Consider the following 70,149-nt stretch of genomic DNA (forward strand, 5'->3'; position numbering starts at 1 on the left):
TTTTGTAGATTTTTTTCTAGATTTTTTTCTAGATTTTTTTTCTAGATTTTTTTTCTAGATTTTTTTCTAGATTTTTTTTCTAGATTTTTTTTCTAGATTTTTTTCTAGATTTTTTTTCTAGATTTTTTTTCTAGATTTTTTTTCTAGATTTTTTTCTAGATTTTTTTTCTAGATTTTTTTTCTAGATTTTTTTTCTAGATTTTTTTCTAGATTTTTTTTCTAGATTTTTTTTCTAGATTTTTTTTCTAGATTTTTTTCTAGATTTTTTTCTAGATTTTTTTTCTAGATTTTTTTTCTAGATTTTTTTTTCTAGATTTTTTTTCTAGATTTTTTTCTAGATTTTTTTCTAGATTTTTTTTCTAGATTTTTTTTCTAGATTTTTTTTCTAGATTTTTTTTCTAGATTTTTTTTCTAGATTTTTTTTCTAGATTTTTTTTCTAGATTTTTTTTCTAGATTTTTTTGAAGATTTTTTTTGTAGATTTTTTTCTAGATTTTTTTTGTAGATTTTTTTTGTAGATTTTTTCTAGATTTTTTTTCTAGATTTTTTTTCTAGATTTTTTTCTAGATTTTTTTCTAAATTTTTTTTCTACATTTTTTTTCTAGATTTTTTTTCTAGATTTTTTTCTAGATTTTTTTTCTAGATTTTTTTTCTAGATTTTTTTTCTAGATTTTTTTCTAGATTTTTTTCTAGATTTTTTTTCTAGATTTTTTTTCTAGATTTTTTTTCTAGATTTTTTTTCTAGATTTTTTTTCTAGATTTTTTTTCTAGATTTTTTTTCTAGATTTTTTTCTAGATTTTTTTGAAGATTTTTTTTGTAGATTTTTTTCTAGATTTTTTTTCTAGATTTTTTTTCTAGATTTTTTTTCTAGATTTTTTTCTAGATTTTTTTTCTAGATTTTTTTTCTAGATTTTTTTTCTAGATTTTTTTTCTAGATTTTTTTCTAGATTTTTTTTCTAGATTTTTTTTCTAGATTTTTTTCTAGATTTTTTTTCTAGATTTTTTTTCTAGATTTTTTTCTAGATTTTTTTTCTAGATTTTTTTTCTAGATTTTTTTTCTAGATTTTTTTCTAGATTTTTTTTCTAGATTTTTTTTCTAGATTTTTTTTCTAGATTTTTTTCTAGATTTTTTTTCTAGATTTTTTTTCTAGATTTTTTTCTAGATTTTTTTCTAGATTTTTTTGAAGATTTTTTTTGTAGATTTTTTTCTAGATTTTTTTTCTAGATTTTTTTTCTAGATTTTTTTTCTAGATTTTTTTCTAGATTTTTTTTCTAGATTTTTTTTCTAGATTTTTTTTGTAGATTTTTTTCTAGATTTTTTTCTAGATTTTTTTTCTAGATTTTTTTTCTAGATTTTTTTCTAGATTTTTTTTCTAGATTTTTTTTCTAGATTTTTTTCTAGATTTTTTTTCTAGATTTTTTTTCTAGATTTTTTTTCTAGATTTTTTTCTAGATTTTTTTTCTAGATTTTTTTTCTAGATTTTTTTTCTAGATTTTTTTCTAGATTTTTTTTCTAGATTTTTTTTCTAGATTTTTTTTCTAGATTTTTTTCTAGATTTTTTTCTAGATTTTTTTTCTAGATTTTTTTTCTAGATTTTTTTTCTAGATTTTTTTTCTAGATTTTTTTCTAGATTTTTTTCTAGATTTTTTTTCTAGATTTTTTTTCTAGATTTTTTTTCTAGATTTTTTTTCTAGATTTTTTTTCTAGATTTTTTTTCTAGATTTTTTTTCTAGATTTTTTTTCTAGATTTTTTTGAAGATTTTTTTTGTAGATTTTTTTCTAGATTTTTTTTGTAGATTTTTTTTGTAGATTTTTTTCTAGATTTTTTTTCTAGATTTTTTTTCTAGATTTTTTTCTAGATTTTTTTCTAGATTTTTTTTCTAGATTTTTTTTCTAGATTTTTTTTCTAGATTTTTTTCTAGATTTTTTTTCTAGATTTTTTTTCTAGATTTTTTTTCTAGATTTTTTTCTAGATTTTTTTCTAGATTTTTTTTCTAGATTTTTTTTCTAGATTTTTTTTCTAGATTTTTTTTCTAGATTTTTTTTCTAGATTTTTTTTCTAGATTTTTTTTCTAGATTTTTTTCTAGATTTTTTTGAAGATTTTTTTTGTAGATTTTTTTCTAGATTTTTTTTCTAGATTTTTTTTCTAGATTTTTTTTCTAGATTTTTTTCTAGATTTTTTTTCTAGATTTTTTTTCTAGATTTTTTTTCTAGATTTTTTTTCTAGATTTTTTTCTAGATTTTTTTTCTAGATTTTTTTCTAGATTTTTTTTCTAGATTTTTTTTCTAGATTTTTTTTGTAGATTTTTTTCTAGATTTTTTTCTAGATTTTTTTTCTAGATTTTTTTTCTAGATTTTTTTCTAGATTTTTTTTCTAGATTTTTTTTCTAGATTTTTTTCTAGATTTTTTTTCTAGATTTTTTTTCTAGATTTTTTTTCTAGATTTTTTTTCTAGATTTTTTTTCTAGATTTTTTTTCTAGATTTTTTTTCTAGATTTTTTTTCTAGATTTTTTTGAAGATTTTTTTTGTAGATTTTTTTCTAGATTTTTTTTGTAGATTTTTTTTGTAGATTTTTTTCTAGATTTTTTTTCTAGATTTTTTTTCTAGATTTTTTTCTAGATTTTTTTCTAGATTTTTTTTCTAGATTTTTTTTCTAGATTTTTTTTCTAGATTTTTTTCTAGATTTTTTTTCTAGATTTTTTTTCTAGATTTTTTTTCTAGATTTTTTTCTAGATTTTTTTCTAGATTTTTTTTCTAGATTTTTTTTCTAGATTTTTTTTCTAGATTTTTTTTCTAGATTTTTTTTCTAGATTTTTTTTCTAGATTTTTTTTCTAGATTTTTTTCTAGATTTTTTTGAAGATTTTTTTTGTAGATTTTTTTCTAGATTTTTTTTCTAGATTTTTTTTCTAGATTTTTTTTCTAGATTTTTTTCTAGATTTTTTTTCTAGATTTTTTTTCTAGATTTTTTTTCTAGATTTTTTTTCTAGATTTTTTTCTAGATTTTTTTTCTAGATTTTTTTCTAGATTTTTTTTCTAGATTTTTTTTCTAGATTTTTTTTGTAGATTTTTTTCTAGATTTTTTTCTAGATTTTTTTTCTAGATTTTTTTTCTAGATTTTTTTCTAGATTTTTTTTCTAGATTTTTTTTCTAGATTTTTTTCTAGATTTTTTTTCTAGATTTTTTTTCTAGATTTTTTTTCTAGATTTTTTTCTAGATTTTTTTTCTAGATTTTTTTTCTAGATTTTTTTTCTAGATTTTTTTCTAGATTTTTTTTCTAGATTTTTTTTCTAGATTTTTTTTCTAGATTTTTTTCTAGATTTTTTTCTAGATTTTTTTTCTAGATTTTTTTTCTAGATTTTTTTTCTAGATTTTTTTTCTAGATTTTTTTCTAGATTTTTTTCTAGATTTTTTTTCTAGATTTTTTTTCTAGATTTTTTTTCTAGATTTTTTTTCTAGATTTTTTTTCTAGATTTTTTTTCTAGATTTTTTTTCTAGATTTTTTTTCTAGATTTTTTTGAAGATTTTTTTTGTAGATTTTTTTCTAGATTTTTTTTGTAGATTTTTTTTGTAGATTTTTTTCTAGATTTTTTTTCTAGATTTTTTTTCTAGATTTTTTTCTAGATTTTTTTCTAGATTTTTTTTCTAGATTTTTTTTCTAGATTTTTTTTCTAGATTTTTTTCTAGATTTTTTTTCTAGATTTTTTTTCTAGATTTTTTTTCTAGATTTTTTTCTAGATTTTTTTTCTAGATTTTTTTTCTAGATTTTTTTTGTAGATTTTTTTCTAGATTTTTTTCTAGATTTTTTTTCTAGATTTTTTTTCTAGATTTTTTTCTAGATTTTTTTTCTAGATTTTTTTTCTAGATTTTTTTCTAGATTTTTTTTCTAGATTTTTTTTCTAGATTTTTTTTCTAGATTTTTTTCTAGATTTTTTTTCTAGATTTTTTTTCTAGATTTTTTTTCTAGATTTTTTTCTAGATTTTTTTTCTAGATTTTTTTTCTAGATTTTTTTTCTAGATTTTTTTCTAGATTTTTTTCTAGATTTTTTTTCTAGATTTTTTTTCTAGATTTTTTTTCTAGATTTTTTTTCTAGATTTTTTTTCTAGATTTTTTTTCTAGATTTTTTTTCTAGATTTTTTTTCTAGATTTTTTTTCTAGATTTTTTTGAAGATTTTTTTTGTAGATTTTTTTCTAGATTTTTTTTGTAGATTTTTTTTGTAGATTTTTTTCTAGATTTTTTTTCTAGATTTTTTTTCTAGATTTTTTTCTAGATTTTTTTCTAGATTTTTTTTCTAGATTTTTTTTCTAGATTTTTTTTCTAGATTTTTTTCTAGATTTTTTTTCTAGATTTTTTTTCTAGATTTTTTTTCTAGATTTTTTTCTAGATTTTTTTCTAGATTTTTTTTCTAGATTTTTTTTCTAGATTTTTTTTCTAGATTTTTTTTCTAGATTTTTTTTCTAGATTTTTTTTCTAGATTTTTTTTCTAGATTTTTTTCTAGATTTTTTTGAAGATTTTTTTTGTAGATTTTTTTCTAGATTTTTTTTCTAGATTTTTTTTCTAGATTTTTTTTCTAGATTTTTTTCTAGATTTTTTTTCTAGATTTTTTTTCTAGATTTTTTTTCTAGATTTTTTTTCTAGATTTTTTTCTAGATTTTTTTTCTAGATTTTTTTTCTAGATTTTTTTCTAGATTTTTTTTCTAGATTTTTTTTCTAGATTTTTTTCTAGATTTTTTTTCTAGATTTTTTTTCTAGATTTTTTTTCTAGATTTTTTTCTAGATTTTTTTTCTAGATTTTTTTTTCTAGATTTTTTTTCTAGATTTTTTTCTAGATTTTTTTTCTAGATTTTTTTTCTAGATTTTTTTCTAGATTTTTTTCTAGATTTTTTTGAAGATTTTTTTTGTAGATTTTTTTCTAGATTTTTTTTCTAGATTTTTTTTCTAGATTTTTTTTCTAGATTTTTTTCTAGATTTTTTTTCTAGATTTTTTTTCTAGATTTTTTTTCTAGATTTTTTTTCTAGATTTTTTTCTAGATTTTTTTTCTAGATTTTTTTTCTAGATTTTTTTCTAGATTTTTTTTCTAGATTTTTTTTCTAGATTTTTTTCTAGATTTTTTTTCTAGATTTTTTTTCTAGATTTTTTTTCTAGATTTTTTTCTAGATTTTTTTTCTAGATTTTTTTTCTAGATTTTTTTTCTAGATTTTTTTCTAGATTTTTTTTCTAGATTTTTTTTCTAGATTTTTTTCTAGATTTTTTTTCTACATTTTTCTTCTAGATTTTTTTTCTAGATTTTTTTTCTAGATTTTTTTTCTAGATTTTTTTTCTAGATTTTTTTTCTAGATTTTTTTCTAGATTTTTTTGAAGATTTTTTTTGTAGATTTTTTTCTAGATTTTTTTTCTAGATTTTTTTTCTAGATTTTTTTTCTAGATTTTTTTTCTAGATTTTTTTCTAGATTTTTTTGAAGATTTTTTTTGTAGATTTTTTTCTAGATTTTTTTTCTAGATTTTTTTTCTAGATTTTTTTTCTAGATTTTTTTCTAGATTTTTTTTCTAGATTTTTTTTCTAGATTTTTTTTCTAGATTTTTTTTCTAGATTTTTTTCTAGATTTTTTTTCTAGATTTTTTTTCTAGATTTTTTTCTAGATTTTTTTTCTAGATTTTTTTTCTAGATTTTTTTCTAGATTTTTTTTTTAGATTTTTTTTCTAGATTTTTTTTCTAGATTTTTTTCTAGATTTTTTTTCTAGATTTTTTTTCTAGATTTTTTTTCTAGATTTTTTTCTAGATTTTTTTTCTAGATTTTTTTTCTAGATTTTTTTCTAGATTTTTTTTCTAGATTTTTCTTCTAGATTTTTTTTCTAGATTTTTTTTCTAGATTTTTTTTCTAGATTTTTTTTCTAGATTTTTTTTCTAGATTTTTTTCTAGATTTTTTTGAAGATTTTTTTTGTAGATTTTTTTCTAGATTTTTTTTCTAGATTTTTTTTCTAGATTTTTTTTCTAGATTTTTTTCTAGATTTTTTTTCTAGATTTTTTTTCTAGATTTTTTTTCTAGATTTTTTTTCTAGATTTTTTTCTAGATTTTTTTGAAGATTTTTTTTGTAGATTTTTTTCTAGATTTTTTTTGTAGATTTTTTTCTAGATTTTTTTCTAGATTTTTTTTCTAGATTTTTTTTCTAGATTTTTTTCTAGATTTTTTTTCTAGATTTTTTTTCTAGATTTTTTTCTAGATTTTTTTTCTAGATTTTTTTTCTAGATTTTTTTTCTAGATTTTTTTCTAGATTTTTTTTCTAGATTTTTTTTCTAGATTTTTTTTCTAGATTTTTTTCTAGATTTTTTTTCTAGATTTTTTTTCTAGATTTTTTTTCTAGATTTTTTTCTAGATTTTTTTCTAGATTTTTTTTCTAGATTTTTTTTCTAGATTTTTTTTCTAGATTTTTTTTCTAGATTTTTTTCTAGATTTTTTTCTAGATTTTTTTTCTAGATTTTTTTTCTAGATTTTTTTTCTAGATTTTTTTTCTAGATTTTTTTGAAGATTTTTTTTGTAGATTTTTTTCTAGATTTTTTTTGTAGATTTTTTTTGTAGATTTTTTTCTAGATTTTTTTTCTAGATTTTTTTTCTAGATTTTTTTCTAGATTTTTTTCTAGATTTTTTTTCTAGATTTTTTTTCTAGATTTTTTTTCTAGATTTTTTTCTAGATTTTTTTTCTAGATTTTTTTTCTAGATTTTTTTTCTAGATTTTTTTCTAGATTTTTTTCTAGATTTTTTTTCTAGATTTTTTTTCTAGATTTTTTTTCTAGATTTTTTTTCTAGATTTTTTTTCTAGATTTTTTTTCTAGATTTTTTTTCTAGATTTTTTTCTAGATTTTTTTGAAGATTTTTTTTGTAGATTTTTTTCTAGATTTTTTTTCTAGATTTTTTTTCTAGATTTTTTTCTAGATTTTTTTTCTAGATTTTTTTTCTAGATTTTTTTCTAGATTTTTTTTCTAGATTTTTTTTCTAGATTTTTTTCTAGATTTTTTTTCTAGATTTTTTTTCTAGATTTTTTTTCTAGATTTTTTTCTAGATTTTTTTTCTAGATTTTTTTTCTAGATTTTTTTTCTAGATTTTTTTCTAGATTTTTTTTCTAGATTTTTTTTCTAGATTTTTTTCTAGATTTTTTTTCTAGATTTTTCTTCTAGATTTTTTTTCTAGATTTTTTTTCTAGATTTTTTTTCTAGATTTTTTTTCTAGATTTTTTTTCTAGATTTTTTTCTAGATTTTTTTGAAGATTTTTTTTGTAGATTTTTTTCTAGATTTTTTTTCTAGATTTTTTTTCTAGATTATTTTTCTAGATTTTTTTCTAGATTTTTTTTCTAGATTTTTTTTCTAGATTTTTTTTCTAGATTTTTTTTCTAGATTTTTTTCTAGATTTTTTTGAAGATTTTTTTTGTAGATTTTTTTCTAGATTTTTTTTGTAGATTTTTTTCTAGATTTTTTTCTAGATTTTTTTTCTAGATTTTTTTTCTAGATTTTTTTCTAGATTTTTTTTCTAGATTTTTTTTCTAGATTTTTTTCTAGATTTTTTTTCTAGATTTTTTTTCTAGATTTTTTTTCTAGATTTTTTTCTAGATTTTTTTTCTAGATTTTTTTTCTAGATTTTTTTTCTAGATTTTTTTCTAGATTTTTTTTCTAGATTTTTTTTCTAGATTTTTTTTCTAGATTTTTTTCTAGATTTTTTTCTAGATTTTTTTTCTAGATTTTTTTTCTAGATTTTTTTTCTAGATTTTTTTTCTAGATTTTTTTCTAGATTTTTTTCTAGATTTTTTTTCTAGATTTTTTTTCTAGATTTTTTTTCTAGATTTTTTTTCTAGATTTTTTTTCTAGATTTTTTTTCTAGATTTTTTTTCTAGATTTTTTTTCTAGATTTTTTTTCTAGATTTTTTTGAAGATTTTTTTTGTAGATTTTTTTCTAGATTTTTTTTGTAGATTTTTTTTGTAGATTTTTTTCTAGATTTTTTTTCTAGATTTTTTTTCTAGATTTTTTTCTAGATTTTTTTCTAGATTTTTTTTCTAGATTTTTTTTCTAGATTTTTTTTCTAGATTTTTTTCTAGATTTTTTTTCTAGATTTTTTTTCTAGATTTTTTTTCTAGATTTTTTTCTAGATTTTTTTCTAGATTTTTTTTCTAGATTTTTTTTCTAGATTTTTTTTCTAGATTTTTTTCTAGATTTTTTTTCTAGATTTTTTTTCTAGATTTTTTTCTAGATTTTTTTTCTAGATTTTTCTTCTAGATTTTTTTTCTAGATTTTTTTTCTAGATTTTTTTTCTAGATTTTTTTTCTAGATTTTTTTTCTAGATTTTTTTCTAGATTTTTTTCTAGATTTTTTTGAAGATTTTTTTTGTAGATTTTTTTCTAGATTTTTTTTGTAGATTTTTTTCTAGATTTTTTTCTAGATTTTTTTCTAGATTTTTTTTCTAGATTTTTCTTCTAGATTTTTTTTCTAGATTTTTTTTCTAGATTTTTTTTCTAGATTTTTTTTCTAGATTTTTTTTCTAGATTTTTTTCTAGATTTTTTTGAAGATTTTTTTTGTAGATTTTTTTCTAGATTTTTTTTCTAGATTTTTTTTCTAGATTTTTTTTCTAGATTTTTTTTCTAGATTTTTTTCTAGATTTTTTTGAAGATTTTTTTTGTAGATTTTTTTCTAGATTTTTTTTCTAGATTTTTTTTCTAGATTTTTTTTCTAGATTTTTTTCTAGATTTTTTTTCTAGATTTTTTTTCTAGATTTTTTTTCTAGATTTTTTTTCTAGATTTTTTTCTAGATTTTTTTTCTAGATTTTTTTTCTAGATTTTTTTCTAGATTTTTTTTCTAGATTTTTTTTCTAGATTTTTTTCTAGATTTTTTTTCTAGATTTTTTTTCTAGATTTTTTTTCTAGATTTTTTTCTAGATTTTTTTTCTAGATTTTTTTTCTAGATTTTTTTTCTAGATTTTTTTCTAGATTTTTTTTCTAGATTTTTTTTCTAGATTTTTTTCTAGATTTTTTTTCTAGATTTTTCTTCTAGATTTTTTTTCTAGATTTTTTTTCTAGATTTTTTTTCTAGATTTTTTTTCTAGATTTTTTTTCTAGATTTTTTTCTAGATTTTTTTGAAGATTTTTTTTGTAGATTTTTTTCTAGATTTTTTTTCTAGATTTTTTTTCTAGATTTTTTTTCTAGATTTTTTTCTAGATTTTTTTTCTAGATTTTTTTTCTAGATTTTTTTTCTAGATTTTTTTTCTAGATTTTTTTCTAGATTTTTTTGAAGATTTTTTTTGTAGATTTTTTTCTAGATTTTTTTTGTAGATTTTTTTCTAGATTTTTTTCTAGATTTTTTTTCTAGATTTTTTTTCTAGATTTTTTTCTAGATTTTTTTTCTAGATTTTTTTTCTAGATTTTTTTCTAGATTTTTTTTCTAGATTTTTTTTCTAGATTTTTTTTCTAGATTTTTTTCTAGATTTTTTTTCTAGATTTTTTTTCTAGATTTTTTTTCTAGATTTTTTTCTAGATTTTTTTTCTAGATTTTTTTTCTAGATTTTTTTTCTAGATTTTTTTCTAGATTTTTTTCTAGATTTTTTTTCTAGATTTTTTTTCTAGATTTTTTTTCTAGATTTTTTTTCTAGATTTTTTTCTAGATTTTTTTCTAGATTTTTTTTCTAGATTTTTTTTCTAGATTTTTTTTCTAGATTTTTTTTCTAGATTTTTTTTCTAGATTTTTTTTCTAGATTTTTTTTCTAGATTTTTTTTCTAGATTTTTTTTCTAGATTTTTTTGAAGATTTTTTTTGTAGATTTTTTTCTAGATTTTTTTTGTAGATTTTTTTTGTAGATTTTTTTCTAGATTTTTTTTCTAGATTTTTTTTCTAGATTTTTTTCTAGATTTTTTTCTAGATTTTTTTTCTAGATTTTTTTTCTAGATTTTTTTTCTAGATTTTTTTCTAGATTTTTTTTCTAGATTTTTTTTCTAGATTTTTTTTCTAGATTTTTTTCTAGATTTTTTTCTAGATTTTTTTTCTAGATTTTTTTTCTAGATTTTTTTTCTAGATTTTTTTCCTAGATTTTTTTTCTAGATTTTTTTTCTAGATTTTTTTTCTAGATTTTTTTCTAGATTTTTTTGAAGATTTTTTTTGTAGATTTTTTTCTAGATTTTTTTTCTAGATTTTTTTTCTAGATTTTTTTCTAGATTTTTTTTCTAGATTTTTTTTCTAGATTTTTTTCTAGATTTTTTTTCTAGATTTTTTTTCTAGATTTTTTTCTAGATTTTTTTTCTAGATTTTTTTTCTAGATTTTTTTTCTAGATTTTTTTCTAGATTTTTTTTCTAGATTTTTTTTCTAGATTTTTTTTCTAGATTTTTTTCTAGATTTTTTTTCTAGATTTTTTTTCTAGATTTTTTTCTAGATTTTTTTTCTAGATTTTTCTTCTAGATTTTTTTTCTAGATTTTTTTTCTAGATTTTTTTTCTAGATTTTTTTTCTAGATTTTTTTTCTAGATTTTTTTCTAGATTTTTTTGAAGATTTTTTTTGTAGATTTTTTTCTAGATTTTTTTTCTAGATTTTTTTTCTAGATTTTTTTTCTAGATTTTTTTCTAGATTTTTTTTCTAGATTTTTTTTCTAGATTTTTTTTCTAGATTTTTTTTCTAGATTTTTTTCTAGATTTTTTTGAAGATTTTTTTTGTAGATTTTTTTCTAGATTTTTTTTGTAGATTTTTTTCTAGATTTTTTTCTAGATTTTTTTTCTAGATTTTTTTTCTAGATTTTTTTCTAGATTTTTTTTCTAGATTTTTTTTCTAGATTTTTTTCTAGATTTTTTTTCTAGATTTTTTTTCTAGATTTTTTTTCTAGATTTTTTTCTAGATTTTTTTTCTAGATTTTTTTTCTAGATTTTTTTTCTAGATTTTTTTCTAGATTTTTTTTCTAGATTTTTTTTCTAGATTTTTTTTCTAGATTTTTTTTCTAGATTTTTTTCTAGATTTTTTTTCTAGATTTTTTTTCTAGATTTTTTTCTAGATTTTTTTTCTAGATTTTTTTTCTAGATTTTTTTCTAGATTTTTTTTCTAGATTTTTTTTCTAGATTTTTTTTCTAGATTTTTTTCTAGATTTTTTTTCTAGATTTTTTTTCTAGATTTTTTTTCTAGATTTTTTTCTAGATTTTTTTTCTAGATTTTTTTTCTAGATTTTTTTCTAGATTTTTTTTCTAGATTTTTCTTCTAGATTTTTTTTCTAGATTTTTTTTCTAGATTTTTTTTCTAGATTTTTTTTCTAGATTTTTTTTCTAGATTTTTTTCTAGATTTTTTTGAAGATTTTTTTTGTAGATTTTTTTCTAGATTTTTTTTCTAGATTTTTTTTCTAGATTTTTTTTCTAGATTTTTTTCTAGATTTTTTTTCTAGATTTTTTTTCTAGATTTTTTTTCTAGATTTTTTTTCTAGATTTTTTTCTAGATTTTTTTGAAGATTTTTTTTGTAGATTTTTTTCTAGATTTTTTTTGTAGATTTTTTTCTAGATTTTTTTCTAGATTTTTTTTCTAGATTTTTTTTCTAGATTTTTTTCTAGATTTTTTTTCTAGATTTTTTTTCTAGATTTTTTTCTAGATTTTTTTTCTAGATTTTTTTTCTAGATTTTTTTTCTAGATTTTTTTCTAGATTTTTTTTCTAGATTTTTTTTCTAGATTTTTTTTCTAGATTTTTTTCTAGATTTTTTTTCTAGATTTTTTTTCTAGATTTTTTTTCTAGATTTTTTTCTAGATTTTTTTCTAGATTTTTTTTCTAGATTTTTTTTCTAGATTTTTTTCTAGATTTTTTTGAAGATTTTTTTTGTAGATTTTTTTCTAGATTTTTTTTCTAGATTTTTTTTCTAGATTTTTTTCTAGATTTTTTTTCTAGATTTTTTTTCTAGATTTTTTTCTAGATTTTTTTTCTAGATTTTTTTTCTAGATTTTTTTCTAGATTTTTTTTCTAGATTTTTTTTCTAGATTTTTTTTCTAGATTTTTTTCTAGATTTTTTTTCTAGATTTTTTTTCTAGATTTTTTTTCTAGATTTTTTTCTAGATTTTTTTTCTAGATTTTTTTTCTAGATTTTTTTCTAGATTTTTTTTCTAGATTTTTCTTCTAGATTTTTTTTCTAGATTTTTTTTCTAGATTTTTTTTCTAGATTTTTTTTCTAGATTTTTTTTCTAGATTTTTTTCTAGATTTTTTTGAAGATTTTTTTTGTAGATTTTTTTCTAGATTTTTTTTCTAGATTTTTTTTCTAGATTTTTTTTCTAGATTTTTTTCTAGATTTTTTTTCTAGATTTTTTTTCTAGATTTTTTTTCTAGATTTTTTTTCTAGATTTTTTTCTAGATTTTTTTGAAGATTTTTTTTGTAGATTTTTTTCTAGATTTTTTTTGTAGATTTTTTTCTAGATTTTTTTCTAGATTTTTTTTCTAGATTTTTTTTCTAGATTTTTTTCTAGATTTTTTTTCTAGATTTTTTTTCTAGATTTTTTTCTAGATTTTTTTTCTAGATTTTTTTTCTAGATTTTTTTTCTAGATTTTTTTCTAGATTTTTTTTCTAGATTTTTTTTCTAGATTTTTTTTCTAGATTTTTTTCTAGATTTTTTTTCTAGATTTTTTTTCTAGATTTTTTTTCTAGATTTTTTTTCTAGATTTTTTTCTAGATTTTTTTTCTAGATTTTTTTTCTAGATTTTTTTCTAGATTTTTTTTCTAGATTTTTTTTCTAGATTTTTTTCTAGATTTTTTTTCTAGATTTTTTTTCTAGATTTTTTTTCTAGATTTTTTTCTAGATTTTTTTTCTAGATTTTTTTTCTAGATTTTTTTTCTAGATTTTTTTCTAGATTTTTTTTCTAGATTTTTTTTCTAGATTTTTTTCTAGATTTTTTTTCTAGATTTTTCTTCTAGATTTTTTTTCTAGATTTTTTTTCTAGATTTTTTTTCTAGATTTTTTTTCTAGATTTTTTTTCTAGATTTTTTTCTAGATTTTTTTGAAGATTTTTTTTGTAGATTTTTTTCTAGATTTTTTTTCTAGATTTTTTTTCTAGATTTTTTTTCTAGATTTTTTTCTAGATTTTTTTTCTAGATTTTTTTTCTAGATTTTTTTTCTAGATTTTTTTTCTAGATTTTTTTCTAGATTTTTTTGAAGATTTTTTTTGTAGATTTTTTTCTAGATTTTTTTTGTAGATTTTTTTCTAGATTTTTTTCTAGATTTTTTTTCTAGATTTTTTTTCTAGATTTTTTTCTAGATTTTTTTTCTAGATTTTTTTTCTAGATTTTTTTCTAGATTTTTTTTCTAGATTTTTTTTCTAGATTTTTTTTCTAGATTTTTTTCTAGATTTTTTTTCTAGATTTTTTTTCTAGATTTTTTTTCTAGATTTTTTTCTAGATTTTTTTCTAGATTTTTTTTCTAGATTTTTTTTCTAGATTTTTTTTCTAGATTTTTTTTCTAGATTTTTTTCTAGATTTTTTTCTAGATTTTTTTTCTAGATTTTTTTTCTAGATTTTTTTTCTAGATTTTTTTTCTAGATTTTTTTTCTAGATTTTTTTTCTAGATTTTTTTTCTAGATTTTTTTTCTAGATTTTTTTGAAGATTTTTTTTGTAGATTTTTTTCTAGATTTTTTTTGTAGATTTTTTTTGTAGATTTTTTTCTAGATTTTTTTTCTAGATTTTTTTTCTAGATTTTTTTCTAGATTTTTTTCTAGATTTTTTTTCTAGATTTTTTTTCTAGATTTTTTTTCTAGATTTTTTTCTAGATTTTTTTTCTAGATTTTTTTTCTAGATTTTTTTTCTAGATTTTTTTCTAGATTTTTTTCTAGATTTTTTTTCTAGATTTTTTTTCTAGATTTTTTTTCTAGATTTTTTTTCTAGATTTTTTTTCTAGATTTTTTTTCTAGATTTTTTTCTAGATTTTTTTGAAGATTTTTTTTGTAGATTTTTTTCTAGATTTTTTTTCTAGATTTTTTTTCTAGATTTTTTTCTAGATTTTTTTTCTAGATTTTTTTTCTAGATTTTTTTCTAGATTTTTTTTCTAGATTTTTTTTCTAGATTTTTTTCTAGATTTTTTTTCTAGATTTTTTTTCTAGATTTTTTTTCTAGATTTTTTTCTAGATTTTTTTTCTAGATTTTTTTTCTAGATTTTTTTTCTAGATTTTTTTCTAGATTTTTTTTCTAGATTTTTTTTCTAGATTTTTTTCTAGATTTTTTTTCTAGATTTTTCTTCTAGATTTTTTTTCTAGATTTTTTTTCTAGATTTTTTTTCTAGATTTTTTTTCTAGATTTTTTTTCTAGATTTTTTTCTAGATTTTTTTGAAGATTTTTTTTGTAGATTTTTTTCTAGATTTTTTTTCTAGATTTTTTTTCTAGATTTTTTTTCTAGATTTTTTTCTAGATTTTTTTTCTAGATTTTTTTTCTAGATTTTTTTTCTAGATTTTTTTTCTAGATTTTTTTCTAGATTTTTTTGAAGATTTTTTTTGTAGATTTTTTTCTAGATTTTTTTTGTAGATTTTTTTCTAGATTTTTTTCTAGATTTTTTTTCTAGATTTTTTTTCTAGATTTTTTTCTAGATTTTTTTTCTAGATTTTTTTTCTAGATTTTTTTCTAGATTTTTTTTCTAGATTTTTTTTCTAGATTTTTTTTCTAGATTTTTTTCTAGATTTTTTTTCTAGATTTTTTTTCTAGATTTTTTTTCTAGATTTTTTTCTAGATTTTTTTCTAGATTTTTTTTCTAGATTTTTTTTCTAGATTTTTTTTCTAGATTTTTTTCTAGATTTTTTTTCTAGATTTTTTTTCTAGATTTTTTTCTAGATTTTTTTTCTAGATTTTTCTTCTAGATTTTTTTTCTAGATTTTTTTTCTAGATTTTTTTTCTAGATTTTTTTTCTAGATTTTTTTTCTAGATTTTTTTCTAGATTTTTTTCTAGATTTTTTTGAAGATTTTTTTTGTAGATTTTTTTCTAGATTTTTTTTGTAGATTTTTTTCTAGATTTTTTTCTAGATTTTTTTCTAGATTTTTTTTCTAGATTTTTCTTCTAGATTTTTTTTCTAGATTTTTTTTCTAGATTTTTTTTCTAGATTTTTTTTCTAGATTTTTTTTCTAGATTTTTTTCTAGATTTTTTTGAAGATTTTTTTTGTAGATTTTTTTCTAGATTTTTTTTCTAGATTTTTTTTCTAGATTTTTTTTCTAGATTTTTTTTCTAGATTTTTTTCTAGATTTTTTTGAAGATTTTTTTTGTAGATTTTTTTCTAGATTTTTTTTCTAGATTTTTTTTCTAGATTTTTTTTCTAGATTTTTTTCTAGATTTTTTTTCTAGATTTTTTTTCTAGATTTTTTTTCTAGATTTTTTTTCTAGATTTTTTTCTAGATTTTTTTTCTAGATTTTTTTTCTAGATTTTTTTCTAGATTTTTTTTCTAGATTTTTTTTCTAGATTTTTTTCTAGATTTTTTTTCTAGATTTTTTTTCTAGATTTTTTTTCTAGATTTTTTTCTAGATTTTTTTTCTAGATTTTTTTTCTAGATTTTTTTTCTAGATTTTTTTCTAGATTTTTTTTCTAGATTTTTTTTCTAGATTTTTTTCTAGATTTTTTTTCTAGATTTTTCTTCTAGATTTTTTTTCTAGATTTTTTTTCTAGATTTTTTTTCTAGATTTTTTTTCTAGATTTTTTTTCTAGATTTTTTTCTAGATTTTTTTGAAGATTTTTTTTGTAGATTTTTTTCTAGATTTTTTTTCTAGATTTTTTTTCTAGATTTTTTTTCTAGATTTTTTTCTAGATTTTTTTTCTAGATTTTTTTTCTAGATTTTTTTTCTAGATTTTTTTTCTAGATTTTTTTCTAGATTTTTTTGAAGATTTTTTTTGTAGATTTTTTTCTAGATTTTTTTTGTAGATTTTTTTCTAGATTTTTTTCTAGATTTTTTTTCTAGATTTTTTTTCTAGATTTTTTTCTAGATTTTTTTTCTAGATTTTTTTTCTAGATTTTTTTCTAGATTTTTTTTCTAGATTTTTTTTCTAGATTTTTTTTCTAGATTTTTTTCTAGATTTTTTTTCTAGATTTTTTTTCTAGATTTTTTTTCTAGATTTTTTTCTAGATTTTTTTTCTAGATTTTTTTTCTAGATTTTTTTTCTAGATTTTTTTCTAGATTTTTTTCTAGATTTTTTTTCTAGATTTTTTTTCTAGATTTTTTTTCTAGATTTTTTTTCTAGATTTTTTTCTAGATTTTTTTCTAGATTTTTTTTCTAGATTTTTTTTCTAGATTTTTTTTCTAGATTTTTTTTCTAGATTTTTTTTCTAGATTTTTTTTCTAGATTTTTTTTCTAGATTTTTTTTCTAGATTTTTTTTCTAGATTTTTTTGAAGATTTTTTTTGTAGATTTTTTTCTAGATTTTTTTTGTAGATTTTTTTTGTAGATTTTTTTCTAGATTTTTTTTCTAGATTTTTTTTCTAGATTTTTTTCTAGATTTTTTTCTAGATTTTTTTTCTAGATTTTTTTTCTAGATTTTTTTTCTAGATTTTTTTCTAGATTTTTTTTCTAGATTTTTTTTCTAGATTTTTTTTCTAGATTTTTTTCTAGATTTTTTTCTAGATTTTTTTTCTAGATTTTTTTTCTAGATTTTTTTTCTAGATTTTTTTCCTAGATTTTTTTTCTAGATTTTTTTTCTAGATTTTTTTTCTAGATTTTTTTCTAGATTTTTTTGAAGATTTTTTTTGTAGATTTTTTTCTAGATTTTTTTTCTAGATTTTTTTTCTAGATTTTTTTCTAGATTTTTTTTCTAGATTTTTTTTCTAGATTTTTTTTCTAGATTTTTTTTCTAGATTTTTTTCTAGATTTTTTTGAAGATTTTTTTTGTAGATTTTTTTCTAGATTTTTTTTGTAGATTTTTTTCTAGATTTTTTTCTAGATTTTTTTTCTAGATTTTTTTTCTAGATTTTTTTCTAGATTTTTTTTCTAGATTTTTTTTCTAGATTTTTTTCTAGATTTTTTTTCTAGATTTTTTTTCTAGATTTTTTTTCTAGATTTTTTTCTAGATTTTTTTTCTAGATTTTTTTTCTAGATTTTTTTTCTAGATTTTTTTCTAGATTTTTTTTCTAGATTTTTTTTCTAGATTTTTTTTCTAGATTTTTTTTCTAGATTTTTTTTCTAGATTTTTTTTCTAGATTTTTTTGAAGATTTTTTTTGTAGATTTTTTTCTAGATTTTTTTTGTAGATTTTTTTTGTAGATTTTTTTCTAGATTTTTTTTCTAGATTTTTTTTCTAGATTTTTTTCTAGATTTTTTTCTAGATTTTTTTTCTAGATTTTTTTTCTAGATTTTTTTTCTAGATTTTTTTCTAGATTTTTTTTCTAGATTTTTTTTCTAGATTTTTTTTCTAGATTTTTTTCTAGATTTTTTTCTAGATTTTTTTTCTAGATTTTTTTTCTAGATTTTTTTTCTAGATTTTTTTCCTAGATTTTTTTTCTAGATTTTTTTTCTAGATTTTTTTTCTAGATTTTTTTCTAGATTTTTTTGAAGATTTTTTTTGTAGATTTTTTTCTAGATTTTTTTTCTAGATTTTTTTTCTAGATTTTTTTCTAGATTTTTTTTCTAGATTTTTTTTCTAGATTTTTTTTCTAGATTTTTTTTCTAGATTTTTTTCTAGATTTTTTTGAAGATTTTTTTTGTAGATTTTTTTCTAGATTTTTTTTGTAGATTTTTTTCTAGATTTTTTTCTAGATTTTTTTTCTAGATTTTTTTTCTAGATTTTTTTCTAGATTTTTTTTCTAGATTTTTTTTCTAGATTTTTTTCTAGATTTTTTTTCTAGATTTTTTTTCTAGATTTTTTTTCTAGATTTTTTTCTAGATTTTTTTTCTAGATTTTTTTTCTAGATTTTTTTTCTAGATTTTTTTCTAGATTTTTTTTCTAGATTTTTTTTCTAGATTTTTTTTCTAGATTTTTTTTCTAGATTTTTTTCTAGATTTTTTTTCTAGATTTTTTTTCTAGATTTTTTTCTAGATTTTTTTTCTAGATTTTTTTTCTAGATTTTTTTCTAGATTTTTTTTCTAGATTTTTTTTCTAGATTTTTTTTCTAGATTTTTTTCTAGATTTTTTTTCTAGATTTTTTTTCTAGATTTTTTTTCTAGATTTTTTTCTAGATTTTTTTTCTAGATTTTTTTTCTAGATTTTTTTCTAGATTTTTTTTCTAGATTTTTCTTCTAGATTTTTTTTCTAGATTTTTTTTCTAGATTTTTTTTCTAGATTTTTTTTCTAGATTTTTTTTCTAGATTTTTTTCTAGATTTTTTTGAAGATTTTTTTTGTAGATTTTTTTCTAGATTTTTTTTCTAGATTTTTTTTCTAGATTTTTTTTCTAGATTTTTTTCTAGATTTTTTTTCTAGATTTTTTTTCTAGATTTTTTTTCTAGATTTTTTTTCTAGATTTTTTTCTAGATTTTTTTGAAGATTTTTTTTGTAGATTTTTTTCTAGATTTTTTTTGTAGATTTTTTTCTAGATTTTTTTCTAGATTTTTTTTCTAGATTTTTTTTCTAGATTTTTTTCTAGATTTTTTTTCTAGATTTTTTTTCTAGATTTTTTTCTAGATTTTTTTTCTAGATTTTTTTTCTAGATTTTTTTTCTAGATTTTTTTCTAGATTTTTTTTCTAGATTTTTTTTCTAGATTTTTTTTCTAGATTTTTTTCTAGATTTTTTTTCTAGATTTTTTTTCTAGATTTTTTTTCTAGATTTTTTTCTAGATTTTTTTCTAGATTTTTTTTCTAGATTTTTTTTCTAGATTTTTTTTCTAGATTTTTTTTCTAGATTTTTTTCTAGATTTTTTTCTAGATTTTTTTTCTAGATTTTTTTTCTAGATTTTTTTTCTAGATTTTTTTTCTAGATTTTTTTTCTAGATTTTTTTTCTAGATTTTTTTTCTAGATTTTTTTTCTAGATTTTTTTGAAGATTTTTTTTGTAGATTTTTTTCTAGATTTTTTTTGTAGATTTTTTTTGTAGATTTTTTTCTAGATTTTTTTTCTAGATTTTTTTTCTAGATTTTTTTCTAGATTTTTTTCTAGATTTTTTTTCTAGATTTTTTTTCTAGATTTTTTTTCTAGATTTTTTTCTAGATTTTTTTTCTAGATTTTTTTTCTAGATTTTTTTTCTAGATTTTTTTCTAGATTTTTTTCTAGATTTTTTTTCTAGATTTTTTTTCTAGATTTTTTTTCTAGATTTTTTTTCTAGATTTTTTTTCTAGATTTTTTTTCTAGATTTTTTTCTAGATTTTTTTGAAGATTTTTTTTGTAGATTTTTTTCTAGATTTTTTTTCTAGATTTTTTTTCTAGATTTTTTTCTAGATTTTTTTTCTAGATTTTTTTTCTAGATTTTTTTCTAGATTTTTTTTCTAGATTTTTTTTCTAGATTTTTTTCTAGATTTTTTTTCTAGATTTTTTTTCTAGATTTTTTTTCTAGATTTTTTTCTAGATTTTTTTTCTAGATTTTTTTTCTAGATTTTTTTTCTAGATTTTTTTCTAGATTTTTTTTCTAGATTTTTTTTCTAGATTTTTTTCTAGATTTTTTTTCTAGATTTTTCTTCTAGATTTTTTTTCTAGATTTTTTTTCTAGATTTTTTTTCTAGATTTTTTTTCTAGATTTTTTTTCTAGATTTTTTTCTAGATTTTTTTTCTAGATTTTTTTTCTAGATTTTTTTCTAGATTTTTTTGAAGATTTTTTTTGTAGATTTTTTTCTAGATTTTTTTTCTAGATTTTTTTTCTAGATTTTTTTTCTAGATTTTTTTCTAGATTTTTTTTCTAGATTTTTTTTCTAGATTTTTTTTCTAGATTTTTTTTCTAGATTTTTTTCTAGATTTTTTTGAAGATTTTTTTTGTAGATTTTTTTCTAGATTTTTTTTGTAGATTTTTTTCTAGATTTTTTTCTAGATTTTTTTTCTAGATTTTTTTTCTAGATTTTTTTCTAGATTTTTTTTCTAGATTTTTTTTCTAGATTTTTTTCTAGATTTTTTTTCTAGATTTTTTTTCTAGATTTTTTTTCTAGATTTTTTTCTAGATTTTTTTTCTAGATTTTTTTTCTAGATTTTTTTTCTAGATTTTTTTCTAGATTTTTTTCTAGATTTTTTTTCTAGATTTTTTTTCTAGATTTTTTTTCTAGATTTTTTTCTAGATTTTTTTCTAGATTTTTTTTCTAGATTTTTTTTCTAGATTTTTTTTCTAGATTTTTTTTCTAGATTTTTTTTCTAGATTTTTTTTCTAGATTTTTTTCTAGATTTTTTTGAAGATTTTTTTTGTAGATTTTTTTCTAGATTTTTTTTCTAGATTTTTTTCTAGATTTTTTTTCTAGATTTTTTTTCTAGATTTTTTTTCTAGATTTTTTTCTAGATTTTTTTGAAGATTTTTTTTGTAGATTTTTTTCTAGATTTTTTTTCTAGATTTTTTTTCTAGATTTTTTTGAAGATTTTTTTTGTAGATTTTTTTCTAGATTTTTTTTGTAGATTTTTTTTGTAGATTTTTTTCTAGATTTTTTTTCTAGATTTTTTTTCTAGATTTTTTTCTAGATTTTTTTTCTAGATTTTTTTTCTAGATTTTTTTTCTAGATTTTTTTCTAGATTTTTTTCTAGATTTTTTTCTAGATTTTTTTTCTAGATTTTTTTTCTAGATTTTTTTTCTAGATTTTTTTCTAGATTTTTTTTCTAGATTTTTTTCTAGATTTTTTTCTAGATTTTTTTTCTAGATTTTTTTTCTAGATTTTTTTTCTAGATTTTTTTTCTAGATTTTTTTTCTAGATTTTTTTCTAGATTTTTTTCTAGATTTTTTTTCTAGATTTTTTTTCTAGATTTTTTTTCTAGATTTTTTTCTAGATTTTTTTTCTAGATTTTTTTTCTAGATTTTTTTTCTAGATTTTTTTCTAGATTTTTTTCTAGATTTTTTTTCTAGATTTTTTTTCTAGATTTTTTTTCTAGATTTTTTTTCTAGATTTTTTTTCTAGATTTTTTTTCTAGATTTTTTTCTAGATTTTTTTTCTAGATTTTTTTTCTAGATTTTTTTTCTAGATTTTTTTCTAGATTTTTTTTCTAGATTTTTTTTCTAGATTTTTTTCTAGATTTTTTTTCTAGATTTTTTTTCTAGATTTTTTTTCTAGATTTTTTTTCTAGATTTTTTTTCTAGATTTTTTTTCTAGATTTTTTTTCTAGATTTTTTTCTAGATTTTTTTGAAGATTTTTTTTGTAGATTTTTTTCTAGATTTTTTTTCTAGATTTTTTTTCTAGATTTTTTTTCTAGATTTTTTTCTAGATTTTTTTTCTAGATTTTTTTTCTAGATTTTTTTTCTAGATTTTTTTTCTAGATTTTTTTTCTAGATTTTTTTTCTAGATTTTTTTTCTAGATTTTTTTCTAGATTTTTTTGAAGATTTTTTTTGTAGATTTTTTTCTAGATTTTTTTTGTAGATTTTTTTCTAGATTTTTTTCTAGATTTTTTTTCTAGATTTTTTTTCTAGATTTTTTTCTAGATTTTTTTTCTAGATTTTTTTTCTAGATTTTTTTCTAGATTTTTTTTCTAGATTTTTTTTCTAGATTTTTTTTCTAGATTTTTTTCTAGATTTTTTTTCTAGATTTTTTTTCTAGATTTTTTTTCTAGATTTTTTTCTAGATTTTTTTCTAGATTTTTTTTCTAGATTTTTTTTCTAGATTTTTTTTCTAGATTTTTTTCTAGATTTTTTTCTAGATTTTTTTTCTAGATTTTTTTTCTAGATTTTTTTTCTAGATTTTTTTTCTAGATTTTTTTTCTAGATTTTTTTTCTAGATTTTTTTCTAGATTTTTTTCTAGATTTTTTTTCTAGATTTTTTTTCTAGATTTTTTTTCTAGATTTTTTTCTAGATTTTTTTCTAGATTTTTTTTCTAGATTTTTTTTCTAGATTTTTTTTCTAGATTTTTTTTCTAGATTTTTTTTCTAGATTTTTTTTCTAGATTTTTTTCTAGATTTTTTTGAAGATTTTTTTTGTAGATTTTTTTCTAGATTTTTTTTCTAGATTTTTTTCTAGATTTTTTTTCTAGATTTTTTTTCTAGATTTTTTTTCTAGATTTTTTTCTAGATTTTTTTGAAGATTTTTTTTGTAGATTTTTTTCTAGATTTTTTTTCTAGATTTTTTTTCTAGATTTTTTTGAAGATTTTTTTTGTAGATTTTTTTCTAGATTTTTTTTGTAGATTTTTTTTGTAGATTTTTTTCTAGATTTTTTTTCTAGATTTTTTTTCTAGATTTTTTTCTAGATTTTTTTTCTAGATTTTTTTTCTAGATTTTTTTTCTAGATTTTTTTCTAGATTTTTTTCTAGATTTTTTTCTAGATTTTTTTTCTAGATTTTTTTTCTAGATTTTTTTTCTAGATTTTTTTTCTAGATTTTTTTCTAGATTTTTTTTCTAGATTTTTTTCTAGATTTTTTTCTAGATTTTTTTTCTAGATTTTTTTTCTAGATTTTTTTTCTAGATTTTTTTTCTAGATTTTTTTTCTAGATTTTTTTCTAGATTTTTTTCTAGATTTTTTTTCTAGATTTTTTTTCTAGATTTTTTTTCTAGATTTTTTTCTAGATTTTTTTTCTAGATTTTTTTTCTAGATTTTTTTTCTAGATTTTTTTCTAGATTTTTTTCTAGATTTTTTTTCTAGATTTTTTTTCTAGATTTTTTTTCTAGATTTTTTTTCTAGATTTTTTTTCTAGATTTTTTTTCTAGATTTTTTTCTAGATTTTTTTTCTAGATTTTTTTTCTAGATTTTTTTTCTAGATTTTTTTCTAGATTTTTTTTCTAGATTTTTTTTCTAGATTTTTTTCTAGATTTTTTTTCTAGATTTTTTTTCTAGATTTTTTTTCTAGATTTTTTTTCTAGATTTTTTTTCTAGATTTTTTTTCTAGATTTTTTTTCTAGATTTTTTTCTAGATTTTTTTGAAGATTTTTTTTGTAGATTTTTTTCTAGATTTTTTTTCTAGATTTTTTTTCTAGATTTTTTTTCTAGATTTTTTTCTAGATTTTTTTTCTAGATTTTTTTTCTAGATTTTTTTTCTAGATTTTTTTTCTAGATTTTTTTTCTAGATTTTTTTTCTAGATTTTTTTTCTAGATTTTTTTCTAGATTTTTTTGAAGATTTTTTTTGTAGATTTTTTTCTAGATTTTTTTTGTAGATTTTTTTCTAGATTTTTTTCTAGATTTTTTTTCTAGATTTTTTTTCTAGATTTTTTTCTAGATTTTTTTTCTAGATTTTTTTTCTAGATTTTTTTCTAGATTTTTTTTCTAGATTTTTTTTCTAGATTTTTTTTCTAGATTTTTTTCTAGATTTTTTTTCTAGATTTTTTTTCTAGATTTTTTTTCTAGATTTTTTTCTAGATTTTTTTCTAGATTTTTTTTCTAGATTTTTTTTCTAGATTTTTTTTCTAGATTTTTTTCTAGATTTTTTTCTAGATTTTTTTTCTAGATTTTTTTTCTAGATTTTTTTTCTAGATTTTTTTTCTAGATTTTTTTTCTAGATTTTTTTTCTAGATTTTTTTCTAGATTTTTTTGAAGATTTTTTTTGTAGATTTTTTTCTAGATTTTTTTTCTAGATTTTTTTCTAGATTTTTTTTCTAGATTTTTTTTCTAGATTTTTTTTCTAGATTTTTTTCTAGATTTTTTTGAAGATTTTTTTTGTAGATTTTTTTCTAGATTTTTTTTCTAGATTTTTTTTCTAGATTTTTTTGAAGATTTTTTTTGTAGATTTTTTTCTAGATTTTTTTTGTAGATTTTTTTTGTAGATTTTTTTCTAGATTTTTTTTCTAGATTTTTTTTCTAGATTTTTTTCTAGATTTTTTTTCTAGATTTTTTTTCTAGATTTTTTTTCTAGATTTTTTTCTAGATTTTTTTCTAGATTTTTTTCTAGATTTTTTTTCTAGATTTTTTTTCTAGATTTTTTTTCTAGATTTTTTTTCTAGATTTTTTTCTAGATTTTTTTTCTAGATTTTTTTCTAGATTTTTTTCTAGATTTTTTTTCTAGATTTTTTTTCTAGATTTTTTTTCTAGATTTTTTTTCTAGATTTTTTTTCTAGATTTTTTTCTAGATTTTTTTCTAGATTTTTTTTCTAGATTTTTTTTCTAGATTTTTTTTCTAGATTTTTTTCTAGATTTTTTTTCTAGATTTTTTTTCTAGATTTTTTTTCTAGATTTTTTTCTAGATTTTTTTCTAGATTTTTTTTCTAGATTTTTTTTCTAGATTTTTTTTCTAGATTTTTTTTCTAGATTTTTTTTCTAGATTTTTTTTCTAGATTTTTTTCTAGATTTTTTTTCTAGATTTTTTTTCTAGATTTTTTTTCTAGATTTTTTTCTAGATTTTTTTTCTAGATTTTTTTTCTAGATTTTTTTCTAGATTTTTTTTCTAGATTTTTTTTCTAGATTTTTTTTCTAGATTTTTTTTCTAGATTTTTTTTCTAGATTTTTTTTCTAGATTTTTTTTCTAGATTTTTTTCTAGATTTTTTTGAAGATTTTTTTTGTAGATTTTTTTCTAGATTTTTTTTCTAGATTTTTTTTCTAGATTTTTTTTCTAGATTTTTTTCTAGATTTTTTTTCTAGATTTTTTTTCTAGATTTTTTTTCTAGATTTTTTTTCTAGATTTTTTTCTAGATTTTTTTGAAGATTTTTTTTGTAGATTTTTTTCTAGATTTTTTTTGTAGATTTTTTTCTAGATTTTTTTCTAGATTTTTTTTCTAGATTTTTTTTCTAGATTTTTTTCTAGATTTTTTTTCTAGATTTTTTTTCTAGATTTTTTTCTAGATTTTTTTTCTAGATTTTTTTTCTAGATTTTTTTTCTAGATTTTTTTTCTAGATTTTTTTCTAGATTTTTTTTCTAGATTTTTTTTCTAGATTTTTTTTCTAGATTTTTTTCTAGATTTTTTTCTAGATTTTTTTTCTAGATTTTTTTTCTAGATTTTTTTTCTAGATTTTTTTTCTAGATTTTTTTCTAGATTTTTTTCTAGATTTTTTTTCTAGATTTTTTTTCTAGATTTTTTTTCTAGATTTTTTTTCTAGATTTTTTTTCTAAATTTTTTTCTAGATTTTTTTGAAGATTTTTTTTGTAGATTTTTTTCTAGATTTTTTTTCTAGATTTTTTTCTAGATTTTTTTTCTAGATTTTTTTTCTAGATTTTTTTTCTAGATTTTTTTCTAGATTTTTTTGAAGATTTTTTTTGTAGATTTTTTTCTAGATTTTTTTTCTAGATTTTTTTTCTAGATTTTTTTGAAGATTTTTTTTGTAGATTTTTTTCTAGATTTTTTTTGTAGATTTTTTTTGTAGATTTTTTTCTAGATTTTTTTTCTAGATTTTTTTCTAGATTTTTTTTCTAGATTTTTTTTCTAGATTTTTTTTCTAGATTTTTTTCTAGATTTTTTTCTAGATTTTTTTCTAGATTTTTTTTCTAGATTTTTTTTCTAGATTTTTTTTCTAGATTTTTTTTCTAGATTTTTTTCTAGATTTTTTTTCTAGATTTTTTTCTAGATTTTTTTCTAGATTTTTTTTCTAGATTTTTTTTCTAGATTTTTTTCTAGATTTTTTTTCTAGATTTTTTTTCTAGATTTTTTTCTAGATTTTTTTTCTAGATTTTTTTTCTAGATTTTTTTTCTAGATTTTTTTCTAGATTTTTTTTCTAGATTTTTTTTCTAGATTTTTTTTCTAGATTTTTTTCTAGATTTTTTTTCTAGATTTTTTTTCTAGATTTTTTTTCTAGATTTTTTTTCTAGATTTTTTTTCTAGATTTTTTTTCTAGATTTTTTTTCTAGATTTTTTTTCTAGATTTTTTTTCTACATTTTTTTTCTAGATTTTTTTCTACATTTTTTTGAAGATTTTTTTTGTAGATTTTTTTCTAGATTTTTTTCTAGATTTTTTTTCTAGATATTTTTTCTAGATTTTTTTTCTAGATTTTTTTTCTAGATTTTTTTCTAGATTTTTTTCTAGATTTTTTTCTAGATTTTTTTTCTAGATTTTTTTCTAGATTTTTTTTCTAGATTTTTTTTCTAGATTTTTTTCTAGATTTTTTTTCTAGATTTTTTTTCTAGATTTTTTTCTAGATTTTTTTTCTAGATTTTTTTTCTAAATTTTTTTTCTAGATTTTTTTTCTAGATTTTTTTTCTAGATTTTTTTTCTAGATTTTTTTTCTAGATTTTTTTTCTAGATTTTTTTTCTAGATTTTTTTCTAGATTTTTTTCTAGATTTTTTTTCTAGATTTTTTTTCTAGATTTTTTTTCTAGATTTTTTTCTAGATTTTTTTCTAGATTTTTTTCTAGATTTTTTTTCTAGATTTTTTTTCTAGATTTTTTTTCTAGATTTTTTTTCTAGATTTTTTTCTAGATTTTTTTTCTAGATTTTTTTCTAGATTTTTTTCTAGATTTTTTTTCTAGATTTTTTTTCTAGATTTTTTTTCTAGATTTTTTTTCTAGATTTTTTTCTAGATTTTTTTTCTAGATTTTTTTTCTAGATTTTTTTTCTAGATTTTTTTCTAGATTTTTTTTCTAGATTTTTTTTCTAGATTTTTTTTCTAGATTTTTTTCTAGATTTTTTTTCTAGATTTTTTTTCTAGATTTTTTTTCTAGATTTTTTTCTAGATTTTTTTTCTAGATTTTTTTTCTAGATTTTTTTTCTAGATTTTTTTTCTAGATTTTTTTTCTAGATTTTTTTTCTAGATTTTTTTTCTAGATTTTTTTTCTAGATTTTTTTTCTAGATTTTTTTTCTACATTTTTTTTCTAGATTTTTTTCTAGATTTTTTTCTAGATTTTTTTCTAGATTTTTTTTCTAGATTTTTTTCTAGATTTTTTTTCTAGATTTTTTTTCTAGATTTTTTTCTAGATTTTTTTTCTAGATTTTTTTTCTAGATTTTTTTCTAGATTTTTTTTCTAGATTTTTTTTCTAAATTTTTTTTCTAGATTTTTTTTCTAGATTTTTTTTCTAGATTTTTTTTCTAGATTTTTTTTCTAGATTTTTTTTCTAGATTTTTTTTCTAGATTTTTTTCTAGATTTTTTTGAAGATTTTTTTTGTAGATTTTTTTCTAGATTTTTTTTCTAGATTTTTTTCTAGATTTTTTTTCTAGATTTTTTTTCTAGATTTTTTTTCTAGATTTTTTTCTAGATTTTTTTGAAGATTTTTTTTGTAGATTTTTTTCTAGATTTTTTTTCTAGATTTTTTTTCTAGATTTTGTTTCTAGATTTTTTTTCTAGATTTTTTTTCTAGATTTTTTTTCTAGATTTTTTTCTAGATTTTTTTTCTAGATTTTTTTTCTAGATTTTTTTTCTAGATTTTTTTTCTAGATTTTTTTCTAGATTTTTTTGAAGATTTTTTTTGTAGATTTTTTTCTAGATTTTTTTTGTAGAATTTTTTCTAGATTTTTTTCTAGATTTTTTTTCTAGATTTTTTTTCTAGATTTTTTTCTAGATTTTTTTTCTAGATTTTTTTTCTAGATTTTTTTCTAGATTTTTTTTCTAGATTTTTTTTCTAGATTTTTTTCTAGATTTTTTTTCTAGATTTTTTTTCTAGATTTTTTTTCTAGATTTTTTTCTAGATTTTTTTTCTAGATTTTTTTTCTAGATTTTTTTTCTAGATTTTTTTCTAGATTTTTTTTCTAGATTTTTTTTCTAGATTTTTTTTCTAGATTTTTTTCTAGATTTTTTTCTAGATTTTTTTGAAGATTTTTTTTGTAGATTTTTTTCTAGATTTTTTTTCTAGATTTTTTTTCTAGATTTTTTTTCTAGATTTTTTTCTAGATTTTTTTTCTAGATTTTTTTTCTAGATTTTTTTTCTAGATTTTTTTTCTAGATTTTTTTTCTAGATTTTTTTTCTAGATTTTTTTTCTAGATTTTTTTCTAGATTTTTTTGAAGATTTTTTTTGTAGATTTTTTTCTAGATTTTTTTCTAGATTTTTTTTCTAGATTTTTTTTCTAGATTTTTTTTCTAGATTTTTTTCTAGATTTTTTTGAAGATTTTTTTTGTAGATTTTTTTCTAGATTTTTTTTCTAGATTTTTTTTCTAGATTTTGTTTCTAGATTTTTTTTCTAGATTTTTTTTCTAGATTTTTTTTCTAGATTTTTTTCTAGATTTTTTTTCTAGATTTTTTTTCTAGATTTTTTTTCTAGATTTTTTTTCTAGATTTTTTTTCTAGATTTTTTTTCTAGATTTTTTTTCTAGATTTTTTTCTAGATTTTTTTGAAGATTTTTTTTGTAGATTTTTTTCTAGATTTTTTTTGTAGATTTTTTTCTAGATTTTTTTCTAGATTTTTTTTCTAGATTTTTTTTCTAGATTTTTTTCTAGATTTTTTTTCTAGATTTTTTTTCTAGATTTTTTTCTAGATTTTTTTTCTAGATTTTTTTTCTAGATTTTTTTTCTAGATTTTTTTCTAGATTTTTTTTCTAGATTTTTTTTCTAGATTTTTTTTCTAGATTTTTTTCTAGATTTTTTTCTAGATTTTTTTTCTAGATTTTTTTTCTAGATTTTTTTTCTAGATTTTTTTCTAGATTTTTTTCTAGATTTTTTTTCTAGATTTTTTTTCTAGATTTTTTTTCTAGATTTTTTTTCTAGATTTTTTTTCTAGATTTTTTTTCTAGATTTTTTTCTAGATTTTTTTGAAGATTTTTTTTGTAGATTTTTTTCTAGATTTTTTTTCTAGATTTTTTTCTAGATTTTTTTTCTAGATTTTTTTTCTAGATTTTTTTTCTAGATTTTTTTCTAGATTTTTTTGAAGATTTTTTTTGTAGATTTTTTTCTAGATTTTTTTTCTAGATTTTTTTTCTAGATTTTTTTGAAGATTTTTTTTGTAGATTTTTTTCTAGATTTTTTTTGTAGATTTTTTTTGTAGATTTTTTTCTAGATTTTTTTTCTAGATTTTTTTTCTAGATTTTTTTCTAGATTTTTTTTCTAGATTTTTTTTCTAGATTTTTTTTCTAGATTTTTTTCTAGATTTTTTTCTAGATTTTTTTCTAGATTTTTTTTCTAGATTTTTTTTCTAGATTTTTTTTCTAGATTTTTTTTCTAGATTTTTTTCTAGATTTTTTTTCTAGATTTTTTTCTAGATTTTTTTCTAGATTTTTTTTCTAGATTTTTTTTCTAGATTTTTTTTCTAGATTTTTTTTCTAGATTTTTTTTCTAGATTTTTTTCTAGATTTTTTTCTAGATTTTTTTTCTAGATTTTTTTTCTAGATTTTTTTTCTAGATTTTTTTCTAGATTTTTTTTCTAGATTTTTTTTCTAGATTTTTTTTCTAGATTTTTTTCTAGATTTTTTTCTAGATTTTTTTTCTAGATTTTTTTTCTAGATTTTTTTTCTAGATTTTTTTTCTAGATTTTTTTTCTAGATTTTTTTTCTAGATTTTTTTCTAGATTTTTTTTCTAGATTTTTTTTCTAGATTTTTTTTCTAGATTTTTTTCTAGATTTTTTTTCTAGATTTTTTTTCTAGATTTTTTTCTAGATTTTTTTTCTAGATTTTTTTTCTAGATTTTTTTTCTAGATTTTTTTTCTAGATTTTTTTTCTAGATTTTTTTTCTAGATTTTTTTTCTAGATTTTTTTCTAGATTTTTTTGAAGATTTTTTTTGTAGATTTTTTTCTAGATTTTTTTTCTAGATTTTTTTTCTAGATTTTTTTTCTAGATTTTTTTCTAGATTTTTTTTCTAGATTTTTTTTCTAGATTTTTTTTCTAGATTTTTTTTCTAGATTTTTTTCTAGATTTTTTTGAAGATTTTTTTTGTAGATTTTTTTCTAGATTTTTTTTGTAGATTTTTTTCTAGATTTTTTTCTAGATTTTTTTTCTAGATTTTTTTTCTAGATTTTTTTCTAGATTTTTTTTCTAGATTTTTTTTCTAGATTTTTTTCTAGATTTTTTTTCTAGATTTTTTTTCTAGATTTTTTTTCTAGATTTTTTTTCTAGATTTTTTTCTAGATTTTTTTTCTAGATTTTTTTTCTAGATTTTTTTTCTAGATTTTTTTCTAGATTTTTTTCTAGATTTTTTTTCTAGATTTTTTTTCTAGATTTTTTTTCTAGATTTTTTTTCTAGATTTTTTTCTAGATTTTTTTCTAGATTTTTTTTCTAGATTTTTTTTCTAGATTTTTTTTCTAGATTTTTTTTCTAGATTTTTTTTCTAAATTTTTTTCTAGATTTTTTTGAAGATTTTTTTTGTAGATTTTTTTCTAGATTTTTTTTCTAGATTTTTTTCTAGATTTTTTTTCTAGATTTTTTTTCTAGATTTTTTTTCTAGATTTTTTTCTAGATTTTTTTGAAGATTTTTTTTGTAGATTTTTTTCTAGATTTTTTTTCTAGATTTTTTTTCTAGATTTTTTTGAAGATTTTTTTTGTAGATTTTTTTCTAGATTTTTTTTGTAGATTTTTTTTGTAGATTTTTTTCTAGATTTTTTTTCTAGATTTTTTTCTAGATTTTTTTTCTAGATTTTTTTTCTAGATTTTTTTTCTAGATTTTTTTCTAGATTTTTTTCTAGATTTTTTTCTAGATTTTTTTTCTAGATTTTTTTTCTAGATTTTTTTTCTAGATTTTTTTTCTAGATTTTTTTCTAGATTTTTTTTCTAGATTTTTTTCTAGATTTTTTTCTAGATTTTTTTTCTAGATTTTTTTTCTAGATTTTTTTCTAGATTTTTTTTCTAGATTTTTTTTCTAGATTTTTTTCTAGATTTTTTTTCTAGATTTTTTTTCTAGATTTTTTTTCTAGATTTTTTTCTAGATTTTTTTTCTAGATTTTTTTTCTAGATTTTTTTTCTAGATTTTTTTCTAGATTTTTTTTCTAGATTTTTTTTCTAGATTTTTTTTCTAGATTTTTTTTCTAGATTTTTTTTCTAGATTTTTTTTCTAGATTTTTTTTCTAGATTTTTTTTCTAGATTTTTTTTCTACATTTTTTTTCTAGATTTTTTTCTACATTTTTTTGAAGATTTTTTTTGTAGATTTTTTTCTAGATTTTTTTCTAGATTTTTTTTCTAGATATTTTTTCTAGATTTTTTTTCTAGATTTTTTTTCTAGATTTTTTTCTAGATTTTTTTCTAGATTTTTTTCTAGATTTTTTTTCTAGATTTTTTTCTAGATTTTTTTTCTAGATTTTTTTTCTAGATTTTTTTCTAGATTTTTTTTCTAGATTTTTTTTCTAGATTTTTTTCTAGATTTTTTTTCTAGATTTTTTTTCTAAATTTTTTTTCTAGATTTTTTTTCTAGATTTTTTTTCTAGATTTTTTTTCTAGATTTTTTTTCTAGATTTTTTTTCTAGATTTTTTTTCTAGATTTTTTTCTAGATTTTTTTCTAGATTTTTTTTCTAGATTGTTTTTCTAGATTTTTTTTCTAGATTTTTTTCTAGATTTTTTTCTAGATTTTTTTCTAGATTTTTTTTCTAGATTTTTTTTCTAGATTTTTTTTCTAGATTTTTTTTCTAGATTTTTTTCTAGATTTTTTTTCTAGATTTTTTTCTAGATTTTTTTCTAGATTTTTTTTCTAGATTTTTTTTCTAGATTTTTTTTCTAGATTTTTTTTCTAGATTTTTTTCTAGATTTTTTTTCTAGATTTTTTTTCTAGATTTTTTTTCTAGATTTTTTTCTAGATTTTTTTTCTAGATTTTTTTTCTAGATTTTTTTTCTAGATTTTTTTCTAGATTTTTTTTCTAGATTTTTTTTCTAGATTTTTTTTCTAGATTTTTTTCTAGATTTTTTTTCTAGATTTTTTTTCTAGATTTTTTTTCTAGATTTTTTTTCTAGATTTTTTTTCTAGATTTTTTTTCTAGATTTTTTTTCTAGATTTTTTTTCTAGATTTTTTTTCTAGATTTTTTTTCTACATTTTTTTTCTAGATTTTTTTCTAGATTTTTTTCTAGATTTTTTTCTAGATTTTTTTTCTAGATTTTTTTCTAGATTTTTTTTCTAGATTTTTTTTCTAGATTTTTTTCTAGATTTTTTTTCTAGATTTTTTTTCTAGATTTTTTTCTAGATTTTTTTTCTAGATTTTTTTTCTAAATTTTTTTTCTAGATTTTTTTTCTAGATTTTTTTTCTAGATTTTTTTTCTAGATTTTTTTTCTAGATTTTTTTTCTAGATTTTTTTTCTAGATTTTTTTCTAGATTTTTTTGAAGATTTTTTTTGTAGATTTTTTTCTAGATTTTTTTTCTAGATTTTTTTCTAGATTTTTTTTCTAGATTTTTTTTCTAGATTTTTTTTCTAGATTTTTTTCTAGATTTTTTTGAAGATTTTTTTTGTAGATTTTTTTCTAGATTTTTTTTCTAGATTTTTTTTCTAGATTTTGTTTCTAGATTTTTTTTCTAGATTTTTTTTCTAGATTTTTTTTCTAGATTTTTTTCTAGATTTTTTTTCTAGATTTTTTTTCTAGATTTTTTTTCTAGATTTTTTTTCTAGATTTTTTTCTAGATTTTTTTGAAGATTTTTTTTGTAGATTTTTTTCTAGATTTTTTTTGTAGAATTTTTTCTAGATTTTTTTCTAGATTTTTTTTCTAGATTTTTTTTCTAGATTTTTTTCTAGATTTTTTTTCTAGATTTTTTTTCTAGATTTTTTTCTAGATTTTTTTTCTAGATTTTTTTTCTAGATTTTTTTCTAGATTTTTTTTCTAGATTTTTTTTCTAGATTTTTTTTCTAGATTTTTTTCTAGATTTTTTTTCTAGATTTTTTTTCTAGATTTTTTTTCTAGATTTTTTTCTAGATTTTTTTTCTAGATTTTTTTTCTAGATTTTTTTTCTAGATTTTTTTCTAGATTTTTTTCTAGATTTTTTTTCTAGATTTTTTTTCTAGATTTTTTTCTAGATTTTTTTTCTAGATTTTTTTTCTAGATTTTTTTTCTAGATTTTTTTTCTAGATTTTTTTTGTAGATTTTTTTGTAGATTTTTTTTCTAGATTTTTTTCTAGATTTTTTTCTAGATTTTTTTCTAGATTTTTTTTCTAGATTTTTTTCTAGATTTTTTTTCTAGATTTTTTTTCTAGATTTTTTTCTAGATTTTTTTTCTAGATTTTTTTTCTAGATTTTTTTCTAGATTTTTTTTCTAGATTTTTTTTCTAAATTTTTTTTCTAGATTTTTTTTCTAGATTTTTTTTCTAGATTTTTTTTCTAGATTTTTTTTCTAGATTTTTTTTCTAGATTTTTTTTCTAGATTTTTTTCTAGATTTTTTTGAAGATTTTTTTTGTAGATTTTTTTCTAGATTTTTTTTCTAGATTTTTTTCTAGATTTTTTTTCTAGATTTTTTTTCTAGATTTTTTTTCTAGATTTTTTTCTAGATTTTTTTGAAGATTTTTTTTGTAGATTTTTTTCTAGATTTTTTTTCTAGATTTTTTTTCTAGATTTTGTTTCTAGATTTTTTTTCTAGATTTTTTTTCTAGATTTTTTTTCTAGATTTTTTTCTAGATTTTTTTTCTAGATTTTTTTTCTAGATTTTTTTTCTAGATTTTTTTTCTAGATTTTTTTGAAGATTTTTTTTGTAGATTTTTTTCTAGATTTTTTTTGTAGATTTTTTTCTAGATTTTTTTCTAGATTTTTTTTCTAGATTTTTTTTCTAGATTTTTTTCTAGATTTTTTTTCTAGATTTTTTTTCTAGATTTTTTTCTAGATTTTTTTTCTAGATTTTTTTTCTAGATTTTTTTTCTAGATTTTTTTCTAGATTTTTTTTCTAGATTTTTTTTCTAGATTTTTTTTCTAGATTTTTTTCTAGATTTTTTTTCTAGATTTTTTTTCTAGATTTTTTTTCTAGATTTTTTTCTAGATTTTTTTCTAGATTTTTTTTCTAGATTTTTTTTCTAGATTTTTTTTCTAGATTTTTTTTCTAGATTTTTTTCTAGATTTTTTTCTAGATTTTTTTTCTAGATTTTTTTTCTATATTTTTTTTCTAGATTTTTTTTCTAGATTTTTTTTGTAGATTTTTTTGTAGATTTTTTTTCTAGATTTTTTTTCTAGATTTTTTTCTAGATTTTTTTTCTAGATTTTTTTTCTAGATTTTTTTTGTAGATTTTTTTGTAGATTTTTTTTCTAGATTTTTTTTCTAGATTTTTTTTCTAGATTTTTTTCTAGATTTTTTTTCTAGATTTTTTTTCTAGATTTTTTTTCTAGATTTTTTTTCTAGATTTTTTTTCTACATTTTTTTTCTACATTTTTTTTCTACATTTTTTTTCTAGATTTTTTTCTACATTTTTTTGAAGATTTTTTTTGTAGATTTTTTTCTACATTTTTTTCTAGATTTTTTTTCTAGATTTTTTTTCTAGATTTTTTTTCTAGATTTTTTTTCTAGATTTTTTTCTAGATTTTTTTTCTAGATTTTTTTTCTATATTTTTTTTCTAGATTTTTTTTCTAGATTTTTTTCTAGATTTTTTTGAAGATTTTTTTTGTAGATTTTTTTCTAGATTTTTTTTGTAGATTTTTTTCTAGATTTTTTTCTAGATTTTTTTTCTAGATTTTTTTCTAGATTTTTTTTCTAGATTTTTTTTCTAGATTTTTTTCTAGATTTTTTTTCTAGATTTTTTTTCTAGATTTTTTTTCTAGATTTTTTTCTAGATTTTTTTTCTAGATTTTTTTTCTAGATTTTTTTTCTAGATTTTTTTCTAGATTTTTTTTCTAGATTTTTTTTCTAGATTTTTTTTCTAGATTTTTTTCTAGATTTTTTTCTAGATTTTTTTTCTAGATTTTTTTTCTAGATTTTTTTTCTAGATTTTTTTTCTAGATTTTTTTCTAGATTTTTTTCTAGATTTTTTTTCTAGATTTTTTTTCTAGATTTTTTTTCTAGATTTTTTTTCTAGATTTTTTTTCTAGATTTTTTTCTAGATTTTTTTGAAGATTTTTTTTGTAGATTTTTTTCTAGATTTTTTTTCTAGATTTTTTTCTAGATTTTTTTTCTAGATTTTTTTTCTAGATTTTTTTTCTAGATTTTTTTCTAGATTTTTTTGAAGATTTTTTTTGTAGATTTTTTTCTAGATTTTTTTTCTAGATTTTTTTTCTAGATTTTTTTGAAGATTTTTTTGTAGATTTTTTTCTAGATTTTTTTTGTAGATTTTTTTTGTAGATTTTTTTCTAGATTTTTTTTCTAGATTTTTTTCTAGATTTTTTTTCTAGATTTTTTTTCTAGATTTTTTTTCTAGATTTTTTTCTAGATTTTTTTCTAGATTTTTTTCTAGATTTTTTTTCTAGATTTTTTTTCTAGATTTTTTTTCTAGATTTTTTTTCTAGATTTTTTTCTAGATTTTTTTTCTAGATTTTTTTCTAGATTTTTTTCTAGATTTTTTTTCTAGATTTTTTTTCTAGATTTTTTTTCTAGATTTTTTTTCTAGATTTTTTTTCTAGATTTTTTTTCTAGATTTTTTTCTAGATTTTTTTTCTAGATTTTTTTTCTAGATTTTTTTTCTAGATTTTTTTTCTAGATTTTTTTTCTACATTTTTTTTCTACATTTTTTTTCTAGATTTTTTTCTAGATTTTTTTGAAGATTTTTTTTGTAGATTTTTTTCTAGATTTTTTTCTAGATTTTTTTTCTAGATTTTTTTTGTAGATTTTTTTCTAGATTTTTTTTCTAGATTTTTTTTCTAGATTTTTTTCTAGATTTTTTTTCTAGATTTTTTTTCTAGATTTTTTTTCTAGATTTTTTTCTAGATTTTTTTTCTAGATTTTTTTTCTAGATTTTTTTTCTAGATTTTTTTCTAGATTTTTTTTCTAGATTTTTTTTCTAGATTTTTTTTCTAGATTTTTTTTCTAGATTTTTTTTCTAGATTTTTTTTCTAGATTTTTTTTCTAGATTTTTTTTCTACATTTTTTTTCTACATTTTTTTTCTAGATTTTTTTCTACATTTTTTTGAAGATTTTTTTTGTAGATTTTTTTCTAGATTTTTTTCTAGATTTTTTTTCTAGATTTTTTTTCTAGATTTTTTTTCTAGATTTTTTTTCTAGATTTTTTTCTAGATTTTTTTCTAGATTTTTTTCTAGATTTTTTTTCTAGATTTTTTTCTAGATTTTTTTTCTAGATTTTTTTTCTAGATTTTTTTCTAGATTTTTTTTCTAGATTTTTTTTCTAAATTTTTTTTCTAGATTTTTTTTCTAGATTTTTTTTCTAGATTTTTTTTCTAGATTTTTTTCTAGATTTTTTTGAAGATTTTTTTTGTAGATTTTTTTCTAGATTTTTTTTCTAGATTTTTTTCTAGATTTTTTTTCTAGATTTTTTTTCTAGATTTTTTTTCTAGATTTTTTTCTAGATTTTTTTGAAGATTTTTTTTGTAGATTTTTTTCTAGATTTTTTTTCTAGATTTTTTTTCTAGATTTTGTTTCTAGATTTTTTTTCTAGATTTTTTTTCTAGATTTTTTTTCTAGATTTTTTTCTAGATTTTTTTTCTAGATTTTTTTTCTAGATTTTTTTTCTAGATTTTTTTTCTAGATTTTTTTCTAGATTTTTTTGAAGATTTTTTTTGTAGATTTTTTTCTAGATTTTTTTTGTAGATTTTTTTCTAGATTTTTTTCTAGATTTTTTTTCTAGATTTTTTTTCTAGATTTTTTTCTAGATTTTTTTTCTAGATTTTTTTTCTAGATTTTTTTCTAGATTTTTTTTCTAGATTTTTTTTCTAGATTTTTTTCTAGATTTTTTTTCTAGATTTTTTTTCTAGATTTTTTTTCTAGATTTTTTTCTAGATTTTTTTTCTAGATTTTTTTTCTAGATTTTTTTTCTAGATTTTTTTCTAGATTTTTTTTCTAGATTTTTTTTCTAGATTTTTTTTCTAGATTTTTTTCTAGATTTTTTTCTAGATTTTTTTTCTAGATTTTTTTTCTAGATTTTTTTCTAGATTTTTTTTCTAGATTTTTTTTCTATATTTTTTTTCTAGATTTTTTTTCTAGATTTTTTTTGTAGATTTTTTTGTAGATTTTTTTTCTAGATTTTTTTCTAGATTTTTTTCTAGATTTTTTTCTAGATTTTTTTTCTAGATTTTTTTCTAGATTTTTTTTCTAGATTTTTTTTCTAGATTTTTTTCTAGATTTTTTTTCTAGATTTTTTTTCTAGATTTTTTTCTAGATTTTTTTTCTAGATTTTTTTTCTAAATTTTTTTTCTAGATTTTTTTTCTAGATTTTTTTTCTAGATTTTTTTTCTAGATTTTTTTTCTAGATTTTTTTTCTAGATTTTTTTTCTAGATTTTTTTCTAGATTTTTTTGAAGATTTTTTTTGTAGATTTTTTTCTAGATTTTTTTTCTAGATTTTTTTCTAGATTTTTTTTCTAGATTTTTTTTCTAGATTTTTTTTCTAGATTTTTTTCTAGATTTTTTTGAAGATTTTTTTTGTAGATTTTTTTCTAGATTTTTTTTCTAGATTTTTTTTCTAGATTTTGTTTCTAGATTTTTTTTCTAGATTTTTTTTCTAGATTTTTTTTCTAGATTTTTTTCTAGATTTTTTTTCTAGATTTTTTTTCTAGATTTTTTTTCTAGATTTTTTTTCTAGATTTTTTTGAAGATTTTTTTTGTAGATTTTTTTCTAGATTTTTTTTGTAGATTTTTTTCTAGATTTTTTTCTAGATTTTTTTTCTAGATTTTTTTTCTAGATTTTTTTCTAGATTTTTTTTCTAGATTTTTTTTCTAGATTTTTTTCTAGATTTTTTTTCTAGATTTTTTTTCTAGATTTTTTTTCTAGATTTTTTTCTAGATTTTTTTTCTAGATTTTTTTTCTAGATTTTTTTTCTAGATTTTTTTCTAGATTTTTTTTCTAGATTTTTTTTCTAGATTTTTTTTCTAGATTTTTTTCTAGATTTTTTTCTAGATTTTTTTTCTAGATTTTTTTTCTAGATTTTTTTTCTAGATTTTTTTTCTAGATTTTTTTCTAGATTTTTTTCTAGATTTTTTTTCTAGATTTTTTTTCTATATTTTTTTTCTAGATTTTTTTTCTAGATTTTTTTTGTAGATTTTTTTGTAGATTTTTTTTCTAGATTTTTTTTCTAGATTTTTTTCTAGATTTTTTTTCTAGATTTTTTTTCTAGATTTTTTTTGTAGATTTTTTTGTAGATTTTTTTTCTAGATTTTTTTTCTAGATTTTTTTTCTAGATTTTTTTCTAGATTTTTTTTCTAGATTTTTTTTCTAGATTTTTTTTCTAGATTTTTTTTCTACATTTTTTTTCTACATTTTTTTTCTACATTTTTTTTCTACATTTTTTTTCTAGATTTTTTTCTACATTTTTTTGAAGATTTTTTTTGTAGATTTTTTTCTACATTTTTTTCTAGATTTTTTTTCTAGATTTTTTTTCTAGATTTTTTTTCTAGATTTTTTTTCTAGATTTTTTTCTAGATTTTTTTTCTAGATTTTTTTTCTATATTTTTTTTCTAGATTTTTTTTCTAGATTTTTTTGAAGATTTTTTTTGTAGATTTTTTTCTAGATTTTTTTTGTAGATTTTTTTCTAGATTTTTTTCTAGATTTTTTTTCTAGATTTTTTTTCTAGATTTTTTTCTAGATTTTTTTTCTAGATTTTTTTTCTAGATTTTTTTCTAGATTTTTTTTCTAGATTTTTTTTCTAGATTTTTTTTCTAGATTTTTTTCTAGATTTTTTTTCTAGATTTTTTTTCTAGATTTTTTTTCTAGATTTTTTTCTAGATTTTTTTTCTAGATTTTTTTTCTAGATTTTTTTTCTAGATTTTTTTTCTAGATTTTTTTTCTAGATTTTTTTCTAGATTTTTTTGAAGATTTTTTTTGTAGATTTTTTTCTAGATTTTTTTTCTAGATTTTTTTTCTAGATTTTTTTTCTAGATTTTTTTCTAGATTTTTTTGAAGATTTTTTTTGTAGATTTTTTTCTAGATTTTTTTTCTAGATTTTTTTTCTAGATTTTTTTGAAGATTTTTTTGTAGATTTTTTTCTAGATTTTTTTTGTAGATTTTTTTTGTAGATTTTTTTCTAGATTTTTTTTCTAGATTTTTTTCTAGATTTTTTTTCTAGATTTTTTTTCTAGATTTTTTTTCTAGATTTTTTTCTAGATTTTTTTCTAGATTTTTTTCTAGATTTTTTTTCTAGATTTTTTTTCTAGATTTTTTTTCTAGATTTTTTTTCTAGATTTTTTTCTAGATTTTTTTTCTAGATTTTTTTCTAGATTTTTTTCTAGATTTTTTTTCTAGATTTTTTTTCTAGATTTTTTTTCTAGATTTTTTTTCTAGATTTTTTTTCTAGATTTTTTTTCTAGATTTTTTTCTAGATTTTTTTTCTAGATTTTTTTTCTAGATTTTTTTTCTAGATTTTTTTTCTAGATTTTTTTTCTAGATTTTTTTTCTACATTTTTTTTCTAGATTTTTTTCTAGATTTTTTTGAAGATTTTTTTTGTAGATTTTTTTCTAGATTTTTTTCTAGATTTTTTTTCTAGATTTTTTTTGTAGATTTTTTTCTAGATTTTTTTTCTAGATTTTTTTTCTAGATTTTTTTCTAGATTTTTTTTCTAGATTTTTTTTCTAGATTTTTTTTCTAGATTTTTTTCTAGATTTTTTTTCTAGATTTTTTTTCTAGATTTTTTTTCTAGATTTTTTTCTAGATTTTTTTTCTAGATTTTTTTTCTAGATTTTTTTTCTAGATTTTTTTTCTAGATTTTTTTTCTAGATTTTTTTTCTAGATTTTTTTTCTAGATTTTTTTTCTAGATTTTTTTTCTACATTTTTTTTCTAGATTTTTTTCTACATTTTTTTGAAGATTTTTTTTGTAGATTTTTTTCTAGATTTTTTTCTAGATTTTTTTTCTAGATTTTTTTTCTAGATTTTTTTTCTAGATTTTTTTTCTAGATTTTTTTCTAGATTTTTTTCTAGATTTTTTTCTAGATTTTTTTTCTAGATTTTTTTCTAGATTTTTTTTCTAGATTTTTTTTCTAGATTTTTTTCTAGATTTTTTTTCTAGATTTTTTTTCTAGATTTTTTTCTAGATTTTTTTTCTAGATTTTTTTTCTAAATTTTTTTTCTAGATTTTTTTTCTAGATTTTTTTTCTAGATTTTTTTTCTAGATTTTTTTTCTAGATTTTTTTTCTAGATTTTTTTTCTAGATTTTTTTCTAGATTTTTTTCTAGATTTTTTTTCTAGATTTTTTTTCTAGATTTTTTTTCTAGATTTTTTTCTAGATTTTTTTCTAGATTTTTTTCTAGATTTTTTTTCTAGATTTTTTTTCTAGATTTTTTTTCTAGATTTTTTTTCTAGATTTTTTTCAAGATTTTTTTTCTAGATTTTTTTCTAGATTTTTTTCTAGATTTTTTTTCTAGATTTTTTTTCTAGATTTTTTTTCTAGATTTTTTTTCTAGATTTTTTTTCTAGATTTTTTTTCTAGATTTTTTTCTAGATTTTTTTTCTAGATTTTTTTTCTAGATTTTTTTTCTAGATTTTTTTTCTAGATTTTTTTTCTACATTTTTTTTCTACATTTTTTTTCTAGATTTTTTTCTAGATTTTTTTGAAGATTTTTTTTGTAGATTTTTTTCTAGATTTTTTTCTAGATTTTTTTTCTAGATTTTTTTTGTAGATTTTTTTCTAGATTTTTTTTCTAGATTTTTTTTCTAGATTTTTTTCTAGATTTTTTTTCTAGATTTTTTTTCTAGATTTTTTTTCTAGATTTTTTTCTAGATTTTTTTTCTAGATTTTTTTTCTAGATTTTTTTTCTAGATTTTTTTCTAGATTTTTTTTCTAGATTTTTTTTCTAGATTTTTTTTCTAGATTTTTTTTCTAGATTTTTTTTCTAGATTTTTTTTCTAGATTTTTTTTCTAGATTTTTTTTCTAGATTTTTTTTCTACATTTTTTTTCTAGATTTTTTTCTACATTTTTTTGAAGATTTTTTTTGTAGATTTTTTTCTAGATTTTTTTCTAGATTTTTTTTCTAGATTTTTTTTCTAGATTTTTTTTCTAGATTTTTTTTCTAGATTTTTTTCTAGATTTTTTTCTAGATTTTTTTCTAGATTTTTTTTCTAGATTTTTTTCTAGATTTTTTTTCTAGATTTTTTTTCTAGATTTTTTTCTAGATTTTTTTTCTAGATTTTTTTTCTAGATTTTTTTCTAGATTTTTTTTCTAGATTTTTTTTCTAAATTTTTTTTCTAGATTTTTTTTCTAGATTTTTTTTCTAGATTTTTTTCTAGATTTTTTTTCTAGATTTTTTTTCTAGATTTTTTTTCTAGATTTTTTTCTAGATTTTTTTGAAGATTTTTTTTGTAGATTTTTTTCTAGATTTTTTTTCTAGATTTTTTTTCTAGATTTTGTTTCTAGATTTTTTTTCTAGATTTTTTTTCTAGATTTTTTTTCTAGATTTTTTTTCTAGATTTTTTTTCTAGATTTTTTTTCTAGATTTTTTTCTAGATTTTTTTGAAGATTTTTTTTGTAGATTTTTTTCTAGATTTTTTTTGTAGATTTTTTTCTAGATTTTTTTCTAGATTTTTTTTCTAGATTTTTTTTCTAGATTTTTTTCTAGATTTTTTTTCTAGATTTTTTTTCTAGATTTTTTTCTAGATTTTTTTTCTAGATTTTTTTTCTAGATTTTTTTTCTAGATTTTTTTCTAGATTTTTTTTCTAGATTTTTTTTCTAGATTTTTTTTCTAGATTTTTTTCTAGATTTTTTTCTAGATTTTTTTTCTAGATTTTTTTTCTAGATTTTTTTTCTAGATTTTTTTTCTAGATTTTTTTCTAGATTTTTTTCTAGATTTTTTTTCTAGATTTTTTTTCTAGATTTTTTTTCTAGATTTTTTTTCTAGATTTTTTTTGTAGATTTTTTTCTAGATTTTTTTTCTAGATTTTTTTTCTAGATTTTTTTCTAGATTTTTTTTCTAGATTTTTTTTCTAGATTTTTTTTCTAGATTTTTTTCTAGATTTTTTTTCTAGATTTTTTTTCTAGATTTTTTTTCTAGATTTTTTTCTAGATTTTTTTTCTAGATTTTTTTTCTAGATTTTTTTTCTAGATTTTTTTTCTAGATTTTTTTTCTAGATTTTTTTTCTAGATTTTTTTTCTAGATTTTTTTTCTACATTTTTTTTCTACATTTTTTTTCTAGATTTTTTTCTACATTTTTTTGAAGATTTTTTTTCTAGATTTTTTTTCTAGATTTTTTTCTAGATTTTTTTTCTAGATTTTTTTTCTAAATTTTTTTTCTAGATTTTTTTTCTAGATTTTTTTTCTAGATTTTTTTTCTAGATTTTTTTTCTAGATTTTTTTTCTAGATTTTTTTTCTAGATTTTTTTCTAGATTTTTTTGAAGATTTTTTTTGTAGATTTTTTTCTAGATTTTTTTTCTAGATTTTTTTCTAGATTTTTTTTCTAGATTTTTTTTCTAGTTTTTTTTTCTAGATTTTTTTCTAGATTTTTTTGAAGATTTTTTTTGTAGATTTTTTTCTAGATTTTTTTTCTAGATTTTTTTTCTAGATTTTTTTTCTAGATTTTTTTTCTAGATTTTTTTTCTAGATTTTTTTTCTAGATTTTTTTCTAGATTTTTTTTCTAGATTTTTTTTCTAGATTTTTTTTCTAGATTTTTTTTCTAGATTTTTTTCTAGATTTTTTTGAAGATTTTTTTTGTAGATTTTTTTCTAGATTTTTTTTGTAGATTTTTTTCTAGATTTTTTTCTAGATTTTTTTTCTAGATTTTTTTTCTAGATTTTTTTCTAGATTTTTTTTCTAGATTTTTTTTCTAGATTTTTTTCTAGATTTTTTTTCTAGATTTTTTTTCTAGATTTTTTTTCTAGATTTTTTTCTAGATTTTTTTTCTAGATTTTTTTTCTAGATTTTTTTTCTAGATTTTTTTCTAGATTTTTTTTCTAGATTTTTTTTCTAGATTTTTTTTCTAGATTTTTTTCTAGATTTTTTTCTAGATTTTTTTTCTAGATTTTTTTTCTAGATTTTTTTTCTAGATTTTTTTTCTAGATTTTTTTCTAGATTTTTTTCTAGATTTTTTTTCTAGATTTTTTTTCTAGATTTTTTTTCTAGATTTTTTTTCTAGATTTTTTTTCTAGATTTTTTTCTAGATTTTTTTGAAGATTTTTTTTGTAGATTTTTTTCTAGATTTTTTTTCTAGATTTTTTTCTAGATTTTTTTTCTAGATTTTTTTTCTAGATTTTTTTTCTAGATTTTTTTCTAGATTTTTTTGAATATTTTTTTTGTAGATTTTTTTCTAGATTTTTTTTCTAGATTTTTTTTCTAGATTTTTTTGAAGATTTTTTTTGTAGATTTTTTTCTAGATTTTTTTTGTAGATTTTTTTTGTAGATTTTTTTCTAGATTTTTTTTCTAGATTTTTTTTCTAGATTTTTTTCTAGATTTTTTTTCTAGTTTTTTTTCTAGATTTTTTTTCTAGATTTTTTTCTAGATTTTTTTTCTAGATTTTTTTTCTAGATTTTTTTCTAGATTTTTTTTCTAGATTTTTTTTCTAGATTTTTTTTCTAGATTTTTTTTCTAGATTTTTTTCTAGATTTTTTTCTAGATTTTTTTCTAGATTTTTTTTCTAGATTTTTTTTCTAGATTTTTTTTCTAGATTTTTTTTCTAGATTTTTTTCTAGATTTTTTTTCTAGATTTTTTTCTAGATTTTTTTCTAGATTTTTTTTCTAGATTTTTTTTCTAGATTTTTTTTCTAGATGTTTTTTCTAGATTTTTTTTCTAGATGTTTTTTCTAGATTTTTTTCTAGATTTTTTTTCTAGATTTTTTTTCTAGATTTTTTTTCTACATTTTTTTTCTACATTTTTTTTCTACATTTTTTTTCTACATTTTTTTTCTAGATTTTTTTCTAGATTTTTTTGAAGATTTTTTTTGTAGATTTTTTTCTAGATTTTTTTCTAGATTTTTTTTCTAGATTTTTTTTGTAGATTTTTTTCTAGATTTTTTTTCTAGATTTTTTTTCTAGATTTTTTTCTAGATTTTTTTTCTAGTTTTTTTTCTAGATTTTTTTTCTAGATTTTTTTCTAGATTTTTTTTCTAGATTTTTTTTCTAGATTTTTTTCTAGATTTTTTTTCTAGATTTTTTTTCTAGATTTTTTTTCTAGATTTTTTTTCTAGATTTTTTTTCTAGATTTTTTTTCTAGATTTTTTTTCTAGATTTTTTTTCTAGATTTTTTTTCTAGATTTTTTTTCTAGATTTTTTTCTAGATTTTTTTCTAGATTTTTTTCTAGATTTTTTTTCTAGATTTTTTTCTAGATTTTTTTTCTAGATTTTTTTTCTAGATTTTTTTCTAGATTTTTTTTCTAGATTTTTTTTCTAGATTTTTTTCTAGATTTTTTTTCTAGATTTTTTTCTAGATTTTTTTTCTAGATTTTTTTTCTAGATTTTTTTTCTAGATTTTTTTCTAGATTTTTTTTCTAGATTTTTTTTCTAGATTTTTTCTAGATTTTTTTTCTAGATTTTTTTTCTAGATTTTTTTTCTAGATTTTTTTCTAGATTTTTTTTCTAGATTTTTTTTCTAGATTTTTTCTAGATTTTTTTTCTAGATTTTTTTCTAGATTTTTTTTCTAGATTTTTTCTAGATTTTTTTTCTAGATTTTTTTTCTAGTTTTTTTTTCTAGATTTTTTTCTAGATTTTTTTTCTAGATTTTTTTTCTAGATTTTTTTTCTAGATTTTTTTTCTAGATTTTTTTTCTAGATTTTTTTCTAGATTTTTTTGAAGATTTTTTTTGTAGATTTTTTTCTAGATTTTTTTTCTAGATTTTTTTCTAGATTTTTTTTCTAGATTTTTTTTCTAGATTTTTTTTCTAGATTTTTTTCTAGATTTTTTTGAAGATTTTTTTTGTAGATTTTTTTCTAGATTTTTTTTCTAGATTTTTTTTCTAGATTTTTTTTCTAGATTTTTTTTCTAGATTTTTTTTCTAGATTTTTTTTCTAGATTTTTTTCTAGATTTTTTTTCTAGATTTTTTTTCTAGATTTTTTTTCTAGATTTTTTTTCTAGATTTTTTTCTAGATTTTTTTGAAGATTTTTTTTGTAGATTTTTTTCTAGATTTTTTTTGTAGATTTTTTTCTAGATTTTTTTCTAGATTTTTTTTCTAGATTTTTTTTCTAGATTTTTTTCTAGATTTTTTTTCTAGATTTTTTTTCTAGATTTTTTTCTAGATTTTTTTTCTAGATTTTTTTTCTAGATTTTTTTTCTAGATTTTTTTCTAGATTTTTTTTCTAGATTTTTTCTAGATTTTTTTTCTAGATTTTTTTTCTAGATTTTTTTTCTAGATTTTTTTTCTAGATTTTTTTTCTAGATTTTTTTTCTAGATTTTTTTCTAGATTTTTTTTCTAGATTTTTTTTCTAGATTTTTTTCTAGATTTTTTTTCTAGATTTTTTTTCTAGATTTTTTTTCTAGATTTTTTTTCTAGATTTTTTTTCTAGATTTTTTTTCTAGATTTTTTTCTAGATTTTTTTGAAGATTTTTTTTGTAGATTTTTTTCTAGATTTTTTTTCTAGATTTTTTTCTAGATTTTTTTTCTAGATTTTTTTTCTAGATTTTTTTCTAGATTTTTTTGAAGATTTTTTTTGTAGATTTTTTTCTAGATTTTTTTTCTAGATTTTTTTTCTAGATTTTTTTCTAGATTTTTTTTCTAGATTTTTTTTCTAGATTTTTTTTCTAGATTTTTTTCTAGATTTTTTTCTAGATTTTTTTTCTAGATTTTTTTTCTAGATTTTTTTTCTAGATTTTTTTTCTAGATTTTTTTCTAGATTTTTTTTCTAGATTTTTTTTCTAGATTTTTTTTCTAGATTTTTTTTCTAGATTTTTTTCTAGATTTTTTTGAAGATTTTTTTTGTAGATTTTTTTCTAGATTTTTTTTGTAGATTTTTTTCTAGATTTTTTTCTAGATTTTTTTTCTAGATTTTTTTTCTAGATTTTTTTCTAGATTTTTTTTCTAGATTTTTTTTCTAGATTTTTTTCTAGATTTTTTTTCTAGATTTTTTTTCTAGATTTTTTTTCTAGATTTTTTTCTAGATTTTTTTTCTAGATTTTTTTTCTAGATTTTTTTTCTAGATTTTTTTCTAGATTTTTTTCTAGATTTTTTTTCTAGATTTTTTTTCTAGATTTTTTTCTAGATTTTTTTCTAGATTTTTTTTCTAGATTTTTTTTCTAGATTTTTTTTCTAGATTTTTTTCTAGATTTTTTTTCTAGATTTTTTTTCTAGATTTTTTTTCTAGATTTTTTTTCTAGATTTTTTTTCTAGATTTTTTTTCTAGATTTTTTTCTAGATTTTTTTGAAGATTTTTTTTGTAGATTTTTTTCTAGATTTTTTTTCTAGATTTTTTTCTAGATTTTTTTTCTAGATTTTTTTTCTAGATTTTTTTTCTAGATTTTTTTCTAGATTTTTTTGAAGATTTTTTTTGTAGATTTTTTTCTAGATTTTTTTTCTAGATTTTTTTTCTAGATTTTTTTTCTAGATTTTTTTTCTAGATTTTTTTTCTAGATTTTTTTTCTAGATTTTTTTCTAGATTTTTTTTCTAGATTTTTTTTCTAGATTTTTTTTCTAGATTTTTTTTCTAGATTTTTTTCTAGATTTTTTTGAAGATTTTTTTTGTAGATTTTTTTCTAGATTTTTTTTGTAGATTTTTTTCTAGATTTTTTTCTAGATTTTTTTTCTAGATTTTTTTTCTAGATTTTTTTCTAGATTTTTTTTCTAGATTTTTTTTCTAGATTTTTTTCTAGATTTTTTTTCTAGATTTTTTTTCTAGATTTTTTTTCTAGATTTTTTTCTAGATTTTTTTTCTAGATTTTTTTTCTAGATTTTTGTTCTAGATTTTTTTCTAGATTTTTTTTCTAGATTTTTTTTCTAGATTTTTTTTCTAGATTTTTTTCTAGATTTTTTTCTAGATTTTTTTTCTAGATTTTTTTTCTAGATTTTTTTTCTAGATTTTTTTTCTAGATTTTTTTCTAGATTTTTTTCTAGATTTTTTTTCTAGATTTTTTTTCTAGATTTTTTTTCTAGATTTTTTTTCTAGATTTTTTTTCTAGATTTTTTTCTAGATTTTTTTGAAGATTTTTTTTGTAGATTTTTTTCTAGATTTTTTTTCTAGATTTTTTTCTAGATTTTTTTTCTAGATTTTTTTTCTAGATTTTTTTTCTAGATTTTTTTCTAGATTTTTTTGAAGATTTTTTTTGTAGATTTTTTTCTAGATTTTTTTTCTAGATTTTTTTTCTAGATTTTTTTGAAGATTTTTTTTGTAGATTTTTTTCTAGATTTTTTTTGTAGATTTTTTTTGTAGATTTTTTTCTAGATTTTTTTTCTAGATTTTTTTTCTAGATTTTTTTCTAGATTTTTTTTCTAGATTTTTTTTCTAGATTTTTTTTCTAGATTTTTTTCTAGATTTTTTTCTAGATTTTTTTCTAGATTTTTTTTCTAGATTTTTTTTCTAGATTTTTTTTCTAGATTTTTTTCTAGATTTTCTTTCTAGATTTTTTTCTAGATTTTTTTCTAGATTTTTTTTCTAGATTTTTTTTCTAGATTTTTTTTCTAGATTTTTTTTCTAGATTTTTTTTCTAGATTTTTTTTCTAGATTTTTTTCTAGATTTTTTTTCTAGATTTTTTTTCTAGATTTTTTTTCTACATTTTTTTTCTACATTTTTTTTCTACATTTTTTTTCTACATTTTTTTTCTAGATTTTTTTCTAGATTTTTTTGAAGATTTTTTTTGTAGATTTTTTTCTAGATTTTTTTCTAGATTTTTTTTCTAGATTTTTTTTGTAGATTTTTTTCTAGATTTTTTTTCTAGATTTTTTTTCTAGATTTTTTTCTAGATTTTTTTTCTAGATTTTTTTTCTAGATTTTTTTTCTAGATTTTTTTCTAGATTTTTTTTCTAGATTTTTTTTCTAGATTTTTTTTCTAGATTTTTTTCTAGATTTTTTTTCTAGATTTTTTTTCTAGATTTTTTTTCTAGATTTTTTTTCTAGATTTTTTTTCTAGATTTTTTTTCTAGATTTTTTTCTAGATTTTTTTTCTAGATTTTTTTTCTACATTTTTTTTCTAGATTTTTTTCTACATTTTTTTGAAGATTTTTTTTCTAGATTTTTTTTCTAGATTTTTTTTCTAGATTTTTTTTCTAGATTTTTTTCTAGATTTTTTTCTAGATTTTTTTTCTAGATTTTTTTTCTAGATTTTTTTTCTAGATTTTTTTCTAGATTTTTTTTCTAGATTTTTTTTCTAGATTTTTTTTCTAGATTTTTTTTCTAGATTTTTTTTCTAGATTTTTTTCTAGATTTTTTTTCTAGATTTTTTTCTAGATTTTTTTTCTAGATTTTTTTTCTAGATTTTTTTTCTAGATTTTTTTCTAGATTTTTTTTCTAGATTTTTTTTCTAGATTTTTTTCTAGATTTTTTTTCTAGATTTTTTTTCTAGATTTTTTTCTAGATTTTTTTTCTAGATTTTTTCTAGATTTTTTTTCTAGATTTTTTTCTAGATTTTTTTTCTAGATTTTTTTTCTAGATTTTTTTTCTAGATTTTTTTCTAGATTTTTTTTCTAGATTTTTTTTCTAGATTTTTTTTCTAGATTTTTTTTCTAGATTTTTTTTCTAGATTTTTTTCTAGATTTTTTTTCTACATTTTTTTTCTACATTTTTTTTCTACATTTTTTTTCTACATTTTTTTTCTACATTTTTTTTCTACATTTTTTTTCTAGATTTTTTTCTAGATTTTTTTGAAGATTTTTTTTGTAGATTTTTTTCTAGATTTTTTTCTAGATTTTTTTTCTAGATTTTTTTTGTAGATTTTTTTCTAGATTTTTTTTCTAGATTTTTTTTCTAGATTTTTTTCTAGATTTTTTTTCTAGATTTTTTTTCTAGATTTTTTTTCTAGATTTTTTTCTAGATTTTTTTTCTAGATTTTTTTTCTAGATTTTTTTTCTAGATTTTTTTCTAGATTTTTTTTCTAGATTTTTTTTCTAGATTTTTTTTCTAGATTTTTTTTCTAGATTTTTTTTCTAGATTTTTTTTCTACATTTTTTTTCTACATTTTTTTTCAACATTTTTTTTCTAGATTTTTTTCTAGATTTTTTTGAAGATTTTTTTTGTAGATTTTTTTCTAGATTTTTTTCTAGATTTTTTTTCTAGATTTTTTTTGTAGATTTTTTTCTAGATTTTTTTTCTAGATTTTTTTTCTAGATTTTTTTCTAGATTTTTTTTCTAGATTTTTTTTCTAGATTTTTTTTCTAGATTTTTTTCTAGATTTTTTTTCTAGATTTTTTTTCTAGATTTTTTTTCTAGATTTTTTTCTAGATTTTTTTTCTAGATTTTTTTTCTAGATTTTTTTTCTAGATTTTTTTTCTAGATTTTTTTTCTAGATTTTTTTTCTAGATTTTTTTCTAGATTTTTTTTCTAGATTTTTTTTCTACATTTTTTTTCTAGATTTTTTTCTACATTTTTTTGAAGATTTTTTTTGTAGATTTTTTTCTAGATTTTTTTCTAGATTTTTTTTCTAGATTTTTTTTCTAGATTTTTTTTCTAGATTTTTTTTCTAGATTTTTTTCTAGATTTTTTTCTAGATTTTTTTCTAGATTTTTTTTCTAGATTTTTTTCTAGATTTTTTTCTAGATTTTTTTCTAGATTTTTTTTCTAGATTTTTTTCTAGATTTTTTTTCTAGATTTTTTTTCTAGATTTTTTTCTAGATTTTTTTTCTAGATTTTTTTTCTAGATTTTTTTCTAGATTTTTTTTCTAGATTTTTTTTCTAAATTTTTTTTCTAGATTTTTTTTCTAGATTTTTTTTCTAGATTTTTTTTCTAGATTTTTTTCTAGATTTTTTTTCTAGATTTTTTTTCTAGATTTTTTTCTAGATTTTTTTGAAGATTTTTTTTGTAGATTTTTTTCTAGATTTTTTTTCTAGATTTTTTTCTAGATTTTTTTTCTAGATTTTTTTTCTAGATTTTTTTTCTAGATTTTTTTCTAGATTTTTTTTCTAGATTTTTTTTCTAGATTTTTTTTCTAGATTTTTTTCTAGATTTTTTTTCTAGATTTTTTTTCTAGATTTTTTTCTAGATTTTTTTTCTAGATTTTTTTTCTAGATTTTTTTTCTAGATTTTTTTCTAGATTTTTTTTCTAGATTTTTTTTCTAGATTTTTTTCTAGATTTTTTTTCTAGATTTTTTTTCTAGATTTTTTTTCTAGATTTTTTTCTAGATTTTTTTTCTAGATTTTTTTTCTAGATTTTTTTTCTAGATTTTTTTTCTAGATTTTTTTTCTAGATTTTTTTCTAGATTTTTTTTCTAGATTTTTTTCTAGATTTTTTTTCTAGATTTTTTTTCTAGATTTTTTTTCTAGATTTTTTTCTAGATTTTTTTTCTAGATTTTTTTTCTAGATTTTTTTTCTAGATTTTTTCTAGATTTTTTTTCTAGATTTTTTTCTAGATTTTTTTTCTAGATTTTTTTTCTAGATTTTTTTTCTAGATTTTTTTCTAGATTTTTTTTCTAGATTTTTTTTCTAGATTTTTTTTCTAGATTTTTTTCTAGATTTTTTTTCTAGATTTTTTTTCTAGATTTTTTTTCTAGATTTTTTTCTAGATTTTTTTTCTAGATTTTTTTCTAGATTTTTTTTCTAGATTTTTTTTCTAGATTTTTTTTCTAGATTTTTTTCTAGATTTTTTTTCTAGATTTTTTTTCTAGATTTTTTTTCTAGATTTTTTTTCTAGATTTTTTTCTAGATTTTTTTCTAGATTTTTTTTCTAGATTTTTTTTCTAGATTTTTTTTCTAGATTTTTTTTCTAGATTTTTTTTCTAGATTTTTTTCTAGATTTTTTTGAAGATTTTTTTTGTAGATTTTTTTCTAGATTTTTTTTCTAGATTTTTTTCTAGATTTTTTTTCTAGATTTTTTTTCTAGATTTTTTTTCTAGATTTTTTTCTAGATTTTTTTGAAGATTTTTTTTGTAGATTTTTTTCTAGATTTTTTTTCTAGATTTTTTTTCTAGATTTTTTTGAAGATTTTTTTTGTAGATTTTTTTCTAGATTTTTTTTGTATATTTTTTTTGTAGATTTTTTTCTAGATTTTTTTTCTAGATTTTTTTTCTAGATTTTTTTCTAGATTTTTTTTCTAGATTTTTTTTCTAGATTTTTTTTCTAGATTTTTTTTCTAGATTTTTTTTCTAGATTTTTTTTCTAGATTTTTTTCTAGATTTTTTTTCTAGATTTTTTTTCTAGATTTTTTTTCTAGATTTTTTTTCTACATTTTTTTTCTACATTTTTTTTCTAGATTTTTTTCTAGATTTTTTTGAAGATTTTTTTTGTAGATTTTTTTCTAGATTTTTTTCTAGATTTTTTTTCTAGATTTTTTTTGTAGATTTTTTTCTAGATTTTTTTTCTAGATTTTTTTTCTAGATTTTTTTCTAGATTTTTTTTCTAGATTTTTTTTCTAGATTTTTTTTCTAGATTTTTTTCTAGATTTTTTTTCTAGATTTTTTTTCTAGATTTTTTTTCTAGATTTTTTTCTAGATTTTTTTTCTAGATTTTTTTTCTAGATTTTTTTTCTAGATTTTTTTTCTAGATTTTTTTTCTAGATTTTTTTTCTAGATTTTTTTCTAGATTTTTTTTCTACATTTTTTTTCTACATTTTTTTTCTACATTTTTTTTCTAGATTTTTTTCTACATTTTTTTGAAGATTTTTTTTGTAGATTTTTTTCTAGATTTTTTTCTAGATTTTTTTTCTAGATTTTTTTTCTAGATTTTTTTTCTAGATTTTTTTTCTAGATTTTTTTCTAGATTTTTTTCTAGATTTTTTTCTAGATTTTTTTTCTAGATTTTTTTCTAGATTTTTTTTCTAGATTTTTTTTCTAGATTTTTTTCTAGATTTTTTTTCTAGATTTTTTTTCTAGATTTTTTTCTAGATTTTTTTTCTAGATTTTTTTTCTAAATTTTTTTTCTAGATTTTTTTTCTAGATTTTTTTTCTAGATTTTTTTTCTAGATTTTTTTCTAGATTTTTTTTCTAGATTTTTTTTCTAGATTTTTTTTCTAGATTTTTTTCTAGATTTTTTTGAAGATTTTTTTTGTAGATTTTTTTCTAGATTTTTTTTCTAGATTTTTTTCTAGATTTTTTTTCTAGATTTTTTTTCTAGATTTTTTTTCTAGATTTTTTTCTAGATTTTTTTTCTAGATTTTTTTTCTAGATTTTTTTTCTAGATTTTTTTCTAGATTTTTTTTCTAGATTTTTTTTCTAGATTTTTTTCTAGATTTTTTTTCTAGATTTTTTTTCTAGATTTTTTTTCTAGATTTTTTTCTAGATTTTTTTTCTAGATTTTTTTTCTAGATTTTTTTCTAGATTTTTTTTCTAGATTTTTTTTCTAGATTTTTTTTCTAGATTTTTTTCTAGATTTTTTTTCTAGATTTTTTTTCTAGATTTTTTTTCTAGATTTTTTTTCTAGATTTTTTTTCTAGATTTTTTTCTAGATTTTTTTTCTAGATTTTTTTCTAGATTTTTTTTCTAGATTTTTTTTCTAGATTTTTTTTCTAGATTTTTTTCTAGATTTTTTTTCTAGATTTTTTTTCTAGATTTTTTTCTAGATTTTTTTTCTAGATTTTTTTTCTAGATTTTTTTCTAGATTTTTTTTCTAGATTTTTTCTAGATTTTTTTTCTAGATTTTTTTTCTAGATTTTTTTTCTAGATTTTTTTCTAGATTTTTTTTCTAGATTTTTTTTCTAGATTTTTTTTCTAGATTTTTTTCTAGATTTTTTTTCTAGATTTTTTTTCTAGATTTTTTTCTAGATTTTTTTTCTAGATTTTTTCTAGATTTTTTTTCTAGATTTTTTTTCTAGATTTTTTTTCTAGATTTTTTTTCTAGATTTTTTTTCTAGATTTTTTTTCTAGATTTTTTTCTAGATTTTTTTTCTAGATTTTTTTTCTAGATTTTTTTCTAGATTTTTTTTCTAGATTTTTTTTCTAGATTTTTTTTCTAGATTTTTTTTCTAGATTTTTTTTCTAGATTTTTTTTCTAGATTTTTTTCTAGATTTTTTTGAAGATTTTTTTTGTAGATTTTTTTCTAGATTTTTTTTCTAGATTTTTTTCTAGATTTTTTTTCTAGATTTTTTTTCTAGATTTTTTTTCTAGATTTTTTTCTAGATTTTTTTGAAGATTTTTTTTGTAGATTTTTTTCTAGATTTTTTTTCTAGATTTTTTTTCTAGATTTTTTTTCTAGATTTTTTTTCTAGATTTTTTTTCTAGATTTTTTTTCTAGATTTTTTTGAAGATTTTTTTTGTAGATTTTTTTCTAGATTTTTTTGAAGATTTTTTTTGTAGATTTTTTTCTAGATTTTTTTTCTAGATTTTTTTTCTAGATTTTTTTTCTAGATTTTTTTCTAGATTTTTTTCTAGATTTTTTTTCTAGATTTTTTTCTAGATTTTTTTCTAGATTTTTTTTGTAGATTTTTTTCTAGATTTTTTTCTAGATTTTTTTTCTAGATTTTTTTTCTAGATTTTTTTCTAGATTTTTTTTCTAGATTTTTTTTCTAGATTTTTTTCTAGATTTTTTTTCTAGATTTTTTTTCTAGATTTTTTTCTAGATTTTTTTTCTAGATTTTTTCTAGATTTTTTTTCTAGATTTTTTTTCTAGATTTTTTTTCTAGATTTTTTTTCTAGATTTTTTTCTAGATTTTTTTTCTAGATTTTTTTTCTAGATTTTTTTCTAGATTTTTTTTCTAGATTTTTTTTCTAGATTTTTTTTCTAGATTTTTTTTCTAGATTTTTTTTCTAGATTTTTTTTCTAGATTTTTTTCTAGATTTTTTTGAAGATTTTTTTTGTAGATTTTTTTCTAGATTTTTTTTCTAGATTTTTTTCTAGATTTTTTTTCTAGATTTTTTTTCTAGATTTTTTTTCTAGATTTTTTTCTAGATTTTTTTGAAGATTTTTTTTGTAGATTTTTTTCTAGATTTTTTTTCTAGATTTTTTTTCTAGATTTTTTTTCTAGATTTTTTTTCTAGATTTTTTTTCTAGATTTTTTTTCTAGATTTTTTTGAAGATTTTTTTTGTAGATTTTTTTCTAGATTTTTTTGAAGATTTTTTTTGTAGATTTTTTTCTAGATTTTTTTTCTAGATTTTTTTTCTAGATTTTTTTTCTAGATTTTTTTCTAGATTTTTTTTCTAGATTTTTTTTCTAGATTTTTTTCTAGATTTTTTTCTAGATTTTTTTTGTAGATTTTTTTCTAGATTTTTTTCTAGATTTTTTTTCTAGATTTTTTTTCTAGATTTTTTTTCTAGATTTTTTTTCTAGATTTTTTTCTAGATTTTTTTGAAGATTTTTTTTGTAGATTTTTTTCTAGTTTTTATTTCTAGATTTTTTTTCTAGATTTTTTTTCTAGATTTTTTTCTAGATTTTTTTTCTAGATTTTTTTTCTAGATTTTTTTTCTAGATTTTTTTCTAGATTTTTTTTCTAGATTTTTTTTCTAGATTTTTTTTCTAGATTTTTTTTCTAGATTTTTTTCTAGATTTTTTTGAAGATTTTTTTTGTAGATTTTTTTCTAGATTTTTTTTGTAGATTTTTTTCTAGATTTTTTTCTAGATTTTTTTTCTAGATTTTTTTTCTAGATTTTTTTCTAGATTTTTTTTCTAGATTTTTTTTCTAGATTTTTTTCTAGATTTTTTTTCTAGATTTTTTTTCTAGATTTTTTTTCTAGATTTTTTTCTAGATTTTTTTTCTAGATTTTTTTTCTAGATTTTTTTTCTAGATTTTTTTCTAGATTTTTTTTCTAGATTTTTTTTCTAGATTTTTTTTCTAGATTTTTTTCTAGATTTTTTTCTAGATTTTTTTTCTAGATTTTTTTTCTAGATTTTTTTTCTAGATTTTTTTTCTAGATTTTTTTCTAGATTTTTTTCTAGATTTTTTTTCTAGATTTTTTTTCTAGATTTTTTTTCTAGATTTTTTTTCTAGATTTTTTTTCTAGATTTTTTTCTAGATTTTTTTGAAGATTTTTTTTGTAGATTTTTTTCTAGATTTTTTTTCTAGATTTTTTTCTAGATTTTTTTTCTAGATTTTTTTTCTAGATTTTTTTTCTAGATTTTTTTCTAGATTTTTTTGAAGATTTTTTTTGTAGATTTTTTTCTAGATTTTTTTTCTAGATTTTTTTTCTAGATTTTTTTGAAGATTTTTTTTGTAGATTTTTTTCTAGATTTTTTTTGTAGATTTTTTTTGTAGATTTTTTTCTAGATTTTTTTTGTAGATTTTTTTTCTAGATGTTTTTCTAGATTTTTTTTCTAGATTTTTTTTCTAGATTTTTTTTCTAGATTTTTTTCTAGATTTTTTTCTAGATTTTTTTCTAGATTTTTTTTCTAGATTTTTTTTCTAGATTTTTTTTCTAGATTTTTTTTCTAGATTTTTTTTCTAGATTTTTTTTCTAGATTTTTTTCTAGATTTTTTTTCTAGATTTTTTTCTAGATTTTTTTCTAGATTTTTTTTCTAGATTTTTTTTCTAGATTTTTTTTCTAGATTTTTTTTCTAGATTTTTTTTCTAGATTTTTTTTCTAGATTTTTTTCTAGATTTTTTTTCTAGATTTTTTTTCTAGATTTTTTTTCTACATTTTTTTTCTACATTTTTTTTCTACATTTTTTTTCTACATTTTTTTTCTAGATTTTTTTCTAGATTTTTTTGAAGATTTTTTTTGTAGATTTTTTTCTAGATTTTTTTCTAGATTCTTTTTCTAGATTTTTTTTGTAGATTTTTTTCTAGATTTTTTTTCTAGATTTTTTTTCTAGATTTTTTTCTAGATTTTTTTTCTAGATTTTTTCTCTAGATTTTTTTTCTAGATTTTTTTCTAGATTTTTTTTCTAGATTTTTTTTCTAGATTTTTTTTCTAGATTTTTTTCTAGATTTTTTTTCTAGATTTTTTTTCTAGATTTTTTTTCTAGATTTTTTTTCTAGATTTTTTTTCTAGATTTTTTTTCTAGATTTTTTTTCTAGATTTTTTTTCTAGATTTTTTTTCTACATTTTTTTTCTAGATTTTTTTCTACATTTTTTTGAAGATTTTTTTTGTAGATTTTTTTCTAGATTTTTTTCTAGATTTTTTTTCTAGATTTTTTTTCTAGATTTTTTTTCTATATTTTTTTTCTAGATTTTTTTCTAGATTTTTTTCTAGATTTTTTTCTAGATTTTTTTTCTAGATTTTTTTCTAGAGTTTTTTTCTAGATTTTTTTTCTAGATTTTTTTCTAGATTTTTTTTCTAGATTTTTTTTCTAGATTTTTTTCTAGATTTTTTTTCTAGATTTTTTTTCTAAATTTTTTTTCTAGATTTTTTTTCTAGATTTTTTTTCTAGATTTTTTTTCTAGATTTTTTTCTAGATTTTTTTTCTAGATTTTTTTTCTAGATTTTTTTCTAGATTTTTTTTCTAGATTTTTTTTCTAGATTTTTTTCTAGATTTTTTTTCTAGATTTTTTTTCTAGATTTTTTTTCTACATTTTTTTTCTACATTTTTTTTCTAGATTTTTTTCTACATTTTTTTGAAGATTTTTTTTGTAGATTTTTTTCTAGATTTTTTTCTAGATTTTTTTTCTAGATTTTTTTTCTAGATTTTTTTTCTAGATTTTTTTTCTAGATTTTTTTCTAGATTTTTTTCTAGATTTTTTTCTAGATTTTTTTTCTAGATTTTTTTCTAGATTTTTTTTCTAGATTTTTTTTCTAGATTTTTTTCTAGATTTTTTTTCTAGATTTTTTTTCTAGATTTTTTTCTAGATGTTTTTTCTAGATTTTTTTTCTAAATTTTTTTTCTAGATTTTTTTTCTAGATTTTTTTTCTAGATTTTTTTTCTAGATTTTTTTCTAGATTTTTTTTCTAGATTTTTTTTCTAGATTTTTTTCTAGATTTTTTTTCTAGATTTTTTTTCTAGATTTTTTTTCTAGATTTTTTTCTAGATTTTTTTTCTAGATTTTTTTTCTAGATTTTTTTTCTAGATTTTTTTCTAGATTTTTTTTCTAGATTTTTTTTCTAGATTTTTTTCTAGATTTTTTTTCTAGATTTTTTTTCTAGATTTTTTTTCTAGATTTTTTTCTAGATTTTTTTTCTAGATTTTTTTCTAGATTTTTTTTCTAGATTTTTTTTCTAGATTTTTTTTCTAGATTTTTTTCTAGATTTTTTTTCTAGATTTTTTTTCTAGATTTTTTTCTAGATTTTTTTTCTAGATTTTTTTTCTAGATTTTTTTCTAGATTTTTTTTCTAGATTTTTTCTAGATTTTTTTTCTAGATTTTTTTTCTAGATTTTTTTTCTAGATTTTTTTTCTAGATTTTTTTTCTAGATTTTTTTTCTAGATTTTTTTCTAGATTTTTTTCTAGATTTTTTTTCTAGATTTTTTTTCTAGATTTTTTTCTAGATTTTTTTGAAGATTTTTTTTGTAGATTTTTTTCTAGATTTTTTTTCTAGATTTTTTTTCTAGATTTTTTTTCTAGATTTTTTTTCTAGATTTTTTTGAAGATTTTTTTTGTAGATTTTTTTCTAGATTTTTTTGAAGATTTTTTTTGTAGATTTTTTTCTAGATTTTTTTTCTAGATTTTTTTTCTAGATTTTTTTTCTAGATTTTTTTCTAGATTTTTTTTCTAGATTTTTTTTCTAGATTTTTTTTCTAGATTTTTTTTCTAGATTTTTTTCTAGATTTTTTTGAAGATTTTTTTTGTAGATTTTTTTCTAGATTTTTTTTGTAGATTTTTTTCTAGATTTTTTTCTAGATTTTTTTTCTAGATTTTTTTTCTAGATTTTTTTTCTAGATTTTTTTTCTAGATTTTTTTCTAGATTTTTTTGAAGATTTTTTTTGTAGATTTTTTTCTAGATTTTTTTTCTAGATTTTTTTTCTAGATTTTTTTTCTAGATTTTTTTCTAGATTTTTTTTCTAGATTTTTTTTCTAGATTTTTTTTCTAGATTTTTTTTCTAGATTTTTTTCTAGATTTTTTTGAAGATTTTTTTTGTAGATTTTTTTCTAGATTTTTTTTGTAGATTTTTTTCTAGATTTTTTTTCTAGATTTTTTTTCTAGATTTTTTTCTAGATTTTTTTTCTAGATTTTTTTTCTAGATTTTTTTTCTAGATTTTTTTCTAGATTTTTTTTCTAGATTTTTTTTCTAGATTTTTTTTCTAGATTTTTTTCTAGATTTTTTTTCTAGATTTTTTTTCTAGATTTTTTTTCTAGATTTTTTTCTAGATTTTTTTCTAGATTTTTTTTCTAGATTTTTTTTCTAGATTTTTTTTCTAGATTTTTTTTCTAGATTTTTTTCTAGATTTTTTTCTAGATTTTTTTCTAGATTTTTTTTCTAGATTTTTTTCTAGATTTTTTTTCTAGATTTTTTTTCTAGATTTTTTTCTAGATTTTTTTTCTAGATTTTTTTTCTAAATTTTTTTTCTAGATTTTTTTTCTAGATTTTTTTTCTAGATTTTTTTTCTATATTTTTTTCTAGATTTTTTTTCTAGATTTTTTTTCTAGATTTTTTTCTAGATTTTTTTTCTAGATTTTTTTTCTAGATTTTTTTTCTAGATTTTTTTCTAGATTTTTTTTCTAGATTTTTTTTCTAGATTTTTTTTCTAGATTTTTTTCTAGATTTTTTTCTAGATTTTTTTTCTAGATTTTTTTTCTAGATTTTTTTTCTAGATTTTTTTTCTAGATTTTTTTCTAGATTTTTTTTCTAGATTTTTTTTCTAGATTTTTTTTCTAGATTTTTTTCTAGATTTTTTTTCTAGATTTTTTTTCTAGATTTTTTTTCTAGATTTTTTTCTAGATTTTTTTCTAGATTTTTTTTCTAGATTTTTTTTCTAGATTTTTTTTCTAGATTTTTTTTCTAGATTTTTTTCTAGATTTTTTTCTAGATTTTTTTGAAGATTTTTTTTGTAGATTTTTTTCTAGATTTTTTTTCTAGATTTTTTTCTAGATTTTTTTTCTAGATTTTTTTTCTAGATTTTTTTTCTAGATTTTTTTCTAGATTTTTTTGAAGATTTTTTTTGTAGATTTTTTTCTAGATTTTTTTTCTAGATTTTTTTTCTAGATTTTTTTTCTAGATTTTTTTTCTAGATTTTTTTTCTAGATTTTTTTTCTAGATTTTTTTGAAGATTTTTTTTGTAGATTTTTTTCTAGATTTTTTTGAAGATTTTTTTTGTAGATTTTTTTCTAGATTTTTTTTCTAGATTTTTTTTCTAGATTTTTTTTCTAGATTTTTTTCTAGATTTTTTTTCTAGATTTTTTTTCTAGATTTTTTTCTAGATTTTTTTCTAGATTTTTTTTGTAGATTTTTTTCTAGATTTTTTTCTAGATTTTTTTTCTAGATTTTTTTTCTAGATTTTTTTCTAGATTTTTTTTCTAGATTTTTTTTCTAGATTTTTTTCTAGATTTTTTTTCTAGATTTTTTTTCTAGATTTTTTTCTAGATTTTTTTTCTAGATTTTTTCTAGATTTTTTTTCTAGATTTTTTTTCTAGATTTTTTTTCTAGATTTTTTTTCTAGATTTTTTTCTAGATTTTTTTTCTAGATTTTTTTTCTAGATTTTTTTCTAGATTTTTTTTCTAGATTTTTTTTCTAGATTTTTTTTCTAGATTTTTTTTCTAGATTTTTTTTCTAGATTTTTTTTCTAGATTTTTTTCTAGATTTTTTTGAAGATTTTTTTTGTAGATTTTTTTCTAGATTTTTTTTCTAGATTTTTTTCTAGATTTTTTTTCTAGATTTTTTTTCTAGATTTTTTTTCTAGATTTTTTTCTAGATTTTTTTGAAGATTTTTTTTGTAGATTTTTTTCTAGATTTTTTTTCTAGATTTTTTTTCTAGATTTTTTTTCTAGATTTTTTTTCTAGATTTTTTTTCTAGATTTTTTTTCTAGATTTTTTTGAAGATTTTTTTTGTAGATTTTTTTCTAGATTTTTTTGAAGATTTTTTTTGTAGATTTTTTTCTAGATTTTTTTTCTAGATTTTTTTTCTAGATTTTTTTTCTAGATTTTTTTCTAGATTTTTTTTCTAGATTTTTTTTCTAGATTTTTTTCTAGATTTTTTTCTAGATTTTTTTTGTAGATTTTTTTCTAGATTTTTTTCTAGATTTTTTTTCTAGATTTTTTTTCTAGATTTTTTTTCTAGATTTTTTTTCTAGATTTTTTTCTAGATTTTTTTGAAGATTTTTTTTGTAGATTTTTTTCTAGTTTTTATTTCTAGATTTTTTTTCTAGATTTTTTTTCTAGATTTTTTTCTAGATTTTTTTTCTAGATTTTTTTTCTAGATTTTTTTTCTAGATTTTTTTCTAGATTTTTTTGAAGATTTTTTTTGTAGATTTTTTTCTAGATTTTTTTTGTAGATTTTTTTCTAGATTTTTTTTCTAGATTTTTTTCTAGATTTTTTTTCTAGATTTTTTTTCTAGATTTTTTTTCTAGATTTTTTTTCTAGATTTTTTTCTAGATTTTTTTGAAGATTTTTTTTGTAGATTTTTTTCTAGATTTTTTTTGTAGATTTTTTTCTAGATTTTTTTCTAGATTTTTTTTCTAGATTTTTTTTCTAGATTTTTTTTCTAGATTTTTTTTCTAGATTTTTTTCTAGATTTTTTTCTAGATTTTTTTTCTAGATTTTTTTTCTAGATTTTTTTTCTAGATTTTTTTTCTAGATTTTTTTTCTAGATTTTTTTCTAGATTTTTTTGAAGATTTTTTTTGTAGATTTTTTTCTAGATTTTTTTTCTAGATTTTTTTCTAGATTTTTTTTCTAGATTTTTTTTCTAGATTTTTTTTCTAGATTTTTTTCTAGATTTTTTTGAAGATTTTTTTTGTAGATTTTTTTCTAGATTTTTTTTCTAGATTTTTTTTCTAGATTTTTTTGAAGATTTTTTTTGTAGATTTTTTTCTAGATTTTTTTTCTAGATTTTTTTTCTAGATTTTTTTGAAGATTTTTTTTGTAGATTTTTTTCTAGATTTTTTTTGTAGATTTTTTTTGTAGATTTTTTTCTAGATTTTTTTTGTAGATTTTTTTTCTAGATGTTTTTCTAGATTTTTTTTCTAGATTTTTTTTCTAGATTTTTTTTCTAGATTTTTTTCTAGATTTTTTTCTAGATTTTTTTCTAGATTTTTTTTCTAGATTTTTTTTCTAGATTTTTTTTCTAGATTTTTTTTCTAGATTTTTTTTCTAGATTTTTTTTCTAGATTTTTTTCTAGATTTTTTTTCTAGATTTTTTTCTAGATTTTTTTCTAGATTTTTTTTCTAGATTTTTTTTCTAGATTTTTTTTCTAGATTTTTTTTCTAGATTTTTTTTCTAGATTTTTTTTCTAGATTTTTTTCTAGATTTTTTTTCTAGATTTTTTTTCTAGATTTTTTTTCTAGATTTTTTTTCTACATTTTTTTTCTACATTTTTTTTCTACATTTTTTTTCTAGATTTTTTTCTAGATTTTTTTCTAGATTTTTTTCTAGATTTTTTTTCTAGATTTTTTTTCTAGATTTTTTTTCTAGATTTTTTTTCTAGATTTTTTTTCTAGATTTTTTTTCTAGATTTTTTTCTAGATTTTTTTTCTAGATTTTTTTCTAGATTTTTTTTCTAGATTTTTTTCTAGATTTTTTTTCTAGATTTTTTTTCTAGATTTTTTTTCTAGATTTTTTTTCTACATTTTTTTTCTACATTTTTTTTCTACATTTTTTTTCTAGATTTTTTTCTAGATTTTTTTGAAGATTTTTTTTGTAGATTTTTTTCTAGATTTTTTTCTAGATTCTTTTTCTAGATTTTTTTTGTAGATTTTTTTCTAGATTTTTTTTCTAGATGTTTTTCTAGATTTTTTTTCTAGATTTTTTTTCTAGATTTTTTTTCTAGATTTTTTTCTAGATTTTTTTCTAGATTTTTTTCTAGATTTTTTTTCTAGATTTTTTTTCTAGATTTTTTTTCTAGATTTTTTTTCTAGATTTTTTTTCTAGATTTTTTTTCTAGATTTTTTTCTAGATTTTTTTTCTAGATTTTTTTCTAGATTTTTTTCTAGATTTTTTTTCTAGATTTTTTTTCTAGATTTTTTTTCTAGATTTTTTTTCTAGATTTTTTTTCTAGATTTTTTTTCTAGATTTTTTTCTAGATTTTTTTTCTAGATTTTTTTTCTACATTTTTTTTCTACATTTTTTTTCTACATTTTTTTTCTACATTTTTTTTCTACATTTTTTTTCTAGATTTTTTTCTAGATTTTTTTGAAGATTTTTTTTGTAGATTTTTTTCTAGATTTTTTTCTAGATTCTTTTTCTAGATTTTTTTTGTAGATTTTTTTCTAGATTTTTTTTCTAGATTTTTTTTCTAGATTTTTTTCTAGATTTTTTTTCTAGATTTTTTCTCTAGATTTTTTTTCTAGATTTTTTTCTAGATTTTTTTTCTAGATTTTTTTTCTAGATTTTTTTTCTAGATTTTTTTCTAGATTTTTTTTCTAGATTTTTTTTCTAGATTTTTTTTCTAGATTTTTTTTCTAGATTTTTTTTCTAGATTTTTTTTCTAGATTTTTTTTCTAGATTTTTTTTCTAGATTTTTTTTCTACATTTTTTTTCTAGATTTTTTTCTACATTTTTTTGAAGATTTTTTTTGTAGATTTTTTTCTAGATTTTTTTCTAGATTTTTTTTCTAGATTTTTTTTCTAGATTTTTTTTCTATATTTTTTTTCTAGATTTTTTTCTAGATTTTTTTCTAGATTTTTTTCTAGATTTTTTTTCTAGATTTTTTTCTAGAGTTTTTTTCTAGATTTTTTTTCTAGATTTTTTTCTAGATTTTTTTTCTAGATTTTTTTTCTAGATTTTTTTCTAGATTTTTTTTCTAGATTTTTTTTCTAAATTTTTTTTCTAGATTTTTTTTCTAGATTTTTTTTCTAGATTTTTTTTCTAGATTTTTTTCTAGATTTTTTTTCTAGATTTTTTTTCTAGATTTTTTTCTAGATTTTTTTTCTAGATTTTTTTTCTAGATTTTTTTCTAGATTTTTTTTCTAGATTTTTTTTCTAGATTTTTTTTCTACATTTTTTTTCTACATTTTTTTTCTAGATTTTTTTCTACATTTTTTTGAAGATTTTTTTTGTAGATTTTTTTCTAGATTTTTTTCTAGATTTTTTTTCTAGATTTTTTTTCTAGATTTTTTTTCTAGATTTTTTTTCTAGATTTTTTTCTAGATTTTTTTCTAGATTTTTTTCTAGATTTTTTTTCTAGATTTTTTTCTAGATTTTTTTTCTAGATTTTTTTTCTAGATTTTTTTCTAGATTTTTTTTCTAGATTTTTTTTCTAGATTTTTTTCTAGATGTTTTTTCTAGATTTTTTTTCTAAATTTTTTTTCTAGATTTTTTTTCTAGATTTTTTTTCTAGATTTTTTTTCTAGATTTTTTTCTAGATTTTTTTTCTAGATTTTTTTTCTAGATTTTTTTCTAGATTTTTTTTCTAGATTTTTTTTCTAGATTTTTTTTCTAGATTTTTTTCTAGATTTTTTTGAAGATTTTTTTTGTAGATTTTTTTCTAGATTTTTTTTCTAGATTTTTTTGTAGATTTTTTTTCTAGATTTTTTTTCTAGATTTTTTTTCTAGATTTTTTTCTAGATTTTTTTTCTAGATTTTTTTTCTAGATTTTTTTTCTAGATTTTTTTCTAGATTTTTTTTCTAGATTTTTTTTCTAGATTTTTTTCTAGATTTTTTTTCTAGATTTTTTTTCTAGATTTTTTTTCTAGATTTTTTTCTAGATTTTTTTTCTAGATTTTTTTTCTAGATTTTTTTTCTAGATTTTTTTTCTAGATTTTTTTTCTAGATTTTTTTTCTAGATTTTTTTTCTAGATTTTTTTTCTAGATTTTTTTCTAGATTTTTTTGAAGATTTTTTTTGTAGATTTTTTTCTAGATTTTTTTTCTAGATTTTTTTCTAGATTTTTTTTCTAGATTTTTTTTCTAGATTTTTTTTCTAGATTTTTTTCTAGATTTTTTTGAAGATTTTTTTTGTAGATTTTTTTCTAGATTTTTTTTCTAGATTTTTTTTCTAGATTTTTTTTCTAGATTTTTTTTCTAGATTTTTTTTCTAGATTTTTTTGAAGATTTTTTTTGTAGATTTTTTTCTAGATTTTTTTGAAGATTTTTTTTGTAGATTTTTTTCTAGATTTTTTTTCTAGATTTTTTTTCTAGATTTTTTTTCTAGATTTTTTTCTAGATTTTTTTTCTAGATTTTTTTTCTAGATTTTTTTTCTAGATTTTTTTTCTAGATTTTTTTCTAGATTTTTTTGAAGATTTTTTTTGTAGATTTTTTTCTAGATTTTTTTTGTAGATTTTTTTCTAGATTTTTTTCTAGATTTTTTTTCTAGATTTTTTTTCTAGATTTTTTTTCTAGATTTTTTTTCTAGATTTTTTTCTAGATTTTTTTGAAGATTTTTTTTGTAGATTTTTTTCTAGATTTTTTTTCTAGATTTTTTTTCTAGATTTTTTTTCTAGATTTTTTTCTAGATTTTTTTTCTAGATTTTTTTTCTAGATTTTTTTTCTAGATTTTTTTTCTAGATTTTTTTCTAGATTTTTTTGAAGATTTTTTTTGTAGATTTTTTTCTAGATTTTTTTTGTAGATTTTTTTCTAGATTTTTTTTCTAGATTTTTTTTCTAGATTTTTTTCTAGATTTTTTTTCTAGATTTTTTTTCTAGATTTTTTTTCTAGATTTTTTTCTAGATTTTTTTTCTAGATTTTTTTTCTAGATTTTTTTTCTAGATTTTTTTCTAGATTTTTTTTCTAGATTTTTTTTCTAGATTTTTTTTCTAGATTTTTTTCTAGATTTTTTTCTAGATTTTTTTTCTAGATTTTTTTTCTAGATTTTTTTTCTAGATTTTTTTTCTAGATTTTTTTCTAGATTTTTTTCTAGATTTTTTTCTAGATTTTTTTTCTAGATTTTTTTCTAGATTTTTTTTCTAGATTTTTTTTCTAGATTTTTTTCTAGATTTTTTTTCTAGATTTTTTTTCTAAATTTTTTTTCTAGATTTTTTTTCTAGATTTTTTTTCTAGATTTTTTTTCTAGATTTTTTTCTAGATTTTTTTTCTAGATTTTTTTTCTAGATTTTTTTCTAGATTTTTTTTCTAGATTTTTTTTCTAGATTTTTTTTCTAGATTTTTTTCTAGATTTTTTTTCTAGATTTTTTTTCTAGATTTTTTTTCTAGATTTTTTTCTAGATTTTTTTCTAGATTTTTTTTCTAGATTTTTTTTCTAGATTTTTTTTCTAGATTTTTTTTCTAGATTTTTTTCTAGATTTTTTTTCTAGATTTTTTTTCTAGATTTTTTTTCTAGATTTTTTTCTAGATTTTTTTTCTAGATTTTTTTTCTAGATTTTTTTTCTAGATTTTTTTCTAGATTTTTTTCTAGATTTTTTTTCTAGATTTTTTTTCTAGATTTTTTTTCTAGATTTTTTTTCTAGATTTTTTTCTAGATTTTTTTCTAGATTTTTTTGAAGATTTTTTTTGTAGATTTTTTTCTAGATTTTTTTTCTAGATTTTTTTCTAGATTTTTTTTCTAGATTTTTTTTCTAGATTTTTTTTCTAGATTTTTTTCTAGATTTTTTTGAAGATTTTTTTTGTAGATTTTTTTCTAGATTTTTTTTCTAGATTTTTTTTCTAGATTTTTTTTCTAGATTTTTTTTCTAGATTTTTTTTCTAGATTTTTTTTCTAGATTTTTTTGAAGATTTTTTTTGTAGATTTTTTTCTAGATTTTTTTGAAGATTTTTTTTGTAGATTTTTTTCTAGATTTTTTTTCTAGATTTTTTTTCTAGATTTTTTTTCTAGATTTTTTTCTAGATTTTTTTTCTAGATTTTTTTTCTAGATTTTTTTCTAGATTTTTTTCTAGATTTTTTTTGTAGATTTTTTTCTAGATTTTTTTCTAGATTTTTTTTCTAGATTTTTTTTCTAGATTTTTTTCTAGATTTTTTTTCTAGATTTTTTTTCTAGATTTTTTTCTAGATTTTTTTTCTAGATTTTTTTTCTAGATTTTTTTCTAGATTTTTTTTCTAGATTTTTTCTAGATTTTTTTTCTAGATTTTTTTTCTAGATTTTTTTTCTAGATTTTTTTTCTAGATTTTTTTCTAGATTTTTTTTCTAGATTTTTTTTCTAGATTTTTTTCTAGATTTTTTTTCTAGATTTTTTTTCTAGATTTTTTTTCTAGATTTTTTTTCTAGATTTTTTTTCTAGATTTTTTTTCTAGATTTTTTTCTAGATTTTTTTGAAGATTTTTTTTGTAGATTTTTTTCTAGATTTTTTTTCTAGATTTTTTTCTAGATTTTTTTTCTAGATTTTTTTTCTAGATTTTTTTTCTAGATTTTTTTCTAGATTTTTTTGAAGATTTTTTTTGTAGATTTTTTTCTAGATTTTTTTTCTAGATTTTTTTTCTAGATTTTTTTTCTAGATTTTTTTTCTAGATTTTTTTTCTAGATTTTTTTTCTAGATTTTTTTGAAGATTTTTTTTGTAGATTTTTTTCTAGATTTTTTTGAAGATTTTTTTTGTAGATTTTTTTCTAGATTTTTTTTCTAGATTTTTTTTCTAGATTTTTTTTCTAGATTTTTTTCTAGATTTTTTTTCTAGATTTTTTTTCTAGATTTTTTTCTAGATTTTTTTCTAGATTTTTTTTGTAGATTTTTTTCTAGATTTTTTTCTAGATTTTTTTTCTAGATTTTTTTTCTAGATTTTTTTTCTAGATTTTTTTTCTAGATTTTTTTCTAGATTTTTTTGAAGATTTTTTTTGTAGATTTTTTTCTAGTTTTTATTTCTAGATTTTTTTTCTAGATTTTTTTTCTAGATTTTTTTCTAGATTTTTTTTCTAGATTTTTTTTCTAGATTTTTTTTCTAGATTTTTTTCTAGATTTTTTTGAAGATTTTTTTTGTAGATTTTTTTCTAGATTTTTTTTGTAGATTTTTTTCTAGATTTTTTTTCTAGATTTTTTTCTAGATTTTTTTTCTAGATTTTTTTTCTAGATTTTTTTTCTAGATTTTTTTTCTAGATTTTTTTCTAGATTTTTTTGAAGATTTTTTTTGTAGATTTTTTTCTAGATTTTTTTTGTAGATTTTTTTCTAGATTTTTTTCTAGATTTTTTTTCTAGATTTTTTTTCTAGATTTTTTTCTAGATTTTTTTTCTAGATTTTTTTTCTAGATTTTTTTCTAGATTTTTTTTCTAGATTTTTTTTCTAGATTTTTTTTCTAGATTTTTTTCTAGATTTTTTTTCTAGATTTTTTTTCTAGATTTTTTTTCTAGATTTTTTTCTAGATTTTTTTTCTAGATTTTTTTTCTAGATTTTTTTTCTAGATTTTTTTCTAGATTTTTTTCTAGATTTTTTTTCTAGATTTTTTTTCTAGATTTTTTTTCTAGATTTTTTTTCTAGATTTTTTTCTAGATTTTTTTCTAGATTTTTTTTCTAGATTTTTTTTCTAGATTTTTTTTCTAGATTTTTTTTCTAGATTTTTTTTCTAGATTTTTTTCTAGATTTTTTTGAAGATTTTTTTTGTAGATTTTTTTCTAGATTTTTTTTCTAGATTTTTTTCTAGATTTTTTTTCTAGATTTTTTTTCTAGATTTTTTTTCTAGATTTTTTTCTAGATTTTTTTGAAGATTTTTTTTGTAGATTTTTTTCTAGATTTTTTTTCTAGATTTTTTTTCTAGATTTTTTTGAAGATTTTTTTTGTAGATTTTTTTCTAGATTTTTTTTGTAGATTTTTTTTGTAGATTTTTTTCTAGATTTTTTTTGTAGATTTTTTTTCTAGATGTTTTTCTAGATTTTTTTTCTAGATTTTTTTTCTAGATTTTTTTTCTAGATTTTTTTCTAGATTTTTTTCTAGATTTTTTTCTAGATTTTTTTTCTAGATTTTTTTTCTAGATTTTTTTTCTAGATTTTTTTTCTAGATTTTTTTTCTAGATTTTTTTTCTAGATTTTTTTCTAGATTTTTTTTCTAGATTTTTTTCTAGATTTTTTTCTAGATTTTTTTTCTAGATTTTTTTTCTAGATTTTTTTTCTAGATTTTTTTTCTAGATTTTTTTTCTAGATTTTTTTTCTAGATTTTTTTCTAGATTTTTTTTCTAGATTTTTTTTCTAGATTTTTTTCTAGATTTTTTTTCTACATTTTTTTTCTACATTTTTTTTCTACATTTTTTTTCTAGATTTTTTTCTAGATTTTTTTCTAGATTTTTTTCTAGATTTTTTTTCTAGATTTTTTTTCTAGATTTTTTTTCTAGATTTTTTTTCTAGATTTTTTTTCTAGATTTTTTTTCTAGATTTTTTTCTAGATTTTTTTTCTAGATTTTTTTCTAGATTTTTTTCTAGATTTTTTTTCTAGATTTTTTTTCTAGATTTTTTTTCTAGATTTTTTTTCTAGATTTTTTTTCTAGATTTTTTTTCTAGATTTTTTTCTAGATTTTTTTTCTAGATTTTTTTTCTAGATTTTTTTTCTAGATTTTTTTTCTACATTTTTTTTCTACATTTTTTTTCTACATTTTTTTTCTAGATTTTTTTCTAGATTTTTTTGAAGATTTTTTTTGTAGATTTTTTTGTAGATTTTTTTCTAGATTCTTTTTCTAGATTTTTTTTGTAGATTTTTTTCTAGATTTTTTTTCTAGATTTTTTTTCTAGATTTTTTTCTAGATTTTTTTTCTAGATTTTTTCTCTAGATTTTTTTTCTAGATTTTTTTCTAGATTTTTTTTCTAGATTTTTTTTCTAGATTTTTTTTCTAGATTTTTTTCTAGATTTTTTTTCTAGATTTTTTTTCTAGATTTTTTTTCTAGATTTTTTTTCTAGATTTTTTTTCTAGATTTTTTTTCTAGATTTTTTTTCTAGATTTTTTTTCTACATTTTTTTTCTACATTTTTTTTCTACATTTTTTTCTACATTTTTTTGAAGATTTTTTTTGTAGATTTTTTTCTAGATTTTTTTCTAGATTTTTTTTCTAGATTTTTTTTCTAGATTTTTTTTCTATATTTTTTTTCTAGATTTTTTTCTAGATTTTTTTCTAGATTTTTTTCTAGATTTTTTTTCTAGATTTTTTTCTAGAGTTTTTTTCTAGATTTTTTTTCTAGATTTTTTTCTAGATTTTTTTTCTAGATTTTTTTTCTAGATTTTTTTCTAGATTTTTTTTCTAGATTTTTTTTCTAAATTTTTTTTCTAGATTTTTTTTCTAGATTTTTTTTCTAGATTTTTTTTCTAGATTTTTTTCTAGATTTTTTTTCTAGATTTTTTTTCTAGATTTTTTTCTAGATTTTTTTTCTAGATTTTTTTTCTAGATTTTTTTCTAGATTTTTTTTCTAGATTTTTTTTCTAGATTTTTTTTCTACATTTTTTTTCTACATTTTTTTTCTAGATTTTTTTCTACATTTTTTTGAAGATTTTTTTTGTAGATTTTTTTCTAGATTTTTTTCTAGATTTTTTTTCTAGATTTTTTTTCTAGATTTTTTTTCTAGATTTTTTTTCTAGATTTTTTTCTAGATTTTTTTCTAGATTTTTTTCTAGATTTTTTTTCTAGATTTTTTTCTAGATTTTTTTTCTAGATTTTTTTTCTAGATTTTTTTCTAGATTTTTTTTCTAGATTTTTTTTCTAGATTTTTTTCTAGATGTTTTTTCTAGATTTTTTTTCTAAATTTTTTTTCTAGATTTTTTTTCTAGATTTTTTTTCTAGATTTTTTTTCTAGATTTTTTTCTAGATTTTTTTTCTAGATTTTTTTTCTAGATTTTTTTCTAGATTTTTTTTCTAGATTTTTTTTCTAGATTTTTTTTCTAGATTTTTTTCTAGATTTTTTTGAAGATTTTTTTTGTAGATTTTTTTCTAGATTTTTTTTCTAGATTTTTTTGTAGATTTTTTTTCTAGATTTTTTTTCTAGATTTTTTTTCTAGATTTTTTTCTAGATTTTTTTTCTAGATTTTTTTTCTAGATTTTTTTTCTAGATTTTTTTCTAGATTTTTTTTCTAGATTTTTTTTCTAGATTTTTTTCTAGATTTTTTTTCTAGATTTTTTTTCTAGATTTTTTTTCTAGATTTTTTTCTAGATTTTTTTTCTAGATTTTTTTTCTAGATTTTTTTCTAGATTTTTTTTCTAGATTTTTTTTCTAGATTTTTTTTCTAGATTTTTTTCTAGATTTTTTTTCTAGATTTTTTTCTAGATTTTTTTTCTAGATTTTTTTTCTAGATTTTTTTTCTAGATTTTTTTCTAGATTTTTTTTCTAGATTTTTTTTCTAGATTTTTTTCTAGATTTTTTTTCTAGATTTTTTTTCTAGATTTTTTTCTAGATTTTTTTTCTAGATTTTTTCTAGATTTTTTTTCTAGATTTTTTTTCTAGATTTTTTTTCTAGATTTTTTTTCTAGATTTTTTTTCTAGATT

Source organism: Oncorhynchus mykiss, chromosome 22 (genome assembly GCF_057628025.1).
Source record: "Oncorhynchus mykiss isolate SJ-2025 chromosome 22, ASM5762802v1, whole genome shotgun sequence".
Taxonomy (NCBI): Eukaryota; Metazoa; Chordata; class Actinopteri; order Salmoniformes; family Salmonidae; genus Oncorhynchus; species Oncorhynchus mykiss.